We start from the raw sequence: 72,089 nt of genomic DNA, 5'->3' as shown, positions 1-72,089 counted from the left end.
TACTTTTTACAGAAAGCCAACTCTCAGATCTTCTTGATAGAGGGTTCCATTTCTAACCCGGGTTCATGGAAGCAGGACTTTTTCTTTGTGAAAGGTCCCCTTTCCGTTCGCGAACATTTCCGCTAATCTCCAAGTAAGTACTTCAAGCCTTTCCTTTTATATTGAGTTTTCTATTGTGGAACTTATACTCATAATGATAACTAAGTTGATTGTTCAGAGAGCTTCAGTATCCCTGACGTTCCTAAGCCGGAGGTGGCACCAATAGATGTCTTCCTTAATGCAGACCCTGCAACAAAAATGGCTTCCCATCTTTTTACTGTGGCCAACCTCAATTACTATGGTCTATCCAGGGTCTCGGAGCCCGACCTACTATGGCACATCTCTGAGCGAAAGAAGAAGGTAACTATGGCGGAACCTCACTCAGACGAGGGTGATGTTGAATGGGTGCCTGAGGAGACTTCTTCTAAATCTAAGCGTCCAGCTCGGCTATCTCCATCCTCAAGGGGATGCCCTTCCTCTGCTCCTGTGGACCGTGACATGACTTCTCATTCTCATGGTCCACAATCCATGCAAGGGCGTTTGCTCAGTCATCCTACGATGAGTTTGACAGTCTCCCCCATGCCCCCGCTAGTCAAGGCTATTCCAGGCATCCTTCATCTAATGCTCCTGAGCCTTGTCCTTGCTTAGGGAGTGGGTCATCTATCCCTGCTCACTCGAATGCTCCTGATTTGGAGGGGATGTCCTAGGTGAATCGGACATCGGCCCCTTACGTCCAAAGGTATACCCAGGTCATCGAGGATATCCCCGAGACTGAGTGGAGAGGTCTTGAGAATTTCAATATGGCAGAGCTTGGGCAGACCCTTATGCACTCCACTACTTGGGTGAGTTTAGGTATCTTACATTGGTCTCTTCTTTCTTTCTTGTGTTTTAGGTTCCCTATTTTCTCACTTTTTGCTTCCTTGGAGACATCTCTGGTGGCTCAACGATTGATAAAATTAACACAAGACTTATCTTCATCCAACACTGACAAGGATCATCTTTCGACCAGAGTTCAAGAGCTAGAGGGATAGCTTGTTGATGCCAATCTCAAGCTTGAGACAGCCCTGGCGAAGGCCTCTTCGCCATCCAAAAACAAGAGGAGAGCGGAAGCTCGAGCTGAGGCGTTGTGGGAGAGGATCACGCTCTTGGAGGCTGATCTGGTAGAGGTTGAATACAAGTCTATGGAGCGCACCCTATATGGAGTGTGGAGGCGGAATCCTGGCTTCGATTTCTCCTCCTTCGGTGACCATGCCGTTGCTAAGGTGGCCGAGTGGAATGCTCACGGTGGGAGGCCTTGAGATTTCATTTCTACAGCCTTTATTTTCCATTTTGATTTGGTTGTATAATTATTCGAACCTTATTATGCTGGAGAGTTTTCTCCAGGTTCTTTGTCTTTTCCTTCAGGAACTTTTTTAAGTCCTATTGTGGTTGGTGCTGACTTTGTCCTGCAACATTATCATGACTTTCTTCTTTTATATATATATGTGTGTGTGTGTGTGTGTGTGTGTGTGTGTGTGTGTGTGTGTGTGATCACTTGTTTTTGTTTCTTTATGCTTGAGGTCCTTTTTAGCCAACTCTTGTATGTAGGAACCAAAGGGGTTTGATAGGTCTCTCTTTTTTCTAATAACTCGTTGATATTTTATTTGGATCGGTAGTGATGGTCTCTTTGGTGCACCTTGATTGTATTTGTAAGGATATGTTCACCCTTCGGGTTCTAGCCATCCTTTTATATATTTTCGTGCATGCTTGTTATTTCTTGCGAGAAGCATCCTATTCTTAGATTAGGTTGATAGCAAAAACGGTGGTCAACATTTTGGTGCTTTCTTGAGAGCCTGAAGAAAGCTTGAAGAAAACAAAGACGGTGACCACTAGACAGAATTGCACCAAAAGATGTAGCTCCTCCCATCGGAGCTGAGGGAGGAGAAACCAGCCGTCCACCTCCACAAGACCTCCCGAAGATGGTCCGGGGGGATTTCGACAAAAACCCAGATTGCGATGGCATAGACGACGATGGTGATGATGACTATTATGAGGAGGATTATCCTCAACCTATGGACGCAGAGGATCCACCTAAAGTGGTGGTGCTTCGCGTCCAGGTGGCTACCCAGTAGAAAAAAATTGATGTCGAGGAAGGAAATATTATCGCCCTACAAGAGATGATTAACGCCATAAGGGCCACTCTGCGGCCCAGGGGCTGCGAGTGGACCCACATGGCGAAGTACCATCTAGGCAGCCATCTAGTGTGCCACCAGTGCACCCAGCTGGAGTGCCACCTGTTAATCCAGGAGGTGTGCCTCCCGAGCACCTCGTGGATGTGGCACAAGATTGGCCATCTGGTGTGCCTCCTACACACTCAGCTGGAGCTGGAGCCCCACATACGCCACAAGAGTGTGGTAAGGGCAAAGTCGATGGCAACCTTGCTCCAGGGAAAAAGAAGGCTCGTCGAGTCCCCGAACATAACAAGACTCTAAGGCCAGCAAGCAAGAAGAAATGGCAAGGTGCCCGAGGACATCATCGGATCACCAGCACCCATGGAGTCGAAGACGTTCTGCCTCGACGCGCTGAAACGGACTGCGCTAGGCCTGGAGGTGGTGTCTCCCTAGCACCTCGCTAGCCTTGCAGAACCCCTGGCCAAGGGGCCAACCGGAGGAATGTCTCCATCAACCGACAGCAAGGCTTTAGCCTCTCGGTTAATAATTAAAACATCGAGTCCAACGGGGAGACCATGGTAGGATATCCCGAGGACAGTGGTTTCCACCTTGGTCAACCAGACCTACGAGATGGCTTAAATGCTCACAGGGGTATAGCAGCTCCCAGGGGCAACCTTGGGAGGAGAGATCAACCAGATCTCTGGGACAATCTTAATGCCCGCAAGATAGAACGCCTGGCACAGAGCTCCAATCAAGATCATGACCCACTCCGCGCAGAATTGGAGAACTTAAAATCAGGATGGCCCAAAGACAAGACAATGACTACCACTCGGAGGATGAGGATGGGGAGTCTTGTGCTCCCCACATAGTGGAAGCCTCGTTACCACGAGGCTTCAAGATGTCACCCATCACGTCTTATGATGGCAACATGGATCCCACCGTCCATCTGTCAAAGTTCAACCGATTGATGTCGGTGCATCGTGTCTCTGAGGACACGAAGTGCCACGTGTTCTCATTGACCTTGACGGGACCAGTGGATGAGTGGTTCAAGAAGCACAAACCGAGGTCCATTCATTCCTAGCACCAGCTCTCGTCCTCATTCCGAAGACAATTTACAGGGGCTACAAATGTGAGCATTGAGGTAAACACCCTTGGCCAACATAAAACAAGGACCCCTCAAAACCCTCAAGGCCTACATCAAGCGCTTCAAGGAGGAAGCCGCTAGGACCAAGAGGGTCGACGATGGCTAGCTGTAGATGGCCTTGCAGGCAAGCATCCATGCAGGGTCTCCTCTATGGGATGACCTCTAGCGGAGGGGATGATGCAAGCTCGATGACTTCATTCGTCGAGCATAAGAATATATAAACTAGGAGGATGCTTAGATTGGAGCATTTGGTGAACCCATTGCTTTCCCCACTCCGTTGACTTTGAGCCACGTGGCTCCAAGGACCCAGTACCCACCTTACACTTTATCCAACAGAGTGTGGTGAGCGTCTTGTAGTTCAATCCTGTTTTCCAATTAGTTGGCTTTAGTGTCGTGCCTCCTGCTGGTTTACTAAAACTCCAACCCAATCAGGACCACCCAGTAGGACCCCCAAAGGAAGTAGGCGCGGAGGCAAAGGCAAGGGCAGAAAGCCCAAGGGGACTGGGGCAACTTCGACAGGGCAAGGAGCATCCCCCAAGGAGAAGTATGTCTCGCAGTACTCCGAGTACACGGACCTAGTGGAATCTTGGGAGAACATCTTCTTGGCCACAGAATAGCACGTCCACGACCGGAAACCACAGCCCATCCGAAGGGACAGAGAGAGGAGATATCCCAACAATTTTTGTCGATTCTATAATGATGTGGGGCACCACACCAATGAGTGTCAACAACTTAAGGATGAGATTGATAATCTCATCAAGCTAGGGCATTTTCACTAGTATGCTCGGGGTGGAGCATGCACGGCTCAGGCTTCGGCCGCAGGAGTGCCTCTGCAGCAGACAGCGCCCCAAGCTTCGGGCGCAGTGGCCGCAGCCCCACAACAGCAGGTAGTCCACGGGCCTCCCCCAGTGACTGGGAGAGTGGGAACTATCTCCGGAGGACCCCACTTGGGGGGCACCTCTTGAGGTTCGTAGAATAGATATGTGTAGGCCCTGAATCATGATGACGAGGTATTGGCATTAATTCAGCTGTCAGCACAGATTCCTAGGATGAGTGACCAAGTCATCACATTCTCCAAGGATGATGCCCGAAGGGTGAATTTTCCCCACCACGATCCTTTAGTGGTTGAGAGCCAGATATCCAACATGATGGTGGCTCGGATCCTGGTGGACAACAGGAGTTCTATGAACATCCTATTTAAGTCAGCCTACGAGAAGATTGGGCTGACCACAAGTGACCTGTCTCCGTGCACTTTGACTCTATACGGGTTCCCAGGGGAAGGTCTCATTCTGATGGGGAAAATTAAGCTGCTCGTGATGCTTGGAGAAGTTCCTCGTCAAGTCTTCAAGTATTGCACCTTCATAGTAGTGGAATGCTCCTCGGCGTATAATGCCATCTTGGGCCATCCAGTTCTAGTAGAATTTGGAGAGGTCACTTCAATTCACCACATATGCATGAAGTTCCCCACAGAGGCGGTAATCGGCACAGTCTATGGAGACTAGAAGGAGGCCAAGCAGTGCTATAATGTGTCCCTCAAGCAACCAGTAATGGTTGTTGAGGCAGCAGTCCTCGAGCAGCCTCCTCCCGAGGAGATGGAGGTATAGGATGTTCAAGCAGAGGAGTCCAATGAGTTGGACCCCAGAGTTCAAGAAGAGAGGGTTGTCGAGCCCATGGAGGAGGCCGAGGAGGTGATCCTTGATGCAAGGTGGAGGTCCAAGAAGTGATGGTAAGCTTTCTTCAAGACAACCAAGATGCCTTTGTCTGGTCTCACTCTCACATGACAGACATTGACCCAAATATAATATGCCATGCCTTGAACATCGACCCCAACATTGCTCCAATTCAGCATAAGCGGAGGACGATCGACCCAACACGGGCACTGGCTTTGGAGGCTGAGGTGGACAAGCTTCTCATGAATGGGTTCATCCTAGAAGCTCAATACTCGAAATGGCTATCTAATCTGGTCCCGGTGCCCAAGCCAAATGGCACTTGGAGTACCTGTATAGATTTCTCCTACCTCAACAAGGCCTACCCAAAGCATTGTTTTCCTTTGTCAAAGATAGATCAAATGATCGACGCCACCTCCGGGTACGAGCTCTTGTCCTTTGTGGATGCGTACTCGGGGTACAACTAGATTTCCATGCATGTCATGGACAAAGAGCACATAAACTTCTAAACTAATAAAGGAGTGTACTACTACAAAGTGATCCCCTTCTGGCTCAAGAATGTTGTTTCCACCTATCAGAGACTAGTAAACTATATGTTCAAGAGCCAGTTGGGTTGGAACATGGAGGTTTACATGGATGACATGCTGGTCAAGTCCAGGAAGGCCCAGACCACGTGAAAGACCTGGCGAAAGTGTTTTCGATACTTCGCAGGTTCAGGATGAATTTGAATCCCCAAAAGTGCACTATTGGAGTTGCCTCCGGGAAGTTCCTGGGTTTCATCGTCAGCGCCCAAGAAATAGAGGCAAACCCCGAGAAGATCAAAGCTCTGGTCGAGATGCCATCCCCCCGCAAGCATAAAGATGTACAGAGCCTCACCAAGGGGATAGCAGCCCTAAGATGCTTTGTCTCCAAGGAAACTGATAAGTGCTTACCGTTTTTCAACATACTCCGATGAGGTCAGAGATTCGAGTGGACAGAGGAGTGTGAATAGTCGTTCCAGCAATTAAAGATGCACATGGCTAACCCAGTGATCCTCTTGAAGCCCGTAGATGGAGAGCTCCTCCTCCTCTGTATGGTTGTTTCGAAGAGTGCCATTAGTGTTGCCTTAGTGCGCGAGGAAGGTTGTGTCTAGCACCCCCCATGTACTATACAAGTAGGCAACTCCTTGGGGCAGAGTCCAAATACCCACTTATGTAGAAGTTAACTTTTTGCCTAATGGTGGCTTCTCGAAAGCTAAGGCCATATTTCCAGGCGCATCCCATCAAGGTCCTCACTAACCATCCATTGCGGTAGGTCCTTTAAAAGTTGGTGTCATCTGATAGACTCCTTAAATGGGTGGTCGAACTGAGTCAGTTCGACATCACGTATCACCCGAGGACTGCCTTCAAGGGACAGACGCTGGCAGATTTCATCGTCAAGTGCACGGGAAACCATGAGAGACCTGAGGACACCCCAGTGATCGGGCCTACATGGAAGTTGTACGTCGATGGGTCTTCCAATGAAAATGGAGCTAGGGCGAGCCTGATCTTGGTATCCCCCAAAGGGCACAGGGTCCACAGTGCCCTGAGGTTTGTGTTCGATGCCTCCAACAACAAGATTGGGTACAAAGCACTTATTGTTGGACTCTGGGTAGCCCTTGAGCTTGAGGCCGAGGGCCTTGAAATCTTCAGCGATTCGCAGCTCGTGGTCATCCAGGTACTCAGAGAGTACCAGGCTCAGGGGACAAAGATGGCTGCTTATCTGGCAAAATCCCAAGAAATGCTACACAGCTTCAAGAAGTTTACCATACGACAAATGCCACGGGAGCATAATTCTAGTGTTGATGCCTTGGCCAAGCTTGCTACCACCAAGGACGCTGATTTAATCAACATTTCCCCATTGACTATTTGGTCGCTCCGATCATCTTAGCCCCCGATGAGGTAGAAGCGTTCCAGCCCCAGGATGGCTGGATGGAGCCCATTGTGAAGTTTCTTGTCTCCAGGGAGTTACCGCGGGAAAAGAAAGCAGCTCAGAAGCTACTGTATCAGGCACCTCGGTATGTGATCATGGACAGTAAGTAGTATAGGCGAGGATGTTCTTTTTCCTTGCTTCGATGTGTGTCCAAGCATGAAGCCATCCTTATACTCCGGGAAGTACATGAAGGCTTTTGTGGGGACCACGCTGGGGGGCAGAGCCTCACCAAGAAAATCTTGAGAGAAAGGTACTTCTGGCCCACTATGAATGGTGATGTGATGGATTACATCAAGAAGTATGACAAGTGCCAACGCTTCGCCAACATACCCCAAGCTCCTCCAAATGAGCTCACTCGGATGACAAGTCCTTAGCCCTTCACAGTCTGGGGCATTGACCTTATCGAGTCCTTACCCATTTGAAAGGGGGGAGTGAAATATGCAATTATAGCAGTCGACTACTTCACAAAGTTGGTAAAGGCCAAACCTCTTGCTACCATCACTTCAAGAAGGTGCTGGAATTCATCATCAAGAATATCGTTTGCCGCTACGGGATCCTGAGGAAGATAATCTCCGACAACGGCCTACAGTTCGATAGTGAGTTGTTCACGGATATCTGTCAAAGGCATGGGATTGTAAAGAGCTTCTCCTCCGTAGCTCACCCTCAGGCAAATGGGCAGGTGGAAGCAGTCAACAAGACACTTAAAGCCACATTGAAGGAAAGTTTGGAGCAGGCGAAAGGCGCATGGCCCGAGGAGCTAACTAAGGCATTGTGGAGTTACCGCACCATTGCCAGGACCTCCACCGGCCGCTCGCCATTCTTCAGAGCCTACGGGTACGAGGCCATGCTCCTAGTTGAGGCAGCCATCTCCACTCACGGGAGAGATATGTATATGATCCGACCACAAATCACACCTTACTCTTAGAGTCTCTGGACCTCATGGAGGAGCTTCGAGTAGCATCCTACCAGCAGAAATAACAAGATATTTTAACTCTAAAGTGAAGGATAGAAAATTTGGGGTCAGAGATTTGGTGTTGTGAAGAGTCTTCTTAGCCACCCAAGATCATGGTGCTGGAGTGATGGGCCCTAACTAGGAAGGTCTGTACCAAGTTGTGAGAATTGTATGTCTAGGGACGTACAAGCTGGCTCGACTGAGTGGGGAATTAATACCCCACACCTAGAATGTTGAGCATCTTTGTTGGTATTACTAGTGATATGAGCAGTGTATTTTTGTTATATTTTGTAGCCTTCGAGCACAATTAATGGAAACTGTGTAGACAAAACACTATAGAAAATTTAAAAGAATCTGCTTATATATTAGTTTCCTTGTTATTCTATTTGTATTACTCATAGATCACCCGCTCGCTAGCCTAGACAAATGAACATAGACTAGTCTCTGATCACTTGGGGGCATGGGGTTAGGGCAGCCTCGCAGAGTATAGTGTCTCGTGGAGGATGACCTCGGAAACCAAGCTTGTCACAAGCGGAGTAGGCCTAGTGTCAATACACAGAGAATAGAAAGATCTAGGGAACTAAGCAAAGTCAAAGAATTCCATGACCTTGGAAACTAAGCTTGTCATGAGGGAAGTTAGTGTCATGGGACTTCAAAAACTAAAAATCCTAGTAGCGCAATAGCGAACTTGGGTTACCTCCCGAGGACATTGAGCCCGAGGTGCTATGAAAAAGTTCTAAAATCTAGAGATGCAAACAGAAGCCTCGTGAAGCGACTTCTTCAAGTCACGGAAGCTGGTGAGGGCTACGGGGCTTATCCTTTGCCCCTCCCAAAGTAGGCCATACTACTAAAGATGAGCCTCTGTGACGAGGAAGTTGAGACTCATCTCTTCGTCGAGGAGGGCGTTTATTTTCTTGAACTTTTTGCTGTAGGCGTCAACAAAAGGTGTGCGGCAAAAGACTAAGGAGCAACTATGAGTAGAGGACTAATAAACTAAATGACCCGAGGATTAACACTTACCAACCCTAGCAAAGTCCAGGAGAAGATTCGGGCTGGTCTGCATGGGGAAGCCACTTGCCCAGAATAAGTGGTCCTTGTAGTCCCTCATGTGGTTCTCATTACCGCATAAAGCCTTGTACTTCATCCCCGGGTACGTATGCTTGATCAAAGTATAGTACCCATCTCATTCATCCTTCTTTGGGAATTATCAAAAGGTGTAGATATACAATATCTCAACTAGAGAAGGAATGGGCCAGTTCTGCCTCTTGTACAGAACAAATAGCCCGGCCAGCACCCGATATCTGTAATGACCCAAATTTCCTAATAAGGCTTAGGGCCTTGATTAGGAGGCTGGGAGGGTCATAATTTATTTATTATGAAATTAAATGATTATATGCATGTTTAGGTGTATTAAATATGCATGTGAACCATTTCTGATCAATTGGGTGATTTTCATATTTTGGCCATTTCGAGTATATTTGGCATATATGTGGCATGTGTGTGGTGCTTCATTATTATTTGGTTATGCTAGGGCTAATCAGCACGAGATGATCCTAGGAGGTAAGCTAGTGGGAAAGTCACAATGGGATTTATACTTGACTCGGAGTGAGTCAAGGGGTATTTAGCACATTACCGGGATATTGGCTAATGGGAATAAATATTTGATGATAAATTGGGAGTTAGTGAGATGAGAGGGAAATTCTAGGAATTTTGACTATTTTACCCCCGGGGGTGTTTTCGGGACCCCAAACATTAGGATTTTATTGAGGCTACTTAAGCTTGAAGTAACCTGTTAGAATCATAAAAAGAACGTTCTTTTTTCCTCCTGTTCCCTTTTCGTCACCCGATCGCATTTTCGAAGGAAACTTGAGCTCTAGGACTCAGATTCAAGCGAGGATTGAGTCATAGCGATACTAGGGAAGATTAGAAGCTTATTAGTTGAAGGATTTAGTTGGGAAACAACTTAATCGGAGGTAATCCAAATTTTAAGTTCTAAATTTTTAAAGGTTTTAATCTTTGATTGGATTTTATGTTTTGACGAGTTTTTGGATGAATTGAAGCTTGGATTTTATTGATTTTGGGAGATTAGGATGTTTGGGAACGTTAATTTTGAGATTTGGATAGGTTGGGGTCGGATTTGGAGCTTTGAAGCTTGAAGAGCACGAAGTTAGAACCCAGAAATCTGGTTTGGGCGCTGTAGCACTAGGTTGGTAGCGCTACAGTGCTAGGTGCTCTATTTTGGGGGTTTTGATTCTGCCTGTAGAGTTGTAGCGCCCAAAGGTAGCGATGTAGTGCTACACAGTCTTCAGAATGGGGTTTTTTGGTACTTTTTGGGGTTTTGACCCTAGGGCTCGGGGGATGTTTCTACCACCCTGTTTGGTGGGATTTGAGGTCCCGAGAGCGCGGGATTGGTCCCGGGATTTGGGTTTTGGAACTTGAACTCATTGAAACACCGTTTATGGTTGTGACTAGGTTATCGCTAGGGGCTTGGAATCAAGATCGTGCTTGTGGCTCATTTATTGGTAACCTGTGCTTGGACCAAAGGTAAGTGCATGTGATGCATAAGATACATGTGATTAGGGCATGGCATGAATGTTGAGTATGAGATTGATCAGAGCTTGAGTCTCTGTAAATGTTCATAATCATAATTATGCTAGTGAATGTTAAGTAAGCATGTTGAATGCCCTACATTTGGATATTTGACATATGATATATGCCTGGTTGCATTGTTTACTTGTGCATGGCACTGACCCATGAGTCAGAAATCAGCACGAGTCATATGGTATTGGCTTAAGAGTCAAGAACGGCATTGATGTGTTCAACACAAGCTGAAATGATTAGATCTAATCAACATAAGCATTGATTGAATCATCATGAGCATTAATGCTTGACCGACCTCAAGTTCGATGAAAACTAAAAGCGCTTGTCTAGACTAAAGGCTAGTTACTTAGAGCTAGGGCCAAAAAGGGTCAGGTGACTGCAACGTCACATGGCTATGGGTGTTGAGCCCAATTTTGTGACTTACTCATTAGTCACTTATCTGATTAGGGTGCAAAGCCCAAAGTGTGACTCTTTAGTCACCTATCTGATTAGGGTGCGGAGCCCAAAGTGTGACTCACTCATCTGATTAGGGCTACAAGCCCCAGCATGATTACCAGAATCTCAAAGTATTAATCACTCATCTGATTAGGGCTACAAGCCCCAGTATGATTACCAAAATCATAAAGTGTTATTCACTCATCTGATTAGGGTGCAGAGCCCAAGTGCGTGACATAATTGTCACTTATTTGAATCACTTAATTTAGATGGACACATTAGCCATCTATTCTCATTATGACTTGAAAGTCATCTATACAAAGGGCAGGGCCCAGAATCATTATTTGAACTTATTTACATGCATGAATAGGGCTATTATTGTTAGGCATGCCTATTATGATTTAGTAACATGTTATTACCTGTTCATGAGCATATTGAGTTTCCTTGCTGAGCTTCGGCTCACGGGTGCTATGTGGTGGAGATAAAGGCAAAAGAAATATGGACCATCCTTGAGTTGGAGAGCTTAGGTGACGATGTGTACATATGTGGTTGCTTAACCGCCACGGCCGAGGGTTTAAAAAGTAACTAGGGTTAAACCCTATTTTGCCGCTTAGGTCGGCTGGTTGTAAATATTTTATTGTAATTAACCTTTAAATTATATTTAGGGATCCCAATGTATACAGTAAATGTTTTAGTGAAACGTTGTATCTTTGACCAAAAATTTTAACCCTAAATCGTTAATCATACTTAGTGACACAATTATGTCCAAATGACTCGATTAGCGAGTTTAGCACTATTTTAAAATGCACACCGTAACGAACCCTGGGTAGTAGGGCATTACAATATCCATTTGGGGATAACTAGAATGGAGCTATGCCGAAAAACTTCAAAATTTTGGCATAGTATTGTTGCAGTGGCAAGGTTGCACCAACTTGGAGATGAGACGTGCTCCAGGCCCCGAGGTCATGGACGCTCTCGTGCACTTTCTCACCCTCCCAAGACAGGCGCACCCACATGTCACTAGTTTCCACTCCATAGTGGGCTATAATCCTCTCCAGAGCTCTCCCGGTGTCACCTCCGCCTCGAATCCCTCGGCGGTGTAGGTTTTGTCAGACGGCATGGGACCCATGTTTGCCTCTTCCTTTGAGATGCCAAGTTGAAGGGGCCTGTCCGCAGGCCCCGAGGCCGTGAACGCTCTCATGCGCTCTCTTACCCTCCCGAGATAGGCGCACCCAAATGTCACTGGTGTCCACCCCGCAATGGGCTATAATCCTCTCTAGATCTCCCTCGGTGATTGAGCTTGCTGAGGGTCACCTCCGCCTCGAATCCCTCAACGGTGTAGGTTCTATAAAACCGAATGGTACCCATGCTCGCCTTTTCCTCCGAGATGCCAAATCAAAGGGGACTCTCCACCGCCGAAGCGTGGTCTTTCCTTTCCACGAGAGCTTGACTACTCTCTGCTACTTGCTTTCCACTCTCGGGAAGTCTTCCTGCTTCTTGGGCCATCTATATTATTTCGGAGTCAAATGCGTAGAATCCATACTGATGTAGTTGTTGAAGCTCCTTGGACATCTGGAACAAGAAAGCAAGCAGTTAGTGCCATGACCCGAAGAAAGATAGGCCAAAAATGAGAACCCCTAAGACTACTACTCGGTAATTGGAGAAGGAAGAAAACTTCTAAGGGACTAGAGTGTCCTCGGAGCCAAAGGATGGTCGCCGGAGAACACTACCGGAAACTATGAACATTGCCCGAATATGGGAATTTTCCAGATTCCGGTTGAGTGTCCAGAAATGCTAAAAGTCGAACACAAAGCTCAATGGGCCATTTTGACAGTTTTTAACGTCAAAATGTGCCCATAATGGTCCAAAAGAGGTCAAAATGACCTCTGAAGTGCCAAAATTTCAAAACCCTACACATGCACCTAAAATCCTCAACAGAATTAAAAAATAAACTCAAAGCCAAACAAGAAATGGAGAAGTAAAGACTTACTCGAGATGAAGCGCTTGTATGTGCTGAAGTGAGTCCGGACTTTAAAAAATTGCTTGCCATCTGACCAGAAGTAGGATGATTCTCGCCAACCGCCCAGAGCGTCGAGAACTCAAAAAATGGAGGAGATTTGGGAAGAAGAAGAAGAAGAGAGGGTTTGAAGGTTCTGCGGTTTTGGAATTTCAAATGCTAGTGATTTCTGAGAGGCAGTTCTTGAGTTTTATACTCGAAGAGCTTGGGATGGAAGCAACTCCACCCCGACCGTTGATTACCTACGACATAGGCACTCGAGAGTAATCCAATGGTCAGGATCCAAAAGGCGTGGATTGTGATCATTAGCATGGGAAAGGGACACCTCAGGTATGGGGTGAAAGGACACCTAGGGTACGGATTACATGTTTTGGGTTGTGGAGTTAACTCCTCATTAATGGCACAAATTGATGGGCCCAACAATTGGGCATCGACACATGCCACTACCTTTTCAAGAGTGTGACGTCATGAAAAGCCCAAGCGTCTCCTCCTGAACACCTTTCAAATTACTCCTCTCAGTCTAAGTCTCCACTGTCCTAGGACAAGCGACGACTTGGGGGGCAAATGTTGTCTATCACCACTAGACACGTGGCAGACATTAGAGGAGTAATTATGCCCCCCGAGGGCTAATAAGGTTTCTTACAGCTCGCGTAGAGTTCCTCAGAGTGTAAAACTCCTCTGAGTGCTGTGATTTGGCCAGATGTGGGTTTCTCCAAGTGAGGACACGCCCCGAGGTCCATCCTCAGGGAATAGATGTCTCCAAGCGAGGCCACATCCCTTGGTCTATTTCCAAGACATAGATGTTGTTGGGAAAACTTATACATGATCTTTATTTATTTTCATGTAGATCTAATATTAAACAAATTAATATGAGATAACCTAGAACATGTTTCTAAAATTAAATTCAAAGAGAAACAAAGACAAGAATACTTACAGTATACGCAGCGGAATGAAAGAGTAATTCCTTCAGTTTCTCTAACTCTTGTATCCTCTCTGTTGCAGAGTATTATCAAGAAACTAAGCCGATCTTCTATTTTCTTCACAACCTTCCAATGTATCATTAGAATCACCTAGACTAGTGTGGGCAATTCTCAACACATGAGATAGATATAGAGAGAAGAAGATAAAATAACAAAGAGGCTTAGAAAAGGACTTGAGAGAGAATCTAAAACTATTAGAAAATCTTATTTGTGGCTTATCAAACTTCTGTTTTGACTTCTCTCTAAGTACTCCTTTTATTGACTCAATTAGACCATTTAATTTAATTAAAAAATCAATAAATTAATAGCCATTTTAAAGCCCTAGGTCGAAATTATCATGGGCTTTAGGCCCGTGAAATTTTTCATTTGATTATAAGCCCATTGGACTTAAAAACAAGGCATGTATTATTTTCTATTGATTTAATTAATTAAATAATTATTTAAATCCTTTATCAAATTAATTATTTATAATTTGAACCTTGATTTAAACTTATTTATTAATTTAGATACCAATTTATCTTAATTAATAAATCTGCCATAATTTCTCTTTTCTTCTCAAAATTACACAACTCTGTGAAACTATCCAAAATTGACCTGGTCAACTTTGATAATTCTAATTGATAATTAAATCAATTAATTGAGACTATCTAGATGATTTTATCCAAAGTAAAATGGGGACCATGGGCCTATGAAATCAAGCTCTAATAAGTTATCATAAATCTAACAAATAAATTTACTAACTTATTAATTCCCCGTGACTCCACTATAGACTCGAAATTACACTCTTGAATTCATAGAATGCTCTATAACATATATAGATACGCTATTAATTATCCATTGTTACAACCATAATTTTCACTCAATCCTCTATAGACGGTCTACAATGAGATAGGACTAAAATACCATTTTACCCCTCATTGTATTTTATCCTTAAAACACTTAGTTCTTTGTAAATGATATTTCAGTAAACTAATTTAATTACTGAAATGAGATCTCTATCATTTAACACCTTGAACCAAACTAAAAGGAAACCATCGTTTCACTTCTTCATCAGAAGTTATAGATGTTCATATCTATGATTAACACTCCCACTCAATTATACTACCGAGTTCCCAAGATGTAAGTATGGGCTAGTCCGTAGGGTAAGCTGGTAACGAACAAGTCAAAGAACTCAAATAATACAATCAGTTAGAATACTAACCACTCAGAATTGAGATTGAATTGACTTATGGTCAACTATAGGATATGACTAGAATAGATAATAACGGTATGTTTACTTATCTTATCAACTATCAATACCGGTCCTGTCCGATGTAACAAATACATCTGATCTTATCTACTTTGCTAATGTTCTGGAAAGAACATAACACTGTAATGTGTAAGTAGATCATATCGTAGATTGGCAAGTCAGTGTAAATCCTGTGCACTGACTAATCTTAGGACTAACTTGTTTTGAACATATAATCATATTTATATTCCACTGTGATTACGTCACTATAAATAAGATTAGCTATATGCTTGGGATTTAATAGAAGTTTATATTAAACAAATAATCATGAAAATAAAACTTGTGAGCAAAGTGATTAACCAAGTCAAAAAATGATTTCTATTCTTTTATTGATAATAAAATGAGATTACAAAGAATTTGGGTTTTAATTAGGGCATAAAACCCCAACAGATGTCCCCACAAAAGGCCACGACCCGAGGACCGTTCAGGTGTTCCTCTCTCTTTCTTCATTCACCAATTCCTCAGGTCTAGGATTCTTGCCCTTGGACCTGGGGTAGCTACCATGTGTCAATCGCTGCAGCTGTGGCCTACCAAAAGATCGTCTAACAATTTTTGGTGAGCCTCAAGTAGTGGTGTCGAGTTCGTACACTCGACAATCGACATTTCCCACAACGTCGCCTGACATGGGCGAACGTGCAGTTGTATCTTGACACTATCAGATACTTGTTCCCCGTAAAATTTGTGGGCAGCTTTTTGCAAATGGGCCCCGTACAATCTGCCTAGGCCCATGGTCTTTATTAGTGCATCCCTATGTAATTAATTTGCATTTTACTCCCCAAATAATGAGGAATGTTGTATTAATTGTCCATTAAGAACATTAATGATTGAGGCCCCTATAAATAGGACTGAGATATCTCCTTGTAAAGGGTTCAAAACTTTGGCTAGCCAAGCATTCTAAACTCAGAGCAATATATACGCTGTCTAAGACTCCATTGAAGCTTGCTCAAACAAGCTTTAAACTCACTAGTATCAAAGACTTATGGACTAGGACTCTTTATAACCTGAACTACGTAAAACTTCTGTGTTATCAAGTTCTTTGATTAGATTGATAGCAAAAAATATGGTCAACACTCATAATTGTTGACTTCTTTGTCGCCTTCAATACTATATAGAATACTATTGAATTGAATCTATTGCTTGTTGAGCTCAATTATGTTATTTTATTGGCATTGCAGCCTTGTTCTTTACGCTTATAGGTTATTTGGAGAGAAATAGTCTCTTGGAACTTGGGGCAGCAACAGAAAAATAATAATTAATTTTGCCAAACATTATGACAAAAAAATGTCTCCTTTTTCTCTAATGGATCCAATAAGTAATCTTATGTAAGCAAGTATGAAAACCACTTCTTCAAAAGAAAAGGCTAAACTATATGCCAAGTTATGTTCCAATATAAGCACTTTTCAAGGGTCCCAAAGACAAAAGATTTGGATGTAGGATGTTGAGGAAATTTGTAATCCCATTGCCAACATTCAATGGAATATTTTTTATTAATACAAGTGCTTAGCTTAAAAGCTGTCATCCCAGTAGGGAAACCACGTTGAACTGTAATCCTTTAAGGGTTTACCATAAAGGCTATATAGCAAGTGCCAACATCTACTAGTAAACTGAACGAAACTCAATGAAACCTATGCCAATAAAGTCAAAAAGAAACGAAAGTAGCCACCCCTTAACCCCAAAATAAATCCACTGAGAGACTGTTCTCCGATTTCTCTTATTTATTGTCAAATCATGTCTGTTACTAATGAAACATGTCTCGGACATATTGTGGTGTTGGGACTAGAACTAGACCACTCTTAGCAGAACTTGCAATATATTCTCTAAAATCATAAGCTTCATCAATATATAGCATGAATAACAGCCTTTGCCCCCGGCATCATGATTGTTAAACCCATTGGCGAACCATAAAATTCCCCCACTAACTTTTTCATAAAAAAAAACAGAATATATGTCATAATTAGATGATACTTCCAATTGATAATGCATTCTAATTTCAAGCTCGAGTAGAATTGAGACTTTAGTTTAGTCGCTTTACAATGTTTGGTGGCTTACAATGTCATGTAATGAATTACAAAAAAAAAAAGAAAATTCGCAAACCATCTTTTAGTGGGTGTTCAATTCCTAAGAACTAGAGGAGAATTGGCTAGATAGCACAAGTTCAACACCCAAGTGAAGACTATGTAAATGAGGATTAAAGGGTTGAAATTATCTAGGATAATAAAGATACAATCCACAATCCTGGTTCTTCTGTGCTAGACTATAAGATTTACAAATAATTAGGGCAAGTTGAAACACTCAGGACAATGTTCGTCTGTTGAAAGATTCCACTGTCAAGTTGGCAGTGAAAGCTGGAATTGAATTCATCTTCTTAATAAAGATCTCAACCTGTAAGATGCAGTGTTCAAGCGAGTTAGTTCATAAGGCATAAATAACCAAGCTAAAAATTGAAGTTGCTAGCAATTTAAATGATATTCAATTCTGCAAAAAATTATAAGCATTAAGAATACCAATATTTTTTTTTTGAAAAAGAGACAGAGGTCAAAGACTGACCTCAAATAAAACAACAAAACAGCAAAAAAAAAAACCACAACTAACCCCAACAGCAAAAATTAAATCTAGAAGTTGCCCCAATCTCTAATAAGGTCAGAAAAGGGAACCCCTCAAAAAATTTGTTTCTATACACCCAAGTAGCCACCCAAAATTTTATCTTTATCCCAAATAGTCTCTATAGAATTAGACACATCTTCGAAAAGTCTGTTATTTCTCTCTAGCCATAAGGCCCAAAAAGTTGCCAACACGGAAGTTTGCCAAAGACGAGAAACTCGCTTGCTGCCCCCTAACTTAGTGAGAAACAATTGAGAACAGTTAGAGGGCATACACCAAAGAATACCAAACTCAGCTAAGACTTTTCCCCACACTTCTCTTGAGAAATGACACTCCAAGAATAAATGGCTAGTGGACTCCCCTGCCTGCTTACAACAAACGCACCAAGCAGAGGACAAACAATGATAGGGTCTTCTTCTTTGCAAGTTGTCATGAACATTAAGTTTGTCGTTGAAGACCAGCCAACCAAACACTTTAACTCTGGAAGGAGAGACACTTTTCCACAAAGACTTTCCCCACTCCCGAACAAAACCCAGCTGAGCATAGCTTAACCTCCAAAAGGCCGATTTGCAAGCGAAAACTTCATTACCATCGGGTAACCACGCCCTCCAATCTTCTAATACTACTGGTAAAGCCACCCTTTCTAACAAAAGTAATAACTGAGAGAGGCTGGTGACCTCCCTATCGAACAGATTCCTTCTAAAACGCAAATCCCAACCCTGACTTTGAAGGCCCGAAACCCCTCCTGAAACCACCATGTCCCTGATCAAACAATTGCTGGCCATCGAAATCAAAAATAAATCTGGGAACTGATCCTTTAAAGGAGCACCATTAATCCAAACATCTTCCCAAAAGCGGATACGATCCCCCTTCCCCACCCTGAAACTAACAAACTGAAGATATTCCTCATAAAGGGAGGAAATATATTTCCACGGGCCATGAACAGACAACCTCCTTCCTCTTCCAGTGTCCCAAAAACCTCCATCCCCCCCATACCTACTCAGCACCACTCTATGCCACAAGGTGTTCTTTTTCATCGGAAAACGCCACAACCACTTCATGAGGAAAGCCTTATTTCTTGCATCTAAATTGCCAATCCCAAGGCCCCCGTGATCCCGAGATTTACAAACTTCTTTCCACGAGACCAGGTGATCCGACTTAGAATGATCAGCCCCTTCCCAAAGAAAGTCTCGCATCAGCTTTTCCAACACATCCACGACCCCCTTAGGAATACGAAAGAGCGACAAATAATACACCGGAATAGAAGAAATGACCGATTGGATAAGTGTCAATCTGCCTCCCCTAGAAAGGAAGGCACACTTCCACCTATCCAACCTCTTAGCACAACTTGAAACCACGGGCTCCCAAAAACCTTCGTTACGGGGAGAATCCCCCAAAGGAAGACTCAAATACTTCACAAGCCACTGACCCACCTCACACCCAATCTCCCTAGCACGAAGCTTCACTGTCTCCTCCTCCAAGTTAATCCCTAATAACTGGCACTTCTGCAGGTTAATTGAAAGACCAGAAACCATGCTAAAAACTTTCAGAATATCCAACAGAGCAGTCAAGGAATCGTTATCGTCCACAAAAAAAATCGTGTCGTCTGCGAACTGAAGATGGCTGACTTCCACCAAATCTTTCCCTACTTTGAAACCTCGCAAGGCCGAGACGCTCTTGGCCTTATCCACCATCCTACCCAAAACATCAACCACCAAGGTAAACAAGAAAGGTGAAAGAGAATCACCTTGGCGAAGACCTCTAGAACCTTTAAATTTCCCCCTCGGTCTCCCATTTAAAAACACGGAGAAAGAAGTAGTAGACAAACAACCCAGAATCCACTTTCTCCAAACTACACCAAAACATTTCTTTTCCATAACGAATCCCAGGAAATCCCAATCTACACAATCATAAGCCTTAGCAAAATCAATTTTGAAAACCCACCCTTTCTTGCCTTTACTCCGATACTCCTCCACTGCCTCATTAGCCACCAACACTGTATCCAAGATTTGCCTGCCCTCTACAAAAGCTCCTTGAGTCTCAGCTATAGTATCAGAGAGAACCCCTCTAAGACGACCAGCCAACACCTTTGAAATAATCTTGTAGAGACTAGTGACCAAACTAATTGGCCTAAAATCTCGCACCCGACAACTATCCAACTTCTTCGGAATTAGGCAAATGTAAGTTTCATTGGTCCTCCGATGAATAACCCCATCCTTAAAGAAAACATCGAACATTGCTTGGAGATCACTCTTAACCGTATCCCAATTGTCCTGATAGAAAGCCAAAGAGAATCCATCGGGACCCAGAGCCTTAGATCCATCACAATCGAAAACTGACCGACGAATTTCCTCTTCCGAGAACGGCCTCTCAATGAGAGAGGACAAGAATGAGGGAATAGGCTCCCAAGAAATGCCTTCGACACCACTCCACCTCCTAGGGACCGAAGAATACAACGAGGAGTAAAAATCAACAATTGCCTTTTCTATTTCAACATCCTTGTCAAGGATAGTCCCATCCTCTTGCTCAATTCGGGAGATGAAATTCCTAGCTTTACGTGCGCTAAGGATACTATGAAAGAGCTTGGAATTAGAATCTCCTTGTTTTGCCCATTGACATTTTGACTTAAACCAAACTCCTCTACCCTCTTCAAATACAACTTGCTGCCATTCTTCCTTAATCTTCCTTCGCTCCGAAAGAAGATGATCATTCCACTGTCCACCTTCCTCTAACCTATCCAACTCGAACATCCTTCTTTCCAGTGAATGTTTAAGCAAAGTTCTTGAACTAAAAACCTCCTTACTCCACCCCCTAACTTTGTCTTTAACCAAAGAAAGCTTTTCCATGAATCCATATCCCGGCCACCCCATCAGCTTAGACGAGTTCCACCACTTTTGATAAAACACCTTGAAATCCTTATGCTCAAGCCAGGAATTATCAAATCTGAAAGGGCTGGGACCCCATGAAGAAGGATTGGAGTTCAACACAATCGGGCAATGATCTGAGACAATGCGAACCAACACTTCCTGACGAATGAAAGGATAGAACTCAATCCACAAGGGCGAAAATAAAAATCTATCGAGCCTACTACAGATAGGCCTCTGTCTGAAGTTAGACCAAGTGAAACGGCCATTATGGAGCTTAGGATCCACCAAGTTCATCTCTCTAATCAACGCAACAAAATTCTTCATACTTCTAGTGTTGGTCACGCTATTCAGTTTTTCATCTCCTCTCCTAACCACATTAAAATCTCTCCCTAGACACCAATGACTGCCACAAATGACCTGTAAACCAGCCAACTCATCCCAAAAACTCTCCCTTTTACCATAAACCACTGGCCCATAAACACCGGTAAACCACCAAGGGTTCTTACCCTCAGCTTCAATACGAATGGAAACGGTGAACTCCCCAACCAAGGAATCAGAAACAGAAACACTACGAATATCCCAAACAACTAACGTCCCGCCTGATCTACCCAACGGCTGCTGATAAATCCAAGCTTTAAATCTGGATCTCCAAATACTACCTATAAAACTTCTGTCTAATTTAACCTTTTTCACCTCTTGGAGCACAATAAGGTCAGGATTGACCTTACAAATGGTTTCTTTTATCGCCTTCCACTTCTCTTTATTACCACTTCCCCTTACATTCCATGATAAAATCTTCATGAGAACTTACGACACCCAAACATTCTCCTATTCTCATAATTCACATTAAACTCAAGTTTCTTAAGTTCACGTGCACTCTTTTTAGGCAAAGATGAAGGGCTTCCTTTCTCTTCCTCCCCTAGATTACTAGGTAGTAGAGAAATTCCATAAGATTCCATCACCGGAACAAGCCTTGAAAGATCATGAGGGCTATCCGCCTCTTCCGCAGTTTCTGCCTCTAAACCCACGCCCTCTACCTCACAACCAGGATCCAGTTTTGCCTCAGAATTTACCCCTTCCTCTTCTTCGCACCACAACCTTCTAGCTTGGACTACGATATCTTCCATATCCTCCTTGTCAACATCCGAGTCTAAAGCTAAATCCTCCTCCTCTGAACTACAAATTTCCGAAGGACCATCTTCCACCGGTGTAAAGAACTCTTCCTCTGCCAAATCTTGTCCTGTATCCATCATTGTCTCTAACTGTTCTTCTAAAAGAGAATTTCTTACTGGAAAAGCACCTTTTGGCTTACGATGATACACTTTCAGGCTTTTAGTTGAAAACTCAAGGCTAGTCTCTTCCGTTTCTGATTGTTGAAGAGAAACAACGCCACGGCTAAATGTCTTTACTGAGTGATCTGTCCAAAGAGAAACTCTCCCCTTGCCGAAGGCCTCACAAGGTTTTGGGCTTCTAATAATTCGAATGGGCCTGTTCCTATTATTCTTAAAAACCCTCCATGGCCGGCAGCCCACTCCCAAGTCATTTGGAATGAAGAGAGCCCTAACATGGGTTAAATTAATTTTAAAAGAGAAGGCCCTGTTTTCCAAAGACAAGGCCCAGCCCAAATGTCCAACATAAAGGGCAAATTTGAATTTCCTTTTTGGACACGTGAATTCAGATAACAAATAACTAAAACACGTGTCCTCTCTTTCCTTTTCTGAGATGGATAGATCTGAAAAAAGTCTATTGAAAATAGACTTTAAGGAGTAGCATGAGGATAGCATAACCCTCCCTGTTTTCCCGTGATCACCCTCCTAGAAATCCGGATCCGAAATAAATTCCCCCAGCGACAGGGAAACGTTATGGTTGACCTCCGGCAACATCTCAGACGCTGCACCCCCTACCACCAGCGCCATCAAACCTGAAAATACATCCTTCTGAATCTCTGTCGGCGGCTCTGGAATCTCAGACTCAGCCACCGGATTCTGGGTTGTTTTTCTAACCCAGATTTTCCTCCTTGATCTTTGATTTGCCTCAGTCTGTACTCCTCTGTCGTCAACCACCTTCTTAACCCACAAACTCCGGTCACCACCTTTGGATTGAAAAGGCTGATCATCCAGTTTGAAAAGCTTTAAAACTATGCTGCTTCCTTCATACGGCAGGGAGATTGAACCCGGAATGAAGCCATTACAATCTCCAAAAAGTCTCAGCCGGGCAAAAGAGATATCTCTCATCTCTAACGATCCTTTTTCCACTGCCATTAAACCACCACAAATAGCCCCAATGACCTTGAACACGTGAATATTCCAGATATTCAGAGGAATGCCTTCGATCCCATTCCAGTTTTGGAAACAACTGACTTTCCTATTTGCCTCCTGATTATTCCAATTCCACGGTTGAAAAAACACCTGCATGTCTCCTGCAATAGTAATCTCCCTTCTACGTATTAGTTCCTGTTGTAAGCCTTCACGGGGACACCAAATAATTATTCTATCATCAGACACAAAAGTGGAATCCACCTTGACTCTGAAAACTTTCTGTAATTCTTCTAAAATTTTCTGCCACTGATGCTGGCTTTTGCTGCGAAACACCAGCACTACATGACCCTTATTGCCCAAAAAGAATTGGCTGGCTTGACTTCTAAGCCTATTATCAATCTCCTCTTCCTTCCCTGCTACCACAGAGGCCCACGACTTCTTTGATAGGCTGGCTTTTTGATTCTGCTCCTTCTGTTTGAATCCTTCGTGTCTCCCAACCGAACCAAGGAGGCAATTGTTCAGTTCCATCCAGCATGATTCCCAACCTTCATCCGGGATAATAACGCATTGTCACCCTATGGTTGTAGTTTCTGAAAGAGCTTTTGAAACCTTTCCTATTGGCATCCTTCAAGGCCGACAAACGCCTTATCTCATCAACCAACCACCTTGCGCCTTCTAAACACAGCCTAATCTCGAATCCAGACAACCTTGTTCTTTCACATAATCGGACTGCCCGACCATCGTTGATCAAAGTGACCATGAATACCTTGTGCTCTGTTTTGAAACTCCAATAACGATGAAGGATGTTTCTAGAATTATCAAGAACGGAAACATTTTTACGTCCAATTCCAGTGGGGAAATGGATATTTTGCTTCACATAACCAGTGGGGTTATGTGAAAAACTCGAACTTTCTCTCATAACTTTCTCTCATATAGTAGAAAAAATCCATTAAGAATACCAATATGATAAATCTAAAAACCATAAATCAAGTGGGTGCACTCTTAAAGGGTTAAGAAAATAATTCATATGAACAATTGTCGCCGATTATCTCTTTGGAGAGTGCTGAGGTTGGGTTGGTTAAATGTGTCATTTTAATGTGTAGAATGTACTGAGAAACAATCTTAGGAAAGATTGGAAGAAAATTCCCTCTTGGTATAGAGGCTCAGAGGTCATCGAATTCCCCCAAGCTTCTTTCTTCTAGTACCCTTTTTATCTCCTCTAGCTTGTAATGAGTGGATAATCAATAATAGACTCCCTTCAATCCAAATTTACTCTCTTGAGAAATCTGTATGCTGTGAATGTCTTGTGTGTGCTGTTATTTGTGAAAAACCTTCTATAACCTAATTATCCAAAAGTGCAAGTCTTCCAAACCATTATAAGTAACTACTAACAGGACAGAACCTTAGCACCAGGTCATAAAAAGTTATTAATAGATTAATCAAAGATTTTGAGCACCTTTTACGGCCCTGGTGAGGATTCGTCATGATCTAAATGCAGGACGAAAATTTATGTACCTACCAGCTCTATAAATTATAATATATATGCAGTCATACCTGACGCGATATCTCAGGCTGAGAGGTATAACCATTTATCTGTTGAAAAAAAGGCTTCAGCATATAATAATATTTCTTCAAAAGATTTGGAAAAAAATTATAAAAAAATAGGGCCATTTATGATCTACCAATAACACTTGTAATTATCACATAAATACATAACAATTCCATCCAACGTGATCCAAATTGACCATCTTACCAAAATATTTGTATTCCCTGATTCATATTCAAATTCAAGCTTCTCTTCATCACTTTGAGCATAAATGGATTGGAGTGCAAATCGTGTTACTGGAATTCCATTAGGACGCTGCTGCTCATCCATTACAATCTGAGAAAAATATAAGATTAATGAACACTACCTAGCATAGACTTTCTCTCTTGTAAATGTAGCATATAGACAATCAACTAAACTTCAAAACTCATTACAAACCAGGTTGAAGATTATCAATCATTGTCTGCATGAACCCCAAAGAACATAGTATTTTGAAATGTGCTGAAACACAACTACTAACATTGTATCATACCTTATAACCAAATAGTTCACAACAGGCCCTCCTGAACACTGAAATTCTATCAGCGAAAACGGTTTTGTATCTGTTGGACGAGAAAATCAAAATGTTCCAGACATTTTAAAATACGTGATTTTTGCATTATAAAGAAGAGTAAGACACAATAAGAATGAATTTATTTTCAGCAAGCAACCTTTCTTCACGCTTTTCTAACGTTGCAATTTGTTCTTTTAACTGCATTATCTTCCCAGATATGTACGAGTCTACAAGTTTCCCAGAGTCACCTGTTAAGTTTAAACAAAAATTCAAAAATTTAAACTCTAAAAATGTGGGTCAACGATTGCATGGTACTCTTAACACCCTTCCTTTATGTGTGGGCGTAAATGAAACAAAAACCGAATTTGGCTCTTTGATATCAACATAAGAACCCATTGATAGCAATGATGTGGCTCTTTGATCAGCAAATCACGAGCCCCGCTTAATATACCAAAAAGAGAAGATTGTTGAGCATATGACAATTATAGAAAATTACTGTTCCAAACACAGTTGTTATTCTATCATATGGCTCCTTCTGCCCAATTAAGCTTGTATAAAGTTAAACTGTTGAGGTAATCCATTCAACCAAGGGTCATCCAGCCCTGTATTCTAATCAAGTGACAGCTACACTTTCATAATTGATTCCAGAATGGATCCTCCAGAAAGGGGATAAATATTTTATAAGGTTCATCCTACAGCTAATATCACTCTATTTCCAGCTGCCTGGCATTCAAATTTTGTGACAAACCAGACAACCATACAATACTAAAAACAGTGCTTAAGAAACTATCCACAGGTTAAGACCCCAAACCAATCAACTGGTTCAAATTGAATTTCTCTTGTATAATCAAGGAAAGAAAATCCAAAATACATGAAAGGATAAGAAAAAGCTGAAGCAGAAGAGCTTTAAGTCTCAAAGAATTGAAAAGTCAGTCAGGTATAAATCACAACTTTCTCCTCATGAATATTATGAGAGAGTTGCAGAAAGAAAAAAAAATAATGAACTGTAATTCAGGTTTATGGATTCCTAACATTAGATATTGGTAATACGTACATTTTGTGTCAAGAAAATTACATTAGCTATAAGATATAATAGTGAACCTATAAGTTTGTTTTTTGTTAGGAAGAAAAAATTGAAAAGTTACAATAACAGCTAAAGCACCAGAAATCAACCAAACAAAAACAACTATAAAGCCTATACAAACTACAGAACATTTTTTCAGATCATATGCATGAGCTATCCAATAATTTCTAATACAACATCACTTAAAAATAGAGAAATAGGAAAACATACAAGATTTGTTGTATGAGAAATAGTGTTTATACCTGACTGACTTTTCAATTCTTCAACTGCTTGTAACTTCTCTTTAGTCTTTTGCAGCTCAGTTCGCAATGCTTCAATAGTTTGTTTTGCCTCATTATCGACGGTCAAAGTATTCACCATACGTAAAACTTTGGTATTTGCAGCAGAAAAATCCCCATGACCCAGCTTCAATAAAAAAAAATATACACACCAATAAGTTATTAGTGGGCAAGAAGTCAGTAACACCATATGCATTTCCAAATGAAACAAGATGACAATTTTAGACAACAAAAGAAAAATATTTAATTTAACTTAAATACATAGGTGAGCAGACATAAATCTAAAGTAAAATTATATATATTTATACATATATATAGCAAATATGAGAATCAGATGAGACATTTGACAATAGGCAACCAATACTAGAATTGATAAATTCTATTAAAACATTAAATTTTGATACTACTAGTATATACAAATCCATTGCTAACAAGTTACAACTTACTAGCAATATACTTTTTGTGGACAGATTTATTAAGGAAATTAAATCATTATGATTTGATTACAGCTGTAGGATCTTTATATACATGTATACTTTCTTTTTTTTTTTATATAGGATTTAGTTTATTTTGTATTTGTCTTTTATTCTGTTCAGCCTATAAATGTACACTATTCTTCTCAAAATCAATATACAAAAATTATTCTCTCATAATATTTTTACATGGTATCATAGCAATAAGGTTCTCTTTTTTTTTTTCTTTTCCATAGGCTGCCTTGTTCTTCTTCTCTGGCAATGACCACTAGCAACGCAGCTTCCTCTCAGTCCAATGAGCCCCTTGGCTCTCTTCAAACCTCAGATGCAATCACAATCCCTCTGCCTGATGCTCAGGATATCTTCTCGTCTTTGTTGTCGCCGCTGCCAGAAGGACTCACCAAAGCTCGCTGTGCTAAGCAATACTCAGTTTTCATTGGCGACCCCCATCATCCGCAACCAACAACCATTGAAGGCCAACCCATTCGCCACCCCAACGACTAAGAATCCTCTTTGTCCTCATACAGCCTTCTTAATCAATCACATGCACCCTTTGGTAATCTCTATTCTGCCATAATCTCTTCGGTAGGCTCTCAAGTACCATGGATTAATTGATTCGGGTGCTTCCGACTATACGACAAGTTTTCGTCATTTATTTGATTCCTACACTTCGTGTTCTAATAAATCTAATGTTCGTATTGCCAATGGTACTTTATCTTCTGTTGCAGGCATAGGCACCATTAGATTATCTACTAGTCTTCTCCCTAAATCAGTTCTTCATGTTCCATCATTGACGTGTAATTTGACTTATGTTAGCAAACTGACTTTTGATAATCACTGTGTTGCCAAGTTTGTGTCCAATTCTTGTCAATTTCAGGAACTATCGTCGGGGAGGATGATTGGCAGTGCTAGGATTCATGGACTTTATTTTTTTCAAACTCAATATTCTATAAGATACCAATCTCATATATCTAGTTCTTCTTCTGTTTCTAATTCTAGCAAAATAATGTTGTAGCATTATAGACTTGGTCACCCAAGTTTTTTTTACTTACAACGTTTGTTTCCATCCTTATTCACTAATCAAAGTTCTGTTTCTTTTCGATGTGATATTTGTCAACTTGCTAAGCACACGAACCTCTTTTCCTCCAAGATCCTATACTCCAACAACTTGATTCTCCCTTATCCATAGTGGCATATGAGGACCCTCCAAAGTTACTACTTCTCATGGGAAACGCTGGATCATAATTTCATTGATGATCACACACATATCACTTGGGTATATCTCCTTCAACACAAATCTGAGGCATTTCAAGTCTCAGAATTTTCATCGTGTGCTTCAGACACAATTTCAGACCAAAATCTATTTTCTACGTATGGATAATGGAACAGAATATTTTAATTCCACTTTAGGTCCATACCTTTTACAAAATGGGATTCTTCATCAAAGTTCGTGTGTTGATACCCCTCAACAAAATGGTGTTGCCAAACGAAAAAATCACCATTTGTTGGAAGTAGCACGTGCTCTTACGTTTACCATGAATGTTCCAAAATATCTTTGGGGAGATGTTATCTTAACAGCCACATATCTTATCAATCGTCTACCTAGTCGACCCCTTCAGTTTCAGACACTATACTCGGTACTTAATCTTTCTTATCCCCATATTTCCACCAATACTCTTCCTGTAAAGACCTTTGGTTGTGTAGCTTTTGTCCACATCCATGCTCATGATTGTAGTAAACTTGACCCTAGGGCTATTAAGACAATTTTTATTGGCTATTCTTCCACTCAAACAGGTTATCGGTGTTACTGTTCTCTCACTAAAAAATTATGTCTCATGCAATGTCAGTTATTTTGAAGATACTCCATATTTTTCTCCCCCTCGCTTCAGGGGGAGCAAACTCATCCAGAGCAAGAAGCTCAGTGGTTGTGGGACACCCTACAATTAGAATTACCGCTAGATCTTCCTACTCTAACTCCATCTCCTTCTCGTCCGAATGTTTCAGTTGTCCCTATGTTCTACTCCAACTCTTCTTCCTAATGGTTCAGTTGTTCCTGGTTCTACTCTAGCTCCATCTACTCTCACTCCAAATAGTCAACTTGATCCAATCATGGAAATAAGGACAAGTCTTCGTAAGTTGAATCAACAACAACAAGAGCTACGTGTCTACACTAAAAGAAATGTCTCTCAAAGAAATAACCGAGTCATGAATCCTCATCACAGTCAAGAGCCAGATCCGGTGATAGAACCTCCATCTTCAAATGTGTCGGGTAATTATCATTCAAATCCTAATTCTGATCTAGATGTCCCTATTGCGTTGAGAAAAGGGACTAGGTCTTGTACCCAACATCCTATCTCAAGTTTATTTCTTATTCTAATCTATCATCTTCATTCAAAGCTTTCACCTCCAGTTTGTCAAGTGTTTTTATTCCCGGGACTATTGAAGAAGCTCTTGGTGTTCCCGAATGGAAAGCAGTTGTACATGAAGAGATGAAAGCACTGAAACAAAATAACACTTGGAGCCTAGTGGAATTTCCACCTGATAAAAAGATGGTAGGGTGCAAATGGGTGTTTACTATCAAATATAAAGTCAATGGTTCTATCGAGCGATACAAAGCACGTTTGGTGGCCAAAAGATTTACAGACTTAGAGAATTGACTACACTGAAACCTTTGCTCCAGTTGCCAAGCTCAACACCATTAGAGTCCTACTTGGTTTGATCCCCTCGAGCTTGGTTTGATCGTTTTTCAAAGGTGGTCAAGAATCTTGAGTACATTCAAGGACAAACCGATCATACTATGTTTGTTAAGCACTCAAAGAAAGGGAAAGTAACTATCTTAATAGTTTATGTTGATGATAATATTGTTACTGATGATGATATTGGAGAAATGAATCTTATCAAGAAAATGATGGCAAAGGAATTTGAAGTTAAGGACCTTGGTGCATTAAAGTATTTTCTGGGTATGGAATTTGCAAGAAGCAAAAAGGGTATTTCCGTGTCTCAAAGGAAATACACTCTTGACCTCTTAAAAGAAACAGGAATGCTAGGAAGCAAGCCTAGTAAAACTCCTATTGAACTTAGGAACAAACAAAAATGTTCGAAGGAGATCCAGTTCACAAAGGAAGATACCAGCAGCTGGTTGGCAAGCTTATCTATCTGTCACACACTCGACCAGACATTGCCTTCATTGTTAGTCTCATAAGTCTATATATGCATAGTCCTTGTCAAGGACATCTCAATGTTGTCTATAGAATTTTGAGATACTTAAAGCAAACACCAAGAAAATGGCTATATTTCAAAAAAGAAAAACAAGTGATTGAAAAGTCGAAGTTTTCACTGACGCTGGTTGGGTTGGAGCAATCGACAACAGAAAATCCACATCTGGTTATTGTACTCTCCTATAGGGTAACTTGGTAACATGACAAAGTAAAAAAAAGTTTGTTGTTGCAAGGAGCAGTGCAGAAGCAAAGTACAGGGCTATGGCCCATGGAGTGTGTGAAGTCATTTGGATAAAAAGACTACTTGAAGAGTTGAAGATTAAGTATGAACATCCCATTCAACTCTATTGTGACAATAAATCCACCATCAGTATAACTCATAATCTTATTCACCGTGACAAAACAAAGCATGTAGAAGTGGATCGTCACTTCATTAAAAGAGAAGATCGATGGAGGGATTATCTAAATCAAGTATGTGCCTACTAATCAACAATTGGTTGTCATACTTACAAAAGGATTGATAGAGCAAGTGTTTGATTTCTTATTAGACAAGCTTGGACTCATCAACATCTACAGTCAAGCTTGGGGGGAAGTGTAGACAAAATTATTAAGGAAATCAAATTAGAATAAAAATCAAATCATTATGATTTGATTACAGCTGTAGGATCTTTATATGCATATATATATCCTTTTATAAATCTAGCTATATGTATGAAAATAAATAATTGTACGTAGTAGAGTTGGGAAAGGATGCAAGGAAATGAAAGGGAGAGTGGGAGTATATGCAAGCATCCCAAGTCAGTCAGCAAAACTTACACAACATCACCAAAACAGCAAATTAAGACTGGAAGGAAAGAGAAGATATTAATGAAGGAAAGAAAGTGAAGATTTTGGAAATAATTCTTCTAATGTGATTTTATTGAAGAATAGAAAGGTCAATATATAAGCAGAATACAATGTACAAGAAAGCTAAAAATAGAAAGAAATAACTTTTACAACCTAAGTTTAGTTGTACAACACACCCTAGTTATTTACACATATGCTATCATTAATTCTACACTCTCCCTTAAGTTGAGTTGTATATGTTATATAAACTCGGCTTGGAATTAAATTCTTCAAAATGCGTTCTTGGTAGGGCCTTTGTTAGGATGTCGGCAAACTGTTTCTTTGTAGGAATGTAGTTGAGCTCAATGACCTTTGAATTCACCAACTCATAAATGAAGTGTCGGTCTATTTCAACATGTTTAATTATGTCATGGTGAACCGGATTCTTAGCAATGTTGATTACAGCTTGACTATCATTGTTTTAAAAGGACTCGGGAGAGTCAATTCTCAACTCATTCATCAGCCTTTTGATCCACATTCCTTCACATATACCCAAGGCCAAAGCATGATATTCGCTACTCCTTGAGACCACAAACTGCTTTTTTCTGCGCCAAGTGACTAATTTACCTCATACATAGGTGCAATAACCACTGGTTGATCGTCTGTCGATCAGCTCTCCAGCCCAGCTAGAATCTGTGTATACTTCTAAGTCTCGATTGTTGTGTTTTCTGAAGTGCAAACCGAGACCTGGTGTCATTTTCAAATGTCTTAGAATACGACGAACTGCTTCCAAGTGCTTCTTGAATAGATCGTGCATATGTTGGCTTACCACACTGATAGAGAAAGCGATATCAGATCTAGTATGAGAGAGATATATTAGTTTCCCCACTAACCTTTGATAACTCCCCCTCTCTATTGGAGTTGAATCCTCACCTCGAATTGCTTTCAAGTTTGGATCCATTGGAGTGTCAACAGGCTTGCTTCCAATCATTCCAGTTTCTTTAGAAGAACTAGGATATACTTTCATTGAGATATAACAATTTCATATTTGGATCAGACTACTTCCATTCCAAGAAAGTATTTGAGGGGTCATAAATCTTTGATTTCAAACTCAGAAGCATGAAGTCTTTTGAGATTTAAAATTCACACAAATCGTCTCCAGTTAGGTATATCATCCACATAGACAATAAGAATTGTCAACTTCTCCGTTAAAAAGAACTTAACAAACAGGGCATGATCGGCCTGACTTTGAGTATCTATAAAATTGGTGAGAAGAAATTGTATTTCTTATTTCTATGTGTTTCTATCAGTATACAATGAGTATATATATAGGGTCTCTACACCAAATACCCTTAATTACAAAATAAAAATGTAATCACAAAGATAATGTGCAAATGGTGAGAAATAATCAATTTTTATTTTCTAATATTCATTTACAGCCTAGGGCTAGAATTAAATAGGCTATACACGTATCACAACTTTAATTACAGAATAATAAACAATCTCTATAAATCAGGGAACTAAAAAGAACAAATCTTTAGGATTTGATTTTCCTAACTGTCAACACTCCCCTCAAACTGGACTATAGATATTGATGAGTTCAAGCTTGTTTACTAGAAAAATCAAATTCTTGTTCAGATAGTCCCTTTGTGAGAATATCAGCTAGTTGTTGATCCGTATGCACATATCTAATGCTGATAATTCCTCCATCAATCTTTTTTCAATAAAAAGACGATCAACTTCCACGTGTTTAATTCTGTCATGATGTATAGGGTTATGTGCAATGATGATGGTAGATTGATTGTCACAATAGAGCTGAATAGGAGCTTTATACTCAATCTTCAATTCCTCTAATAGACATTTGATCCATATTGCTTAACAAACTCCATGGGTCATGGCTCTATACTCTGCTTCTGTACTACTTCGTGCAACCCACTGTTTGCTTTTTACTCCGCCATGTTACCACATTCCCCCATACCATTGTGCAATATCCAGATGTAGACTTTCTATCATCAACAGAACCAGCCTAGTCTGCATCTGTGAACACCCCAACCTTTCTCTCAGTTGTCTTTCTAAAAAAAAGGTCATTTCCTGGTGTTTGCTTGAAATACTTCAAAATTCTATATACTGCATTGAGATGTCCTTGACACGAATCATACAAGTATTGATTGTCTAGACTTACTACAAAGGCAATGTCAGGTCTAGTATGTGAGAGGTAGATGAGTTTTCCTACTAGCTGTTGGTACCTTCCCTTGTCAACAGGACTTCCTTCAAACATTTTCTTTTTGTCTCCGAGCTCGATTGGAGTTTTGTTGGGCCTACTTCCGAGCATGCTTGTCTCCTTTAAAGGTCTAGAGTGTATTTTCTTTGGGACACAAAAATACCTCTATTGCATCTAGCAAATTCCATACCCAGAAAATACTTGGGTGCACCGAGATCCTTGACTTCAAACTCCTTTGCCAACATTTCTTTGATTGAATTCATCTCTTCAATGTGATTACCAGCGATAATTATGTCATCAACATACACAATCAATACTTCCATTTTTCCAATTCCCGAGTGTTTAACAAAGAGAGTGTGATCAGTCTGACCTTGTATGTAGCCAAGTTCTTTGACAACTTTCAGGAAACGATTGAACCACGCTTGAGGAGAATGTTTCAAGTCATAGAGTGATTTATTCAGCTTGCAGACTGTGGTTGTCTTGGGAGATTCTTCAAATCCCAGAGGCTGACTCATATACACTTCTTCTTCAAGTTCCCCATTCAAGAATGCATTCTTTACATCAAGTTGATGCAACTCCTAATCCAAGTTAACTGCTAGCAAGAGTAGAACTCTGATAGTGTTGAGTTTGGCAACTGGAGCGAATGTTTCAGTGTAGTCAATGCCGTAGGTTTGAGTAAAACCCTTGGCAACTAACCGAACTTTGTACCTCTCAATAGATCCATTGGCATTGTATTTGATTGTAAATACCCATTTGCACCCTATTACCTTCTTGGCTGGTGGTAACTCCCCTAATTTTCACGTTCCATTCTGTTTAAGTGCTCTTATCTCTTCAAGAACTGTTGTTTTCCATTGGGGAGAATCAAGTGCTTCTTCGATATTCCTGGGAATCGCAACATCTGATAGACTAGAAGTAAAATCTTTAAATGGAGATGACAATTTTGAATAAGAAATGAACTTTGAAATGGGGTGTTGGGTGCAAGATCTAGTTCCTTTCCTCAATACAATAGGAATATCTAGATCTGACCAATTATTTGATGGAAGAGTACCTGGATCTTTTGAGGGAAGTGGTTCTATCACCGGATTGGGTGCTTGACTGTGCTGAGGATTCATAACTTGTTTTTTCTTTCTCCTGGAATACACCCAAATCTCTTTCTGTACGTTTTGGTCTTGAGGATGTCCTTCTGGTTTAGTGATTTCAGGAGAGGTTTTTGGAGAGGTTGGTGGATTTCTTGGTTCAGGAGGGAAAGTCGTGATATCTGGTTCAGAAGAAGGTGGAGTGGAAGAAGTAAATGGAAAAGGAGTGGTTAAGGGTAATTCGAACCCCACGACCACGAAGCTTCTTCCTGGTGATGGTTGTACAACCCCCTGAAGCGATGTGGGAGTGAAGGAGTCCTCGAAAAAGGCGACGTCACATGAGATAAATGATTTTTTGGTGATGGGACAATAACACTGATAGCCTTTTTGGGTAGGAGAGTAACCCAAAAACAATGTATTAATGATTCTAGGATCAAATTTACTTCGATGGTGGGAGTGAACATACACAAAAGCAATGCAACCAAATACTTGTACTGGTAGAGTATTTGTAGAGATGTGAGGATATAGAGATTGAGGAATAGAATATGGTGTTTTGAACTAAAAGGGTCGACGAGGAAGGCGATTAATGAGATAAGCAGCAGTAAGGACAGCAACGCCCCAAAGATATTTAGGGACATGCATAGTGAACATAAGAGCACGAGCTACTTCTAAGAGATGGCGATTTTTGCGTTCAGCAACTCCACTCTGTTGTGGAGTATCGACACATGAGCTTTAATGAAAAATCCCGTTTTGGAGAAGATAAGGACCGATACTGGTACTGAAATATTCAGCACCATTATTTGTACGAAATTTTCTTAGACGTTTGGTACTGTGTTTGGACCATATGATGAAAGTTTTGAAAAACTTGACATGTTTCAGATTTATTTTTAAGAAGATAGACCCAAGTGATACGTGTGTGTCATTGATAAATGAGATAAACCATCGCTTCCCATGGTCCCCATATGTCACTGTGAATGAGAGAGAATGGGTTGGAAGGTGTATACATTTTTTGAGGGAACGAATCACGTGTGCTTGGCAAATTGACAAATATCGCAATGGAAATCAACAACATTTTTATTGACAAAAAAGGATGGGAATAATTGTTTTAAATATAAAAAACTTGGATTCCCAAGTCAACAATGTCATAACATAATTGTTTTTTAGTCCGAATTTGAAACAGAGTTTGAAACAAACGATGAACAAGAATTAGAAACTAAACTTGAACCCAAAGGTATTTGATCAATAACTATGCGCGCTTTGTGACCAGTCTTTTATTGGATGTTGTCTTTCAAAGAAATAAACTCCGTCACGAATCCTAGTACTGCCATTCATCCTTCCCGGTGATAGATCCTGAAATTGACAAGAATTGAACATGAATTTATCAGTAGTTAATTTGTGGACAGAGATTAAATTGCATTGCAAAGTAGAAAAATAAAGTACTGATTTAAGAATGAGATCAGGAGATAGTTTAACAGTGTCAATTCCAACAATAGAAGAACGGGTGCCATTTGCAATTGTGACACTAGATTTAGTAGAACAAAGACAATAAGTATCATACAAATGTGGTAAACCTGTCATGTGATCAGTGGTGCCTGAATCAATGATCCATGGTGTTTGGGAAGTGGAAGAAAAATTACCAGAGTTGCACGAAGGCACCGAGTCTATGACTAGAACTGGGTTTCACGGATGAGTGACTCAAAAGAGTGTATAAGTGGGCAAGTTGTTCCCTACTGAACAAAGGGGTAGCAGCACTATTATGATCAGTGTTATTCTCAGTCTGAGTTTGGTAGGCCTTTCTCTCATTTTAGCGGCGTTGGGGTCCAGTTGGGTGGTTTGCTATGGATTACCCAACAAGTGGATCGAGTGTGACCATGACGTTGGCAATGATCACACCAAGGTCTGTCACCCTCACGATTATGACGAGGGTCAGGAATGGATCTGCCATGGGGTAGAGGGACGGATTTGGAAACAAGAGTCGAACTTTCAATGGGCTGCAGTTCAGGAGTAGCGAGCATGACACGACAACTTGCTTCTTCACGTCTAACCTCAGAGAATGCTTATTCAATGTCGGGAAATGGGGCACAATCCACCAAACGGCCTCTGACTTCATCAAGATTAGTGTTTAACCCCGTAAGAAATTCAAAAACTCGTTCTTTCTCTACTGCTGCCGATGGATCGTAGTGCAATAGCACATAGTGGTGTGGTATCCAGATACAAATCGAGTTCCTGCCACAAGTCTTGCAAGTCTGAAAAATATTGGCTAACAATTTGATTACCTTGCTTGATTTCTTTGAGCTTTACGGATTTCAAAAATCTGAGAAGCGTTACCGAGATCTAAATACATTTTCTGAGTAACATCCACACCTCATTAGCAGTCTTAAAGAATAAATATATGCGGCTGATTTTTTAGTCCATTGAATTAGTTAGCCGCGCAAGAACAATAGAATTTTCAGCTTGACATACCTTGTGTGTAGGATCAGTTGAGGGAGGTGTTGGGAGATCACCAGTAATGTATCCTAGTTTCCCACAACCACAGATGACAAGTTTGACAGATTGGGCCCACTGCAAATAATTTTTGCAGTCAGTTTATGGGTTATAATATTAAGGGAACCACTGTTCAGGCTATAAAGAGAGCTCATAGACCCATTGGGCTGAGTTGGAGTTAGGGTTAATTTTAGTGTGTTGGGTTTGTGTTGAGTGAGGCCCAATAGTTTGAGAGGTAGCATCTTCATTGGTAGACATCTTCATGAGATTAGGACTGGCGGCTGGGAGTCCGAGCTTCTGAGGAGATGTGCGACGGAGAGGACTGGCCGAGAGCTTCTGAGAACTGCTGAGGGCCGAGCGACTGGAGAAGACACCGGACTAGAGCGACGAGACCGAGAGCTTCTAAGAACTGTCGAGGGTCGTGCGACTTGAGAAGGCGCCGGACTGGAGCGACGGGGTCGAACTGGAAGTCGCCTGACTGCTGATGAGAATGCCTAGAGCAGACGCCTAGAGCCGAGGAGAGCTGCGACCTGGAAAGCAAGGTACAGAGAGGACCGAAGGAGCCTTAAAGCTCTGATACCATGTGTAAATGGTGAGAAATAATCACCTTTTTTCTATATTTTTATTTTCTGATATTCATTTACAACCTAAGGCTAGAATTATATAGGCTATACTCGTATCACAACTTTAATTACAGAATAATAAACAATCCCTGAACTAAAAAGATCAAATCTTTAGGATTTTATTTTCCTAACAATCAAGAGATAACTACAAATCCTATAAATAAGGAAACTACTAAATTACTACTACAATCAAATCATGGGAATTGATTTCCTTTTATTTTCTCTTATCAGTCAAAACTCCCTCTCAAGCTGGACTGTAGATATTGACGAGTCCAAGCTTGTTTACTAGGAAATCAAGCACTCGTTCGGATAACCCCTTTGTGAGAATATCAGCCAATTGTTGATCCGTCTGTACATATTTAATGCTCATAGTTCCTCCATCAATCTTCTCTTTAATAAAGTGACGATCAACTTCCACGTGTTTAGTTCTGTCATAATGTATAGGGTTATGTGCAATATTGATGGTAGACCGATTAACTTAGTAGAGCTAAATAGAGGCTTCATATTCAATCTTCAATTCCCCTAATAGTCGTTTGATTCATATTGCTTCGCACACTCCATGGGCCATGGCTCTATACTCCGCTTCTACGTTGCTTCTTACAACTACTATTTGCTTTTTACTTCACCATATTACCACATTACCCCATACAATTATATAATACCAAGATGTAGACTTTCAATCATCAACTGACCCAGCCCAATTTGCATCTGTGATCACTTCAACATCCCTAATTCTTCTAGTCTAATTTTATTTAAGAATAGAAAGGTCAATATATAGGCGGAATACAATGTACAAAAAAGCAAAAAATAGAAAGAAAGAAATTTTATAACCTAAACTTAGTTGTACAACACACCTTAGGTATTTACACATATGCTATCGCTATTTCTACATAAAGGTATTTTTCATAGGGAAGGAAGAGAAAGAGGAATAAAAACATTCATCTCTCCTGTTTGGTATGAGACAAGGAGACAAGATCAAAATCTTCTCCATTTGTTTGGTAGGAAAAAGATGTGGAAGTAAAGAAAGATTATCTGTATAGTTACTTTTTCTCTTTTTTTTTTTTGCCCATCTGTACAATTACTATTCTATGTTTGGTTGTAATTTTTATAAATATCAAGGGTAAGTTTGTAACCGTCAATCAAAATCCACTCAATTGGTTACTTCTCTCCTAAAATCTCTCCAATTTAGAAGAATTGAAAATTGATTAAAACTAAGAATTTCTCCACTCTCTTCCCTCCCATCTTTGCTACCAAATAACCACCCTACATTAAATCCATTAAATAATTCCCTCACCCCTCTCCTTCCTCCCATTTTCCTTCTTACCAAACACAATCTAAAGGAAAGAAGGTAATTAACATAAAGCCACCCTACCAACCTGCACAACCCAAGCATCACTCACATTTCAACAAGTACGCCAGACACAACACTGCCAAACTGGCCTACGACCCCATTGGCAACAAGGCATGTAAACAAATTGAATGGCCACATACCTAGACTGCTGGAATAGATTAGAAAAGACCATTTGTTGAGTCTCATGTCTCATTGTTACAAAATATATGAAATAGTTTCCTTCTGAATACCAAGATAGTGTTGGCACATAATGCTTGCTCATTAGATATTGTTGACTGTCGAATTTATTGCTAGAAAATTTCTCTCTAGGTTTATTCTTACAATAAAAGGAAAAATATCTCTAAGATCTGAAATCTCCTTGCTGATTTGATGTGATCAGGTTTTTATTTAAAAGCCCAATTTTTAAGGATTATTTTATCATGTAATAAAGGAGAATTAGTGGCAGATTTTCTGTCAAACTTCTTCTATAAATTATGTACAATAGCCTAGTCTAAATCAAGGAAAATGATAGTTTTTCTCTCTATTTTCTTCAGATGTCTTCTCATCATTTTCTGTTTTTGCTTTCAGTTTTGATCAGTCGTCCACTAGGCAGCCAAGAAAAACCTTATGTAATACTAATTTTTCACTAGGAACATTCGCCAAATTTTTCCTTGAACATACAATAATAATCATATAAAAGCTCATATTACATCTAGTCACTTTAATTATGAAATTATGACAATGTTACTGTGAAAGAACTCAAAAAATTACTGGAACCTACCTTGGACTCCAATAAAGAGATCTCCGAACGCAATCTATCATTCTCCCTCTCCAGTGATTTTATTCTCTTGGCTTCATTGTTTAACCTCTCATTGAGCAACTTTACTTCCTCATATTTACTACTATTGATTTCTTTTTGTTCAATTAAACTAGTCTCCAACTCTTTAATATAGCATTCTTTCTTCAAAAGCGATGTTTCAAGCTCCTACAAACACAACCACATGACCAAAGAAAGCACCTTAGGAGAAATTGTGCAAGTAAAATTGTGCCATAATACAATTGAGAACTTTCCCAACCTTGACAAAAGTTCCAGTTCCACTTGCTTCTTGGTCCCTTGCTTCACTACTATTGGATTTCTTTAACTTGTTAACAACATTTTTCAAGCTATCTCTTTCATCAGTAACCATGGAAAGCTGCAATTGTCCAATATGATTCAACAAGGAACAACGAAATTTACATTAAAGATCTTCAATTCACACAAAAGGAGCAAAGTGAAGGTAAGAAATGATGTCGCTCCTTCCATTTTTTGTATGACCAAGTATTCGATAAACCATTAGCTAAAAATTAAAATTATTTACAATAAAAAGAAGGTATCTTAGTAGCTTAAAAGTATGTCACTTCGACATATTAAAAAAACTCCTAAATGTGTGCTTTAAAGTGCTGTGATAGATAGCATTTATATCAGACAAAAACTCCTTTAAGTCCCCCTCCCATCTTCCGCAACATCTCCCTGTATAATATGTTGATCATTCTATAATAAAACCTTATTACTTTCAAAAAGCGACTCTGAGAATAAACAATTACCATTTTCTCTATCTGTTTAAGCTCTGATTTTGATAATTCTGCCTTCTCTTTGGCCAAAGCAACCTCAGCTTCAGCTTTTTGTTTATCTACTTGTGCAGAATCCATAGCCACCTCAAGTTGTTTCATGCGAACATTTGCCTCACCCACCTTCATTGTGCTATCAATAACCTCTCTGCATCAAAAATAAATTTCAGCAAATGCCAAGCAAACAATGAGCTTGCTCTAATGTGCAGATGAACAAGTCCAGCTTCAAAAAAAACTCAAGCTCGAACACAGGAAACTAATCCAAAAAAAAAAAACAGTATTCTGATGGATTTTACCTGCACAATCACACAAAACACACAAGAACACAGAGAAATGGAAGAAGAAACTGAGGAAATGTATTGATATCCAGAAATTCAAGAACCTGGTTTCTCCCAAAGGTTACAAGAACTTACTACAAATGGCTAGACAAAAAGCATGTACCAACCACTCTCCTATTTATTCCCACTACAGCAAAAGCAAAAAGGCTACCCTTGCCCTTATGCTACACCTAATAACAACCATTACCCACCTCACCAATTCCAAAGCCTAACTAACTTTTCAGCTGGGGGAGCACCACCCAAAGCTGCTGGAAGAGCACTCCTCAGGGCTTAGTTGGCCTTGTGTCCACCTGGATGCCTATGTGCATATGTGTAGGTGATGGGGGGTCTATCATATCCTTGAACTGTTGATACCCACAAAAAAGTCACTTCAATTTGTCCCATAGATACATCTCATTAAGTCCCATTGGCTTTTAACCCGATGGATCAACTATCATAGTCCAGAACAAAAAGACAGCACAGAAATAGGTAATCCAAAAGCAGATTCTTTTTTTAAAAAAATGCAAAAAAATTAAGAAAAATAATATGGATATGGCTTTTAAATGGCAAAGGGGAAAATTCCCTGAGCAGAAATTATGGAGAAGTGTATTATTTGATATCTTTTTCAAGACATACAATATCCTATATATAGGATGTAAGCCAATCTGCTATGTAAGCTGTACAAATCAGAACAAATCTGACAGCTACCTAGGTCAACTATTTTAAGCCTAGAATCAAATGATATATACAGAAAAAGGAAAGTATTGATACTGAAATTAATGTACAATATTTCTACACCCTCCCTCAAGCTGAAGCATACAGATTCCACATGCCCAGCTTGTTCACTTGCTCATCAAAACTCTCATTTGATAACCCTTTAGTCAACAAATCTGCAGCTTGTTGTTTGCTTTGCACATAGATAAGCTCTTTCTCTTCAATATTTTCTTTTATGAAATGACGATCCACCTCTACGTGCTTGGTTTTATCATGTTGAACCAGATTATATATATTGATTGCTAATTTGTTATCACTGTATAGTTTTAAAAGACTTGTCTTTTGAAGTTGTAGTTCTTCAAGGACACGTTTAATCCAGATCAATTCACATACTCCTTGAGCAATAGCTCTCAACTTAGCTTCTGCACTACTTCTTGCCACAACGGATTGTTTTTTGCTCCTCCAAGTAACCAAATTCTCCCATACCTTGGTACAATATCTAAATGTTGATCTTCTGTCCTCAATGGATCCTGCTCAATCTACATCTGTGAAAGCTTCTACACCCTTTTCTCCAATCTTTCTAACAATAAACTTTTTCCTGGTGTCTTCTTCAGGTATCACAATATCCTGTATATTGCCTCCAAGTGTTCTTCTAGAGGTCTGTGCATATATTGACTAACCAAGCTTACTGCAAAAGCAATATCAGGTCTTGTGTGGAATAAGTATATCAACTTCCCCACTAGTCGCTGAAACATCCCCTTGTCCACTAGTTTCTCTGTCATTTTCTTGTACTTCCCTTTGGGTTCCACCGGTGTTGCAACTGGTTTACAGCCAAGCATTCCTGTCTCTTTAAGCAAATCCATGACATATTTACGTTGAGAAACTGAAATCCCCTGTTTGGTACTTGCAATCTCCATACCCTAAAAGTATCTCATTTGACCAAGATCCTTTACCTCAAATTCTTGAGCTAGCAATCTTTTGAGGTTCTCTAACTCATTCAAATCATTTCCAATTAGAATCATGTCATCCACATAGACAATAAGAAGAGCAACTTTACCATCTTTCGAATGTTTAAAAAATAATGTATGATCTGTCTAACTTTGTTTGTACCCATGCTTCTTGATCACTTAATTGAACCGCTCAAAACATGCACACGGTGATTGCTTCAGGCCATAAAGAGATTTCTTCAGATGACACATTTTCTCGTCCATATCTTTCTTTGAAACCAAGAGGGATCTTCATATACACTTCTTCTAAATCTCCATTTTATAATGCGTTCTTGGTATCAAGCTGCTACAAAGACCAGTCAAGATTAGCAGCTATTGATAATAGAATTCTTACTGTATTTAGTTTTGCCACTGGTGCGAAAGTTTCTATGTAGTCAACCCTATATGTTTGAGTAAACCCCTTTGCAACCAGTCTTGCCTAGTATTTGTCTACAGTACCATCAGCCTTGTATTATACAGTAAAAACTCATTTGCACCCTACCACATGTTGATTCTTTGGCATAGAAACAACCTTCCAAGTCATGTTTTTCTCCGGTGCTCCTATTTCTTCATTAACGGCTTTCTTCCATTTAGGGACTAAAAGAGCTTCTTCAATATTCTTTGGAATGATTAATTCTTCAATTTTGGCAGCAAAGGCTTTGAACTTTGGTTTGAGCCGGCTATAGCACACATACTAAGATATAGGATGTAGAGAGCAACTCCTAACCCCTTTTCTTTTTGCAATCGGCAAATCTATCTCAATTACACTTGGATTCTCCATATTAGAATTAGAATCAAGTGAAATGGGATTCAAAAAGTTACTTACAGTAGGAGTTGTCGCCGATTTAGACTCATGAGAGGCAGTGTCTGTAGGTGGCTGTATTATTTGTGTTTTGCCCCGTCGCCTAGTACAAACCAACAGCTCTTTTTCTAAATCTTGTGGGTCGTTGTTCTCTCTTTCAAGGCTGATTGTTTCAAAAATAGGCTTAGTATTAGAAATGGTAGAAATAGGATTAATGGGTGAACCTAACTCTGGTCCTATCATTGGAAAATAAGTACCCCAACAGTGAGCATCACTCACTGTCACTCCCTCAAGCGAAGAGTTGGGATAGAAAAGTTTTTCTTCATCAAAGGTGATATCCAAAGAGACGCACATCCGTTGGTTGACGGGAATAAAACAATTGTAACCTTTTTTTGTAGAGGAATAACCAAGAAACAGACATTTGAGGGAACGAGGGTCAAGTTTAGTATTATTAGGACCTAAAACATGAACATAGGATGTACAACCAAATGTCGAGTGGTATATTAGAGATGAGATGATTTTGAGGATAGGCTTTTTTGGAGTAATGAGATTGGAGTTTGATGTTGTAAAACCCGATAAGGCATTCTATTTATGAGATATGCTGCTGTTGAAATAGTTTCCCCAAAAAACTTTTAGGAACAGAGGTAGTAAACATAAGAGCCCTAGCAACCTCTAACAAGTGCCTGTTTTTTCTTTCAGCAATCCCATTTTGTTGAGGAGTGCTGACACATGAGTTTTTATGGATTATACCATTAAAGATAAGATAATCACCCAAGATGGAATTAAAATATATTGTGTCATTATCAGTGTGTAAAACCTGAAGATTAGCTTGAAATTGATTTTTAGGCATGGAGTGAAAATTTGAAGGTGGTAGCAACATCAGATTTATCTTTTAAAAGAAACACCCAAGTTAAGCGTGTATGGTCATCAATAAATGAAATAAATCATCTGGTATTAGAAATATTTTTAACCCGAGAAGGACCCCACATATCACTATGAATAAGAGTAAATGGTTTTGATGCTTGATATGGGTGAGAGCGAAAAACAGAACGAGTATGCTTAGCAAAATAGCACACTTCACATTTAAACATGCTCAAGTCTTTGTTCCGAACATAGTAGGAAATAAATGTTTAAGATATGGAAAGTTAGGACGGCCTAAACAATAATGCTACCTCATAATATCAAAAGCACTAGAAACATTACAGCCAAAATGCAAACTTTTATTCACTTCAATAGGTGGCGGATCAGCATCAAAGTAATACAGCCCGCTACATTCCCTCGCACTCCCAATGGTCTTCCCCGAGGACATTTCCTGAAAAATACAAGATATGGGAGTGAATTTAGCAAGGTAGCCATTATCGAGGGTAAGTTTGCTAATGGAAAGGAGATTACAAGATAGATTTGGCACATGAAGAACATTTTTAAGTGTAAGAGGATATGTAAACGGATCCTTTACCAACCACCGTGGAGACAGAACCATCAGCGATTTTATCTTAATAGTACCCGGGCAAGGATTATAAATGTTGAACTGCATGGATTGACCAGTCATGTAATTAGACGCGCCATAATCAACTATCCAATGGGTTGTTTGGGCAGTACAGGCAACATAAGTACTTGGGGCAAAAGTGATTTGCTCAGGGGCAGATGCAAAGGTAAGGAGCTGGTGGAGTTGGGCAATCTGATCAGAAGTGAAGGGAAATGATTGAGATTGGGAAGTAGACAAAGCACGCCCATCAAAGTGAGCAGTAGTAGCATTTCTGGGCTTCCAATATGCTGGTTTACCATGTATTTTCCAGCTACTAGCTTTTGTGCGACCGAGCTTGCTGCAATGTTCACACCATGGGCGTTCACAGCGCTGTCCATGAGGTTCAGCGGCAAGAGGTGGCACCGGGCAGCAAGAGCAAAATGATCTACTTCAGGAGTCGGGGGAGGTCCCATCATTACCCACTTGTAGCTTTCCTCTCGTCGAACTTCGACAAAGGCCTCACGAATCGAGGGAGGAGAAGAATTTCTGAGGAGGCGACCACGAACTTCATCTAGGTCACGATTCAGGCCATGTAAAAAATCAAATAAACACTCACGATCAAGCATCATCGAAGCACTTCCATTCTAAAACATAAAATAGGTCAATTTCTTGCCAAAGATTATACAAAATACTATAGTATTGAGTTACAGAAAGAGTATTTTTTGGTCCCGAAATTTGGACTTGAGTTCATATACTTGTGCAGAATTGTCAAGGTCAGAGAAGGCTTCTTTGTCAGCATTCCACACTTCTTTGGCAGTAGAGAGAAATATGTAAGTCCAACCAATTTCAACTTCCAAGTTGACAAGCCAAGAGATAAGAGAATTTTCGAAATGCCATTTGGTGAAGGACGGATCAGTGGGTGCAGGAGCAGCAATGTCGCCGGTGAGATAGCCGAGGCGACCACAACCAGTAAGATATAAAGTCACAGACTATGACCATTGGAGGAAATTCTGACCATTCCATTTATGAATGGTTATTTGGAGATTAGGCTGGTCATATTGGTGGGGAATAGGTACAGATGGTGTTTTGGAAATTTCAGATATGGCAGTGGTTTCATCTGTGTTTTTTGGAGCAATGGGATTGGCCATGGCTGATTGTTACTGAGTTTGGAGAAGATACACGTGAGGAAGAGAGGTAGGTCTCAGAAAAGATGATCCGATACCATGTAGAGAAGTGTATTATTTGATATCTTTTTCAATGTAAGCCAGTCAGCTATGTAAGCTGTACAAATCAGATCATATCTGACAGCCACCTAGGTCAACTATTTTAAGCCTAGAATCAAATGATATATACAAAAAAATAAATGTATTGATACTGAAATTAATGTACAATATTTCTACAATAGTTTATTATTATTATTATTATTATTATTATTATTATTATTATTATTATTATTATTATTATTATTAATTTTCATTTTTTCTGTTTTCTGGGGGATATCTTATCTTCTTATAATTGGGGAACATTTATTTTTTATCAGATTTTTTTATAAACCTTTATAAAAACTTGGAAAAAGATAAAGGTTTACAATAACAGAAAAGAAAACAATGAATATCTGTTTGGAAATTACTGATAACAGACAGAGCCCACTAAATCGAAGCCTTTTTGCTATAACTATAAACTAAAAGAAGCAACTTAATCATTCTCTTCAGAGGTAATTACTTCTTTTGACAATCGACGCGTGCACAAAATAAGGTCCTTGTCAAAATATGTGCAAAATAACTATCCATGTGATGCACACTCCATGCATAAATTAATCAGAACGGAATAAACTATAATAAAATGAACCCTAATGCAAGACTTCTATACTTTCATCACCAATATGCAAAGAAAAAATTCCATCATAAAGAAAACAGAAAAACTTTGCATTGCAGATGTAATTTAAAGCGTTTAGTTTCAGTCACAGGCTACCAAGAACAGAGAGAGCTAAGACTTTTCATATTAATAAAATAAAAATTAAGTTAAAATAAATATAAAAAGAGAAGCTCCTGATATAAAGTTATATGCTTACTTCTGAAAGGCTGAAAACTTGATACATATGTCCTCAGAACATGACACTCCAGGTATGTCTTTAATCAATAACTTCCAAGATGACAATTCGTCCTCTAACTTGTTGATGCTTAGCTGCATCTCTTGTGATTTTATTAACTCGGACTCTGCTCTCTCCCTGCGAGCTCTTTCTTCCAAAAGCTTTTCTTTTAACAGCCCAATGTTTTCATGAGATGATTTCAACTTTTTTGCTTCTCTCACCTCAGCCTCCTAATGATGAATAAAAAATAAAAATTAATAGAAACAAAAATTTGTATTAATCAATGAGATAAAAGACAAAGTAATAGGAGGACCATATTAAACTTATAGAATTGAGAACATAAACCTGAAATACAGGCAAAAAACAGGAAAAGAAAACAGCAACATTACAAGAAATTGGTCCACTCTCTCCTTTGATCTAAGATAAAGCGTCCCTCAATACCTTTAGCTTTATAAACCCAAGTTGCCACCCAGGAAGCTAACTATAGCTTGAAACAAAAACACACAACATAGTAAAATAATAAAAAAAAAAAAAAGTGAGCCTATCTTTTTACAGAAGAGTTGCCCAATTCCTGCTAAGATCGAGAAAAGATAGACCCCCAGAGCCTTTAGCTTTAAAAACCCAAGTTTCCACCCAGAATTTTATCTTTTCCTATAACCTTTCTTCTGTTCTTCTTTGTCATCAAATACTCTGCTGTTTCTTTTCAACCATACAGCCCAAAAAATGGCCAGGATGGCTGCTGACCACAAGGTTGAACTACGCCAATCTCCCTTTAACTTACACGACAACAGTGGGGTATAATATGTCAAGGCATACACCAGTTTAAGATAAATTCCTTGAGTAGATTAGCTTAGTACTAGAGAACATTCCACGAATAAATGAGTTATTAATTCTCCATTTGATCTGCAACATAGACACCACCCTGGAGACAAGACTTGGTAGGGATGTCTTTTTTGTAGATTTGTGTTTTTTGATCTGCAACCTTCCCAGTTGAGCTTGCAGCTCCATCCTCAGCCAGTCCACATAAGCACTTGGATGGCTGAATATTGTTCCCGCATGGCTTATCCAACGTTTAAAAAAGCGATTTTAAGTACCAAGGCGTTTTATCTTGGTACGATGAGGTGTAAGCCTCAAACATTCAATTAACAAAAGTACTTCTAAAATTCCTAAAAGTACAAAGCAATAATAATTCAAACATACACATCATAACATAAACCATACTAGAAATTAAGATTAAAATTAGTAATTTCATATTCAAATATGGCATAAAATGTAAAATTGTCCAGTATTTAACTTATATATAAAAATACAGCCTTTTTTCTTAGCAGCACAGCTACAGGGTGAGATAAAAATCCTAAGTTAAACACTAACGAATTTCTGAGTTGGGATGTCATTATTTTTAAAAATGACTCTGGGTTTTAATGGGCCCATTTACTTGGCCCAAAAATTAAAAATGAGTGAAATGAGGGAGGCTTATGCTTCCCACAATACCGTGAGGCACCATTTGAGTCAGTGCCTCCCTAAGGTGAGGCGTAAGCCAATCTGTCAGACCAAGGCCTTTTGTCACTACCTCAATAATGCATTTTTAAACTTTGGTCTTGTGCATTCAGATCTTGGCTCTCAAATATTTGAACCCGGTCAAAGCAAAAGGCATTAAAGCAAGGTTTAAATTCAATGACTCGGACTTTTTTGATCTCCAAGATTTATGGCAAGAACTCGACTTATTTACTGATGGTGACTCTTGATGTGCTGAGTGTATTGTCAAACAACATTGCAAGATCCAAAGTGATCGAGAGTATGATTTTCTTGCCGAGCTAAATCGAAATCTTGATGAAGTTCGTGATTGTGTGGTGGCCTGAGATCCCTTTCCTTCAAAAGAGAAGACATTTGTCGAAGTACAACATGAAGGAGGGCATGAAATGTGTGAGTGAAGTGTAGTGAGATTCGAGCTCTTGGGAGGTCTCTAGGTCCCTCAAAGAACTTGGGTTATCACCTTTCATATTTCCTTGTATTTCTTTTCAATTTTTCTATGGGTTCTTTGATCATCAATGTTGCAATTCTTTTCTATGGGCCTTTAGATGACAACCTTTCTTCCTTTCTAGTATCCGAAAAGTTATCAACATTTTCATATGTACTTTTTATAACTTTATGCCAAAGAGAACGATTTTCTAAAGGGAACCACCACAGCCATTTCATAAGGAGCGCATTATTTCTCATCTCCATCTTGCCAACGCAGAATCCTCCTTGAAACCTGGGTTTACACACCAAATCTCAAACCACCAAGTGCTCAGATCCTGATAGATCACCTCCTTTCTAAATGAAGTCTCACATCAACTTTTCTAATAGGTTTATTAAAGTTTTAGGCACCCTAAAAAGTGGAAGGTAGTATATTAGTAATGAAGAGATGACTAAAGGATTTAGATTATCTTTTTCTACATTGCTTATTTTCTTTGAATCTCTGGTTTAGGGTTCTCAAAGAATTTAGGTTGTCTTGGTGTGCTCCAGCATGTTGCACTCATATTTGGTTGTTTTATATAAAGGAGAACCAACACAAGCAAAAGTTGTGGCAATCCATTGTAGCTGCAGCTTTTTGGGTTTTGTAGTCAGAAAGGAACAGTCATATTTTTAACGAAAAGAGAAAGACATAGATAGGCTGTGGGATCTGGTCAAGTTCAAATTGGCACTGTGGCTGCATAATGGTTGCTCTCAAGTTCATGCTCTCTGATTTTAAGAAAGCATGTTTCCTTTGATTTCTTTGTATTCTATTCCTTTGATTTAATACAATGTCCTGTTTCTTGTTCAAAATAAAAGGAGAACTGATTGAATAACTGTCAACCTTCTCCCTTTACATAGAAAGGCACATTTTCACCCACCTAGTCGGCGGGTGTATTTGGTCAACACTAGATCACCAAACAATAACTTGGTAGGATTTCCACCCCAAGGGCGGCCCCAAATACTTAGTTCATTGTCCTAGTTCACACCCAACGGTTAAAGCATTAGCTTCCACTAAGCTATTATTAAATTCAGCCCTAACAACTAGCTTTTGTGTATATTTATTTTCAGCCCAGATATAGCGTAAAAGACCTAAAAAATATCAAGCAAAATTTGGATAGAGCTATCATCATTCAAAAAACCGCCATATCGTCTCAAATCAAAGATGGCTCATTGTAATCTTATCTTTTTCCATTGAAAATCCCTTAAAAAGAGAAATTGTTAGCTTTTCTACCATTCGCCCAAGAACATCCACCACAATAGCAAACAGGAAAGGAGATAAGGGATATCCTTGTCTTAGCTCTCTAGGCTTTCCATTAATGAATATAGAATAGGATACCAAAAGAAAAAAAGCATCACTTCATCCAACTCCTCCACTTCAACTTATATCCTTTTTTATTAAGCACCAAATCTAGAAAATTCCACTCCCCACAGTCATATGCCTTCTCAAAATCAGTTTTGACTATTGCAATTACTTTTGCAATCTAATAATACACTACATTCAATGTAATTGAGGCTAGCTTAGTGGTGAGGAGGGGAAGGGATAAGGTGGTCTCCAAATCAAACTTGGGACCTCCTTATTTATGGTTAATTATGTGCACCAAGTGTGCTAGCTATATAAATACACTTCCTCCACTCTTTCTTCTATTATTTGCTTGTATTTACAGTTTTAGTCTCTATGAATAAAAAGAGAGAGAAGAGAACCAAGGTTTCAAATTTCATGCTTTTCAATCAGTACTTTCAAATTTCCTCTCTTATTCTATTCTATTCTATTCTATCCCATTTTTATATAATTTGGTACATATTATCAATGCAAAGAAAATTAAGAAATATGCATAAAATAGTGTGAACCTCAATGATTTGGAACCAAAAATATCAACTTAGTGTTATATTTTATAAAATGATTGAAAACGGTTAGTTAGGTGACCAATAAAGAAAAATATAGCTATAAGTATAATTTGTGGATGCTAGGTGACTTCATAATAGTAACCATTCATTATAAACTGAAAGCACAAAAGGCCAACTACAAAGGGGTATACATAAGCAGCAAACTTACATAGTTCCTAAGCTCATCTTGTAGATGCTTAACCAACATATGATCCTCTGAAGTGGTAGCTTCTTGAAATGTGAAAGTTGATAATTTCTTCTCTAGTTCACACTTCAATAACAAACACTGGAAAAGGTAGTGAGATAACTTTATTAGTTAATGACCTGTCAGTTATTTTATTTTAGTTATATTTGTCCTTATAATGATATGTAATGGAATGGAATCACACCAAATAGAAGATTTTGGTTTATCATATCATTGTGCTGCCATTCTGAAAAAGTAGAAAGTAAAAGCTACTAGAATACAGTATCACAATACAAATCTACACATGGCCTTGTGTATCATATATATAATGTATGTGAAATTATAGTGTACTCAAAAGATTTCTAAGTTGTTAGATTAAGCATTCAAAGATTCAAAAATCAAAAACTGGTCTGCATAACAGATGTAAGATGTAAATACAAACTAAAAGCTGACAGCGAAATGGAAAAGCAATCATGAAAGATACCAAAAGAATTGGGTGGTGATAACTACTGTGTAGAGTATTTTTCTGGAAAGAAGTAGTTGGATCTTCAGAAGACATTGAATGTGATTTCTATGAGGGAACAAGTTAAATGTTTAGCTTTTCTTAGGGCTTCTATGGAAAAGGAATTTAAGGATTTCCCTCTTTCCTTGATTTCTCTCTGATGAAAATTTACCTCAATCTTGGTACAGTTTTGTTTGTTCTTTTGGGTTATTTTATTATGTTTTTCTTTAGCAGAATATTTATCCACCTATTTTTCTGTAAATTTTTTGAGTCCTTAACAATTGGTTTCCTATAAAAAAATGACCTCTTTAAGTTGGTTCTGTGAATCTTCTAGCTGCTCTTTCAGTAGCGCTGATTCTTCCTTGGCATTATTAGCTTTAAACTCCATCCTTTCAAGCTACAAATAAAAGAAGTACCAGTTACCAAAAAAAAACAGAAAGAAGTTCTTGTACAGACAATTAGAAATCTCAAACTAAATTGACGAGTACCAACAACTCACATCAGCATATATTCTAGAAATTGAAAGCTTTGACTCTCTTTTCAGCTGTTCAAGTTCACTGCCAAGACGTTGTTTCTCTCTCTCTGTACTTTCAGAAAGATGACTAAGTTTTCCCTTCAAAATACCTACTTCCTCCTCTGCCAAAGCTGCTTTAGACTCCGCTTTCATGCGAAGGTTCATTTCAGTTTGGAACTTTACCTAAAATTTTAAATAATGTGCAAAAAAGACAAAAAAAAAAAAAGAAAAAAAATTATACAAGTACATTAGAAAGCGGCAATAAACTTGAATGAACAGGAGAAATCAAATACTCCAGTGTCTGGAAAGAGAGTCAAAACATATTTTCAGAAAAATGTATAGCCATTATAATTTTTGAGTAACTTATACTAAATCTAAAACAAATTCCAGCAAAAAACATGATCATCACAGATATTGCTGTTACCCATATTAAAATTCCTTAGGCACTCAAAGGAATTAATTACCACATGTTCATTGCACGACTGTAGCTGCTGTTTATGACGTTCCTGAGAATCATTGATCTCCTTCAAAAGCTGTTCTTGCAGCGCTTGTTCACGTCCTTTTGCAGCAGCAAGTTCTTGCTCTGCATATAGGAATTGATCCACATACTTATTCTTCTCTGCTACTGCAACATTTACTGCAAATTAGGATATCCACATACTACCAAAACAAAAAGATTCAGAAAAATGGAGATGCATAAAAGAATATCAGAAGTATACGATAATATGAAGCAATACATACATTGTAACACTAATAAGAAAACAACATTATCTATATACAAAATCACTATCACAAGAATTACAACGCAATTCTAGCTAGCAATATTAAGTTTGTTAGGAAACAAACGAACCAAGGTTGCAGAACTTCTCATTTAATGCCTCAAATTTGGATTTATAATCGCAAGCTTCCTTCTCCGCAGAGCTTAAGGCAACAAGGAAATCCGATTTGACCTAAATCAGGTTATTAAGCAGGTAATAAATGCAGACCAAAGCAAGTTATAATGGATGAATTAGAAGGAACGAATGAAAGAATCAATGGAGAAAAAGAAATGTCCCTAACCAATTGGCGACACTGATAGGTGCAGAGCATTGGGTGGGAGGAGTCATGGTCGTGGTCGTGGTCGTGGTCGTGGTCGTGGGTCTTCTGAGACGAGGATGGAGGGTCCTCATAGATGACGAGAGGAAGGTCGGAGCCGGATGCCGCCGGCGAAAGGCTGTTCGGAGCTACGGTTTCCGGAGCCCGCGGCCTCTTCGGTTGGGGAGTCCTTACTATCATCTTCTACGGCAAACAGAGCTCTCTTTCTCTGTTTAATTCAAAAGCGAGGCCGCCAGTTTTTCAAGTTTTTGATTTCTCAACGTTGTGTCCGAACCAAAGTAGCAACACACATCACACTAACACGAAACAAAAGTTTGCAATACTGCGCCGTTTCGGACATTTAAACGATAATTTGATGTTGGTTCCACACCTCTACAAAATCCACTTTATCAAAAAAAAAAAAAGGCAAGGTTTGTAAAAAAAAAAAACAAAGGGTGGTCAATGATGATAAATATCATTTTAATAAAGAAATGTCAGTTCTCTTGTACACAATGTAATAACCCATTTACAATTGATGGGTATTTTGGTAATTTAGCATGTGAGGACAATTTATAAATTTAAGTTGATACACATGTGAAGAGAATTTCACTATTTATGCTTAATAGTCTACAATTATCAAAGGAAAATTTTAGGTTTTTGCATTATAACATAGGAAATTTTTTAATATGTCAACTTAAATACTCCTCCCATTAATGTGCCCCCAACTATATTTTGGACAAAAATACCTTTTTCATAAACACTTCTCCCATTAATGTGTACCCATGATTAATTTTTGTGTTCTACATCAAAAATTTAAGGCTTTATAATGCTAAACATGTAGATCTCGAAAAATCAACTAAAACTGACATTTAAGCTAAAAGTTATGGCTCACCATAATTTTCGTCAAATTTCAGCGCAGAGCATTGATGTACCACCGGTTTTGCATCATTTTGGCCAAAAATCAAGTTTTCATGATTGCATCGCAAAAGCATCGAAACAACATCGATTTTGCATTGAAAAATCATCATTTTGGCAACAACAACAAAAACCAAGTTTTCAAGATTTCATCGATTTTCCATCAAATTTGCATAGTTTTGGCCAAAAATCAATTTTTATGGATGCATCGCAATTGCATCAAAATAACATCGTTTTTTTACAAAAAAAAATAATGAAAACGATGTTATTTCGATGCTTATTCGATGCAATTGCGATGCATCCACAAAAATTGATTTTTTGGCCAAAACTGTACAAACTCGATGGAAAATCAACGCAAATTCGATAGAAAAATTATGCAATCTTGAAGAAAAAAAATTGCCAAAACGATGCTTTTTCGATGCAAAATCGATGTTGTTTCGATGCTTTTTTTATGCTCTTGTGATGCAATCATGAAAACTTGATTTTTGGCCAAAATAATGCAAAATCGATGGTACATCGATGCTATATCAAAGCTCTGCGCTGAAATTTGACGAAAATTTTGGTGAGCCATAACTTTTTGCTTAAATATCTGTTTTTTTTTTTTTTTAATCTTAGTATTTTTTTCGAGATCTACACGTTTAGCATATTTAAAGCCTTAAATTTTTTATGTAGAACACAAAAATTAATTATGGGTGTACATTAATGTGAGAGAGAGTGAGAAGTTTAGTGAAAGGGGTATTATAGTCAAAATTATACAAAATGACATATATTTGGGCTGCCTATTAAATTTTTCATATAGATGATGTTGACACGGTTTTTCGTCAACAGTGAATTATAAAAATATAGCTGGGATGGATTGGTGCTTAATGATAAACCATAATAAGAAAATGATACTTAAAAATACTAGAAACGAAATATCGAGAACACTCGTTCCTTTTGACGGGTTCGGAGGTTAAAATACGCCTAGTCCACGAGTCTGTATTATTACTGTATATCTCTCTATATTTTGACAAAGTATTTGCATTACAGAAAAACAATCAACCCCCTCCCCTATCCAAGGTCTTGGTATTTATAGAAAGAAAAACAATCCCTGGGTAGGCGTTGGGGTCATCACGTGAATGCAAATCCCTCATGTGACATGTCTCGTACTATTGATGAATATTCCAATTTATATTAAGGTATGGTCTAATCATTAGGTAAAACTGATCATGGGTCATCTGGCATAATCGGACATGTGATGTCTGATCATGCACGATTATATTACGTGTCCGGGAATTCAGGGATAAATGGACATGTGATGTCTGATCACGCACGTTTATATAACATATCCAGGTTTATAAAGATCCATGGACATGGCAGATCTTTAGCGTACCTGAGTTGAGCGTAGTAGTAGCTCGTGTCTCAGATGCTTTGCTTCATAAGTGTTTCCAGATCATGCCTATCGCTTTGTATTCATCAGCTCGTGCTATTTACCTAGGGAATCGTGCTGCCCTTGCAGAGGAAATATGAACTTGTGACTCATCCATTACAGTCCTTGGCTAGCCCACTGTACCCGAGCTGTCAAAAAGGCTTGTGCTGAATTTTAGGATGTACATTTGCCCCCCAAGTCCCATCTCGTGTTCTACGACGTCATTTTATGACTTACACGGCGGGGACTTTAAAACTTCTGTCGCGATTATCTAGGTTTTGCCCATTACTTGAGTACTGGACACGTGGAACGCCGCGATTGGCGTCTGTTCGGGTTTCGAGGATTGCATTAATGGTCTGGCCAACTTTTTGCCATCGTTTTGTCTTTCGAAACACTATCCTCAGATCTTGCACTAGTTTGATCGGACGGTCCACATCGCTTTAGGCCTTTTACGTATAAATAAGTGTAATGACCCACTAATCTAGTCTATTTGGACCATTATCGAACTATACATACAAATTCTTACTAAAACATACATTTGCGAAAATACCATAATTTATTATAAACTTGTAGAAACAAAGGTTACTTTCATAAAAATAAGTAGGATATGGGTACCCATTGTCTTTAAAACAAAAATAACTTAAAGTAAAAAGAGTTACATAGAAAGTGCGAAAAATACATTTGAAACCATAAAAAAACATAAACAAGACTACATCCTCGAATCGAATAACGCTCGGCCCCTTGACTCCATTCACCATCGATACACATCCTCTAAGCGTCACGAATCTTTCCGCCTCTAAAGCTTATTTCCTGCACATAAACAGAAAGGAATGAGCCTACTGCCCAGCAAGGAAAATCTAACACATAGTCATAAACATAATTTCATAAGAAACATAAAGACATATCATAACACATAATACACTTATTATAATGGCCATTATTACTTGGGGTCCCTTAGACTAAACAAGCTTATGCCCATGAGATTAGTGGGGTCCTACCAGCTAAATAGGCATATGCCCACAATCTTTTTGGGGTCTTGTTAGTCAAAAAGGGCATAAGCCCAAGCCTACAAACATACACATTCATAACATATTCATAACATATCATAACATAACACATATAAACATAAACATATAGATTCTAGCCTATTTTCCTTACCAAAGTTACCGGGATATGTGGACTGAGTTGGGATTTTTTGGAACACTCCTAAAACCATAAGAAAGAGTGAGTCTAAAGAAGAAAGGAGATGAAATGAAAGGGATGGAAAGACTAAACCATTGAAAGTCACACTTACCAAACTTATGTGCTTCAAGAACTTAGATCCCCTAACCAAAATGAAGATTAAGGTTAGAGATTGAGTAGAAGACTATGAGGAAGAAAATAACATAATACAAAAATGAACTAGAGTTTTGGTTACCTCAAAGACTTGTAAGATAGATCTACACCACAACCGAAATACTATAGAATCTCACTTCCCAAAGTGTTTGATAAGCTTATGATGTTTAAGCTTATGATTTCCCAAACCAGGTGTTTACACTCTCACACTCACTTAGCACTAGCAGCTTCTGAACTTAGAGTAAAAGGTGAATAATGGCTGGGTACTAGGTCCTATTTATAGAGTTTGGGAATGAAAGTATCTTGATTTTACTTGAATAAAAATAATGGCTTTTTAGGTGAAAATCATTTGAATAATCGTTCAGCAGAGGCTGAAGACTCGTTCAAAAGATGCTGGACTGTTGAAGGAGTTTGAATGGCTGAAAGGAAATGAATTCAAAAGAGTTTGAATTTATGCTGGAGGAGGCGATATATCGCCCCCTGTAGGCGATATATCGCCTGGGCCAGTATGCCCGAGGCGACCGTGCATCGTTTCGTGTTTTCCGTATCTACGTGCTGCGATATATCGCCCCCTATAGCTGCGATATATCGGCACACGCTGAATAATTAAACACGAAATTACACATTTTTAGCTAAGTTTGAATGGAGTAAACAGCCTTGACTAAGCCCTCAATGTATTCAAAGCTGCTGACTGACCCTATAACATTCAAACTTTACTCATTATTAAATTTAATCCTCAAAAATACTTAATCCTTAATCACCATTCATAACATGTGCTTAAAATCCTATTGGTTGATATCTAAACCTTATAGTATAATAAATATAATCCTTAATATCAGTCACATTATTCAAACCTTAGGTTAACTTAATATTCTTAAACTATAGATTAAACTTAGAAAATCTATAAGTACTACTATGAGTGTCCAAATAATTCCCGGTCTGAACCAAAAATCCACAGTTACAAAGATAATGATATAAATACTATCATATTATTATCTATCTTAGCTAAGTAAAGTTCTTGGACTCTACAATAAGGTTGGAAAATTCCAGGATTCACCACCTTTCATTCGAAATCTTTCCACATTTTCTCTCTTTTGTGTTTCCAACCCTTCTTCTTTCTCAGAAGAATCTGAAAACCATCTGTTGCAAAATACCTTAGAAACCCAATCGCTCAAGAGTCTTCCAGGAACTCTCCCCTGCAAAGTCTACTTCACTAAACTGAAGAACATATTGTAAGTCTTTTGGTTTTTAAGAAACTCTTCTTTTACTGGTTTCTGGTTTTTTTTATAAATATATACCATGCCTATCCGCACTTCTCCGTAGTCCATATTAGATTATACCTCAAGTGTTTTTGGCACACAGGCTTCGGCTTAGTTTTTACCGAGTAGGTCTTACAAATACCTCTAGAATTGTGGTATCCATAAAACTAGGTAATTTCTGGGTAAACCTGGGCAATTTACGGCAAATTTTAGGAAATACCCATTCAAGATATAGAAGATGAAAAGTTTTTAGGGTTCGAAACTAGGTTGCTTAGTGGTTACGCTTCTTGGGTGGTTTTGCTCTAAACCGCTCCCCAAGGAGGGTAGTGGCATCACACCGCGGGCTGAGATTACCTCAGCACGTGCTTTAGAAACCTCAACCTTCCTTTGTGCTTTCTTGCTTTTATAACAATTCTAGGTCGCCTACTAAGTGTTCCATCGTTCTTATTCTCCAGGCGATCTGATGGCCCCCAAGAAGAATGTTCCCAAGAAGGGTGCAGCCGGCTCATCGTCTCAACGAGCAAACAAGGGAAAAGAGGTCACCTCCAAATCCCTTATCCCCCAGCTCAGCCCCGTGGTGGAGGAGGAGGTCGTGGTCGGACCTAACGCATTCTTTGAGGCAGAGAGAATTGCCTCCAAAATCACGACCCAAGGAAGGGTCAACAAGATAATGCTGTCCCACAACATCGAGGTCGGGACTGGCGTCCTAATTGCTCAACCTTCGTTTGATGGGGAACGAAGCTGCGCACCACTCCAGGACAACTTTGCGGCCTGGAGTGATAAGCACCTAAAGGCAGGGGCCTTCCTTCCCCTCGATCAATACTTTGCCAACTTCCTCAACTACGTGAAGTTGGCACTGTTTCAGCTCCCCCCAAACTCATATCGGCTGCTGGCGGGGTTGAGGTACCTTTTCTTGAAGCATGAGTGGGAGGTCCCCACCCCCGCGGACATTCTCTATTTTTTCTGCCTCAAGGCCAGCCCGAATCAACGAGGGCAAGGTGACGGGTTTTACTATTTGACCTGATTCCCAAACTCGCCTGCAGTCATCGAGCTGTCCAGCCATCTCAATGACTATAAAGATCAACTCTTTATGTCGAATGGGTTTCACAATTGCGAACATCGCTACTTCAACCGTCCTCGTAAGTCTTCTTTCCTTTCTTAGCTCGTGAAATTATTCTTTTCATATCTAGAGTCTTTTCGCGTGTATATTAACTGAGTAGTATCTTCGTGCACCCATTTTTGCAAGGACGGCCAAGTCTGTGACCCTCAAGGGTTAATACAATACTCTCTCGAGGCTCCCGCCTAGCGAGAAGGATTACCGCCAGCTCGTGTCTGATGACACGATGATGGCGTGTAAGCTAATTATCGAAGGCCAGAATCTGGCCTTGAGAAGAACTCGGGCTAACCTCCCTGTTGTCCGTGAGCTAGTGCCTATCCCCAAGGCGGTGCTGAAGCCGGCGAAGGCGAAGAGGAAGAAGAAGACGAGGTGCCCCTGGTGCCGTCCCCTGATGTAGAGCGAGCTTCATCGAGGGCAGCAGTCGGCCCCTCCGGCCAAGGTAACCCGTACCCCTTTAGGGACTTTGATAGGGTTGTCGCTGACCTTAGGCTAGTTAGGTTTAACCCAAACCAGCCCGTACACCGTCACCCTAATGACCCTGACCGTAACATAACCCTGCTTCACTGCGTGGATCACTTAGTGTTACGTCACGACATGGGTCATCCCAGGGGCACCATAGTTGTGGATAACACCCAGGGGCACCGTAGTTGTGGATAACACCTTATCCTTTAGGTCGGTATTTTTTGAAGAGTATGGAACCAACCTTAGGTCGTGGGCCTCCCTGCGCCAGGGTATCCTTGCCCCTGGACTTAGGCAATACATAGAGGAGTCCAGCCCCGAGGTAGAACCTGAGCTTGAACCTCCCCTAATCCAAGAAATTTTAGACTTAGTCTCTCCCTCTCCCGTAGTGGTTCCGAGGCCGGAGGTCATGGCAATAGACTCCTCCTCTAGCTCAGAGGGTAGGACTTTTTGTTATACCGTATATACATTTTATGTAAACTGGTGACTTTGTCTGTTTATTAACGTCCTTTCTCACTCTTTTTCAGGCGAGGAGATGGCACAACAAAGGGTTCTTGACATCCGCATGATTTTTCAGGAGGGAAAGTCCAGCTCGGGGCCACTAGTAAAGAAGCTCCGGTTTACAGCTAAGAAGGTGCCACCTGCAGCAAGGACGACCTCCAAATCCCCGGCTAAGGGGAAGACAGCTCCAACCGCGGCTACTCAGGAGAAAAGAGGTCCGCCTCCACCTCCTCCCCGATTTCCATCCACCTCTGCTCGAGATCAGGCAGCACAAGTTGATCCCCCAGCGCCCCTCGTCCCCACCGCCTCCGTACGTATTCCGGTCAATGTTAGGAAAATATGTATTTTGCCTCAATGGAAATAATAATAAATTACAACTCTATGCAATATATTACAAATAATAATGATTGATTTAAAAAAAAAAGAGTTACAACTCTATAACTGAAAATTACAAATAAAAGGAGAAGGAGATGTAAGATGATGGAAATAGAAAATACAACTCTATTACAAAAGATACAAATAAACTATAAGTGTTTGAACAAAAGGAAATAAAAGGATTACAACTCTTAAACAAAAGTACAAGTAAATAGAACAAGAAGAAATAGTAGAAAAGCAAATAGAAGAAAATAAGAACAAGAACAAGAACAAAAACAATAAACTCTCACTCACACAACCAAAGTGAAGAGTGTTGGGGATCACCAACTTGAACAAGGTTTGAAACCTTTGTCCAAAAGCTTATTTCCCCCTAACTCAAGCACTAAGGGATCTCTCACAGATTATAGGAAATGCTTTCTGGAATTATCAAGCCTCAAGGTGTTTCTAGCCAAGTGCTCTAATGGATAGAAATGTTGTGTCTTACAAGTGAGCTATAGGCTCCTATTTATAGAGTTTAGAGACACCCTTTGAATTTCAAATTCCACCAACCCTCATGGCTGATACCAATGTTTAATTAGAATAATATGGAATTAAAAATGAGATTTGGGAGTTATTTGGGTTTTTTGAGCCGTTCAACAAAGATTGAAAAAACTGAAAAAATAGTCAGCTTTTAGCCTGTGGCCGCGGCCAAAGACATTAGTGGCCGCGACCACTAGCCTCTATCCCACAGGCCGCGGCCACCGACCATTTTCAGCACTAAAAAATGTGTTGTTTTTCCAAACGGTTCCAAACCCTCCCAAATGATTTTGTAACTCCCAAAACACATTATTGGGGTTAAAATCATATCTCTAACAGCCATATCACATATGGCTTTATGAAATTTATCTCAATATTGTGTAACAACAAATTTACACAATAAAGGGTAATATTTGGAAGTTACAAATTTGTAACACCAAATATGTTACATTATTTGGATATATCTCATATATCTAAATATTGTAACTCTCTATTATATGTTACAATATGTGACACACTTTGTCACATTTATTTAATCTAAAACATTATATTATAATATAAGATAATATTACATTATATTATAAAATAATATAACAGTCAATGCCCAGGACCTGGAGAAGATCCCGGACACCTTTCGGGGGACTCTCTACGAGACGGCTAACCATACGGTGGAGCACTTTTATAAGGCCAATCCGAACGACCTGAGGTGATCGAGGAGAGGAGCCTGGAGAACGTTATGGAGTCCGCGCTGGGGATGAACCTTACAGTAAGCCGACTTTCCTTAGCTAAATATACTCTTTTGATTTTATCCTAGTATGTGTCTAATTTGCTTCTTTACTTTTTGCAGGCAGCCTTGGCTCGACACCGAAGCATAGCTTGGGCCAGGGCCAGGAATGACGAGCTTCGAGCCGAGCTCCAGGCTGCTCAGACGACCTTGACTACCGCCCAGACTGCCCTAATAACTACTCAACAAGGTGAGCTGGACGCCAAGGGTGCTCTTGCAGCATCTTAAGAGGGCGAGCAGACTGCAAAGGCCACCCTGGCTGCTCTGCAAACTGAGCTCGCGGAGGCCAAGGCCAAGCAATTGGAGGCCGAGACTGCCGCCAAGGAGGAGAAGGCGGCCTCACTAACCTCCATGGAGAGCATGTTGTACCATTGCTGGGCCTTCAACCAGGATGGAAACTTCTCCTTCCTGGCCTCTAAAGTGTGGGATCCCTATCTCGAGAAATTCAAGGCTCGGATTCAACAAGAGCAGACTGAGACTGGGGAAACCTCCACCACTGGCGAGCAGGAGATCGAGGAGGTGACGTCCTCAGAGCGCCCTGGAGGGGCTTAATTTTCTTTTTCCTTCGTTTACCTTATATATTTTTTCTTTCTGTAAACATTTGCCATTTTGGCTCGATACGAGGTTATTCTCCTCAAGACAATTTATTTATAATTGCAATATATACCCCCTTTTTTTTATCTATTCCTTGATTTTTCCTTATGCTTATGACTTGTACATTCAAAATCTTAGGGAATGACTTTTAGATCGGGATAGATATTTTAATTTTGGTTATAACCAAAATTAATGTTGATTTATATCTTACTTGTTAAGTATCTAGCCTTGGACCCGGTTATAACCAGGATTTGGAACGTTCCAAACTTAGTTCTAGTTAGGTTTTATTGTTATCCCGAGCTTTTGAGGAAGCCATTGGATCTTCAATTTTGTTAACTTCTAAGTTTCAGATTGTATCCAGTATTTTTAATTAAAACTTAGTTCGCACTAGGTTTATTGACACCTCGTGTTTTTTAGAAAAAACATTGGTTAACCAATTTTACTAACTTCCAAGTTTTGGACCTGGTCATATCCAGGATTTTTAATTAAAACTTAGTTCGTGTTAGGTTTATTGACACCTCGTGTTTTTTGGAAAAAACATTGGTTAACCAATTTTACTAACTTCCAAGTTTTGGACCTAGTCATATCCAGGACTTTTAATTAAAACTTAGTTCGCATTAGGTTTATTGACACCTCGTGTTTTTTGGAAAAAACACTAGTTAACCAATTTTACTAACTTCCAAGTTTTGGACCTGGTCATATCCAAGATTTTTAATTAAAACTTAGTTCGTGTTAGATTTATTGACACCTCGTGTTTTTTAGAAAAAAAATACTAGTTAATCAACTTTACTAACTTCCAAGTTTTAATCCTTCTCGGGTTATATGCCCCCCAAGTAATCAAAAAGTGAACTTTCTTGGTTGCTTTGGATAAACGTTATCACACGAACTAATACATGGATGAAACTATATGAAAGACAAGAAGTACACATGGATGATTCTTTTATTTCTCAAATAAAACGGCTTTTATAACTAAGCCTTACATAGTTGGGTGGTGTACGCCCTGATTTTCCCAGGGGCTGATTACCGAGCTGAGCTGCGGCCTAATCATGATTATCTCGTGGACATCCCCAAAACTGGAGCTTCCGACATAAGGTCGTACCTCCTTAGCTCAAGGTAACCCAAGGGTTCGCCAAGCTTGCCTAAGAACTGAGTCCGGACTCTGAAGGCCGAAGGTCGAGTTAGGTATCCAGATCGTGGTACGAGCTGGATCTGGAGGCTATGACCCTTGGTAAAATCAACACACGCAAGGTAAACGTGCATATATCAGACATCACGTGTCTGATATGCCCCTGACTTCTCGGACACGCAGCAGGAACGTGCGTATTCAGACACCCACGACTGGGATGGGCCGTGCGACCCATTATCTCCTTACCTATTGATTTGACCACACTTATGTGTCAGGTTTAGGAATTAATCATGAATGTCACAGAGTTGATACGATAGGTAAGAAAGTCATGGGATGACCTTCTTACCTACTCCCAGGTGCCTTCTCCTATAAATATGGAGACCCTGGGAGTTGATAAGGGTTGGATTATCTCTTGTAAGAAATACCCTGTAATCAAACATCCAGTATATAGCAATAATACTGACTAGTGGAGTAGAAAGATTTTAGCCTTCGAACCACTTAAAAAATGTGTCTTGAGTCACCATTTCACTTTTCCAAGATCATATATCTGTTACGGTTCAACATTAGCACTATCCCCTTTCTCTTCTTTTCTTAATTATCTGTTGGCGAAGAACCGCGTCAACAGTTTGGTGCTTTCATTGAGAGCAAGTTTGGTTAGTGCTGTCGCAAACATCCAACTATGGTGACTACTCGATCCAGGCATGGTAACGAGACAGAACATCATGATGGGCAGGAGGCTCATCATACTACCACCCCTGGTGAACAAGTTCCGGAGGCCCAACAGCGGCCAGGAAAGCAGCTGGTGGGCCAAGATGACACTGGAAGTTCGGCCCCCCGGCCACCTAATCCAAACCCGTATTACTACACGGCGGTGGAGATGGAGAACGCTCAGCTGAGGAGCCAGCTAGCAATAGCTAACCAGCAGATCAAGGATGTGCTGGCCCGACTACCCCCTCTCACAACCGATGCTAACGTCGGAGAGAGGTAAGGCGAGGCTCCTAAGTCTTGTTGGGGTAACCGGTCCAGGCATAGCCGCTCGGATAGACTTCCGACAGCCAACTCCACTCCTTCATCACGCCACCAAGAGGCAAACTTCAAAGAAATGCCTAAAGCCAGGCAACAGCAATACAGCCGTTCGGTCAGAACGTCAACTCCTAGCTCCCAGCCATCCTCGAGAGCGCCAAGGGGAGCTCGAGGAAATTCCCGAAGAAGATCCGGGGAGGGCTCGTAGCATCATCCCGTCCCCAACAACCGTCCTGCGCCTCGTCCAGATCGCCAGGCGCGGGACCAGCAGGTTGGTAGGGCCGAAAGGCCCCCACCAAACTTGATCCATCCTGACGGAACTAGGATCGCCTCTCCAGTCAGGCATCCTCCTTCACCAATCAGATATCCGTCTCCTCCTCGGCCTGTCTGATATATCCCAGCCTATGGGAGTAGTAGAAGACACCCGCCATCAGCTGGGCCTTCCCGGCGTAGCAGGGCACCGAGGGAAAGCCCAGATCCTCACCATCAAAGGCGGACTCCAAGCCTATCTAGCAGGAGCCACTGGACCGGCAGTCACCGGAGTGATCTCTCTGGGGGAGACCTGCGTCAGCGTTTGAGTTCGGCACAAAGTCATCAAACCACCCAGGGAGGTGACCTGCGAGATCGCCTCAACTCTCATAGGAGAGATCCAGCAGGAGGAGATGGTCACGCTCGCTTAGGGGGGGCCCTGTCCGAAGTACGTAACTGAGGGAATGCCCCAAATAACCTATCTCAAGATAGGAGGGGCAATAACCCACCAAATGTGTACAATGGGTCCGGAGCTGTTGAACAGCCCCGGAATAACCACGGACATCAGGACCAAACCCTCGAGCGGCTGGTTCAGATGGAAGAACTGATGAGGAAACTCTTGTCAGAAAAAGAAAAAAATGAATATGATTCAAGGGACGAGATGGAACTCTTCGCCCCCAGCATAGCAGCAACGGCGTACCCACCTGGTTTCCGTATGCCGCACTTGTCAAAGTTCAATGGGGACGGAGACCCATCGGACCATCTAGGGATGTTCAACACCCTAATGATGGCCCACAACATTGGCCCCGAGCTAAGATGTTTAATCGTCCCTTCCACACTGACTGGACCCGCCAGGCAGTGGTTCAAGCAAAGTAAAAGACAGTCAATCAGCTCCTGGAAGACTTTCTCGGCAGATTTCAAAAGGGCATTCCGAGCCTCCCAGGCCGCCCGTGTTTAGGTCGACTCCCTGGCTAATGTGAGGCAGCAGCCCGGTGAGACTCTGAAGGCCTACCTGAGCAGATTTACGAACGTTGCTGCTCGAGCTAGAGACGCGGATGATAGCTCCAAGCTCATGGCCATGAGAACTGGAATCCTCGTTGGAGGAGATCTCTGGAAGGATATACAAAGGAAGGGAGTCAGCTCGGTTAACGAATTCCTTAACAGGGCCCAAGAATGGATTAACTTGGAGGAGGCCGAAGCCTCAGCTGCAGGAACCAGCCAGGTCCCCGAACAGCCTGCTGGAGTGGGGACGGAGGTCGTGGCAGCGACCCAAAACGTCACACAGAACAACCAGCTCGGTGGAGGCAAAAGAAAGGGAAATGGCGAAAACAGTCAGCACAGCCAAAAGAAGAATAAGTCCATAGACAAAGTCAAGCCCGTCTTCGCGACTTATACAGAGCTCACCCAGTCTAGGGAGAATATCTTCCTAGCTAACTCTACTCGAGTCCCCTGGAAGAGGCCGGAGCCATTAAAGCACCACAAGGGGAAGAGAGACACCTCCAAGTTTTGCCGTTTTCATAACGATGTTGGCCACAATACCGACGATTGTAGGCATTTAAAAGATGAGATCGACACTCTCATCCGAGCCGGCCCCTTGGCTTAATACGCACGGAACAGGGTTCCAGCAAGTCGACCTGCTCCAGAAGTCCCAGCCAGTCAGCCCGGGCCTCGGGTAGATCAGGACGTCCCTCCTCCCATGGTTGGAGGAGAGATATCCACCATCTCTGGAGGTCCACATATGGCCGGCACGAGCAGAGGCGCCCAGAAGAGATACGTGAACGAACTAAAGGCTCATAACGGAGTAGAGTTCATCCCGGAGCAGCGTCAGTCAAAGCAGCAGCGATTAGAGAGGCAACTAATCATTTTTACGGAGGAAGATGTGGGCCATGTCCAGTTCCCTCACAATGACCCTTTGGTCGTGGCAGTTCAGCTCGCCAATCGGAGGGTGAGGAGGGTGCTGATCGACAACGGGAGCTCAGTGAACCTCCTGTTCCGATCCACGTTGGAGAAGATGGGTTTGACCGTCGCCGAGCTAAAGGTGACCTCCATGATGTTGTATGGTTTCTCGGGAGAGGGATCAGCAGCAATAGGGACGATCGAGCTGGTGATCACCCTAGGAGAAGGATCTCATACAGTCTCCAAGCTCCTCGAGTTCGTGGTCATCGACTGCTCCGCTGCATACAACGCGATCTTGGGACGACCTACGCTCATGGCGTTTGAGGCCGTCACTTCCATTCGCCACCTCACGATGAAATTCCCTACTTCCACGGGAATATGCTCTGTTCGTGGAGATCAGCTCGCTGCCAAGGAATGCTACAACATTTCTATGAAGGGAAAATCTAAACCCGGGCAGCTGGCAATGGCCATTCAAGATGGTGAAGAAGAATCTCAGGAACCCTTAGCTGATCCTGAGATTGAAAAACCTCAAAGTGCCGAAGGGGAAAATGTCATCTTAAGTTAGGATATTGACCCCCGGATAGGCGAGGACAGATCCGAGCTCCAGGCGATTGAGGAGCTCGAGGAAGTGAACATTGATCCGTAGAATCCATCACGGATGGTCAAGCTCGGGAAAAACCTCTGTAGCAAGAGGAAGGCGGAGCTGACTAAGTTTCTGCGGGATAACCTGGACGTGTTTGCATGGTCCCATGAGGACATGGTGGGAATCAGCCTGAGTGTCATCATGCATACGCTTCATCTGGATAAAAGCATTCCCGCCAAGTCCCAGAAGCAAAGACGCCTAGGAACAGCTCGGGCTGAAGCCTTGGAGGAAGAGGTGGCCCGGTTCAAGAAATGCAGCTTTATCCGTGAAGCCAAGTTTCCAATATGGGTCGCCAACCCCGTGCTGGTCTCGAAGCCCAACGGAAAATGGCGGACCTGCATAGACTTCTCCGACCTGAATAAAGCCTGCCCCAAGGATTGTTTTCCACTGCCAAGGATTGACCAGCTGGTAGATGCCACGGCGGGGCACGAGCTCATGTCCTTTATGGATGCATATTCAGGCTACAATTAGATACCCATGAATCCGGTGGACTAGGAACACACCAGCTTCATGACCCCGACTAACGTTTATTGTTACAAGGTCATGCCGTTCGGGCTGAAGAACGCCGGAGCTACCTACCAAAGGTTAGTAAACAGAATGTTCGCAGGCCAGATCGGGAAAAACATGGAAGTTTACGTGGATGACATGCTAGTCAAGTCAAAGACTACCGATAACCATGTTTCCGACCTGGAAGAATGTTTTAAGATACTACGGGAGTATGGCATGAGGCTTAATCCACAAAAGTGCACTTTTGGAGTCGCGTCCGGGAAGTTCTTGGGCTTCATAGTCAATACCCGAGGAATCGAAGCAAACCCCGACAATATCAGATCACTGCTCGAGCTTCCCTCGCCCAGGTCGCGAAAAGATGTCCAAGGCCTGACAGGAAGAGTGGCAGCCCTCAATCGGTTTATTTCCAAGTCCACCGATAAGTGTTTGCCATTCTACAACCTGCTTTGAGGAAACAAGAAGTTCGAATGGATAGAGGAGTGTGAAAGCGCATTCCTCGACCTGAAGGCACATCTGGCCGAGCCGCCCGTACTATCCAAACCCAAAGTAGGAGAGCCTCTTTTTCTCTATCTGGCTGTCACTGGGGATGCAGCTAGTGCCATGTTGGTACGAGAAGAAGACCGAGTTCAAAAACCAGTCTACTACATCAGCAAGAGACTTCTCGGGGCTAAATCCCAGTACCCGTTGATGGAGAAATTGGCGTTCTGCCTGATCATGGCCTCGCGAAAGCTCAGACCATACTTCCAGTCCCACTCAATACACGTCATGACCGATCAACCTTTAAGGCATGTTTTGCAAAAACCTGAAGCATCGGGACGTTTGTTAAAATGGGCAATCGAACTCAGTCAGTTCGAGATTTTGTACATTCCGCGGACTGCTATAAAAAGTCAGGCCTTGGCCGATTTTATGGCAGAATGCATGGGATTCCAGGAGGATCCCGCAGAAGACTCACACCAAGTCACCTCGCCCCAGGCGTCGTGGAGGATCTTTGTAGATGGTTCGTCCAATGAGAACGGCTCCAGAGCCGGAATCATTTTGATATCCCCCGAGGGACATAGATTCCGCTCGGCGCTGAGATTTGGATTCAAAGCCTCCAACAACGAGGCCAAATACGAAGCTTTGCTGGCCGGGCTGAGGATAGCCCAGGAGTTGAAGGCGAGCTCCGTCCAGTGCTTCAGTGACTCCCAGCTCGTGGTAAACCAGGTTCTGGGCGAATATCAAGCATGGGGACCCAAGATGGCCGCCTATCTGGCAAAAGTAAAAGCTGAGCTGTCTGCATTTGAGCGAGGCTCGATCGAACAGATACCTCGGGAGCAGAACGCTAACGTAGACGCTCTTGCCAATCTCGCCACCTCTGGGGAAACGGAGACCTTGGGGCTAGTGCCAATAGAGTTCTTGGAGAAACCAAGCATAGGGGATGTCAGGACGGAGGTCGAGATGATCGGTGCCAGGCCGACCTGGATGACCCCCATCCTTGAGTATCTCGTTGAGGGAAAGCTGCCAGAAGGGCGTAATGATGCACGACGAGTACTCTATCAAGCTCCCAGGTATACTATAGTAGATGGGGTGTTATACCGGCGTGGGCACTCCCTGCCTCTCCTCCGATGTGTTCTTTCAGGTGAAGCAAAGGCCATCCTGCAGGAGGTGCACGAGGGTTTTTGCTGTGACCACATTGGGGGGCAAAGCTTAGCCTTAAAGGTCCTAAGGCAAGGGTATTACTGGCCAACTCTGTCCAAGGACTCGATTTCATATGTGAAGAAGTGCGACAAGTGCCAGCGGTTCACCGCAGTTGCCCGGCTCCTCCAGTCGAGCTAAAGATGATCTCGTCCCCATGGCCATTTGCCGTTTGGGGGATAGACTTGGTTGGCGCCCTCCCCACTGGAAAGGGCGGGGTCCGTTACGCCGTGGTAGCCATCAACTACTTTACGAAGTGGGCCGAGGCAGAACCTTTGGCAACGATAACGTCCAAAAAAGTGCTTGACTTCGTGGTTAAAAGCATTATCTGTCGATTCGGCCTGCCTAAGAAGATCGTTTCTGATAACGGCACTCAGTTCGACAGCGACCTGTTCACCGAGTTTTGTGAAAGGCACGGAATTGTGAAAAGTTTCTCCTCCGTGGCCTATCCTCAGGCGAATGGCCAGGTCGAAGCTGTCAACAAGACTCTAAAGGCGAGCCTCAAGAAGAGATTAGATGAAGCGAAGGGGGTCTGGCCAGAACAGCTCCCCCAGGTCCTATGGGCATACCGGACCTCGCATCGGACTCCTACGGGTCATACTCCTTTTTCCCTAACCTTTGGGAGTGAGGCAGTCCTCCTCGTGGAGGTTAAGGTGCTTTCGCATAGGGTCCAATCTTACGACCCGGACCGCAACCACGAGCTACTGTGCAATTCCCTTGACCTAGTTGATGAAAGGCGAGAAGATTCGCAACTCCAGCTTGCCCATTATCAGCAGAAAATCACTCGCTATTTCAACTCCAAAGTCAAAAAGCACACCTTTAGCGTTGGCGACTTGGTCCTAAAGAGAGTTTTCCTGGCCGGGAAAGATCCCAAAGAGGGAGTCTTGGGACCAAATTGGGAAGGACCGTACCAGGTCATCGAAATCATTAAGGAGGGAACTTATAAGTTGGCTCGGCTTGATGGTGGGGCAGTCCCGCGAACTTGGAACGCCATCCATTTAAAGAAATATTATCAATGATTCACTTGTAAGGCCTAGGAGGGCCATTTTTTATGTATTAATGAGAATCAGCTTTTTGTACATGTTTGCAAGTGTAATCTAAAGTAACCACGAAAGACCCTTTCCTAGTTACTTGAGGGGCATATGGTACCTGGATATAACCAGGTCTCCTTAATGACTTAGAAGTTGATTCATATCGATTGACCGCTGTTTTTCTTAAAAAAACGCGAGATATTGATAAGGATTAACGCTAACTAAGTCCTATCCTGGTCATAAAACTTAGAAGTTTATTTAAATCTATTGATCGTTGTTCTTCCTAAAGAGCTCGAGATATGGATAAAAGTTAATGCGAACTAAGTTTTCAAAATAAGTTCCTGGTCATAACCGGGTCATAAAACTTAGAAGTTGATTTAAATCTATTGATCGTTGTTTTTCCTAAAGAGCTTGAGATATGGATAAAAGTTAACGCAAACTAAGTTTTCAAAATAAGATCCTGGTCATAACCGGGTCATAAAACTTAGAAGTTGATTTAAATCTATTGATCGTTGTTCTTCCTAAAGAGCTCGAGATATGGATAAAAGATTAACACGAACTAAGTTTTTCAAAAAATTGTAACCAAAATGCGTAAGGGCAAGAAAGAGGATCAATTAAAAGCGTTGAATCAAATTGTCTCGAGGTGGAAGCACCTCATGCAAAGGTTACACAAAAAAAAATATATATTAAAAAATAGTCAAGGGCACAAGAGAAGAAACGCCCTAAGCTCCGCCAGGTGGCCCCTTGGAGGTCGTCGTCTCACCTTGCTCAGCCGCGCCAGAGCCTTCCCCGGCCTCGGAGGGCGCTTCTTTATCAAGGTGAGCTTGGAACTTCACCAGCAAGCGCTCCCAGAGGCTCGCTGACAGGAAGAAGAAGTCAGTGTCCGGATTGTAGGCCCAGCAATGGTAGAACAGGTCTTCCAGGGACTTTTCCGAAGTTGTCTGCTCGGCCTCTAGGGCAGCCCGGGCGGCCTAAGCCTCAGCCTTCGCGACATCTAGGTCTGTCCGCGAGGTGGCGAGGGAGGTCTCGAGCTCTTGGACCTTCGAGCGGGTTTTTTCCAACTCGACCTGCGAGGCTGCCAAGACATCCTTAGCCGCCTGCAGGGTCTTCTGGTGCTCGCTCCTCATGTCCTCGAGCTGAGTTTTGGTCCTGGCGATGCTCCGGTGAAGGGCAACGGCGCTCTGCGAAGGTGAAAAGACAATTGCCTTAGAAAAAAGAGAGAAAAAATAGGGCAAAATGTAATGATAAAAACCGCAAAAAGGTTAGTTAGCTTACCGTCATGGCCATGCCCAGTGAAGACTCCAGCACGCCCACCGGGCTCATTGTCTCGATGGCTCGGAGCTCCTTCTCGGTGAACTTGTATATATGGCTGACGGCGTAATTCGCCGACTCATACACCGTTCCCCGGAAGACCTCGGGGATCTTTCCCAGGTCTTGGGGATTGACTGGGATGTGTACCTCGGAGGGTACAATCGCCGAAGTCCCGAACTCCGTTCCTGCGTCCCGAGCGGCGGCCGGAGCTCGCGGAGGGGGTGGAGGCATGTTGCTTCCCCCTGCAGCAGGAGGAACCGCTCTCGATGGGGCTTGCTCCTTCTCCTTTTCAGGAGACTTGGCGGGGGTCCCAGCGGCGTGCTTGGACATCCGGAGCCTCTTCATTCTTGGCCCGGCGGCCCCTACTGGGGGGTTCCCCCCGAAGAACGCACCTCGCAGGCTCTCCTCAGGCTGAGACATCTCTTCTGTCAAAACAAAAACATGGTTAGTACGAGTTAGCCACCATGAAAAAACAAAAACAAAGGGGTAAAGAGAGAAATTTGAGTATATGAATACTAAGGGAATCCTACCCCCCGAGCTAGAAGAAGAATCTAAGTTGATTACTTCCCAAG

The 72,089-nt window shown here is 41.1% G+C and overlaps 1 protein-coding gene across 2 annotated transcripts; it reads right to left on the bottom strand.

The window, feature by feature from the left end:
• Window positions 1-17,182: 17,182 nt before the first annotated feature.
• LOC133800772 (mitotic spindle checkpoint protein MAD1) lies at window positions 17,183-53,225 on the bottom strand. 2 transcript variants are annotated; one of them, XM_062238830.1, is made up of 16 exons: window positions 52,780-53,223; window positions 52,571-52,670; window positions 52,185-52,345; window positions 51,706-51,903; window positions 51,511-51,603; window positions 50,690-50,806; window positions 46,624-46,871; window positions 40,245-40,416; window positions 39,737-39,853; window positions 39,442-39,645; window positions 26,375-26,537; window positions 25,206-25,296; window positions 25,028-25,097; window positions 24,703-24,831; window positions 24,504-24,542; window positions 17,183-17,605 (listed from the first exon to the last, which is right to left on the bottom strand). In XM_062238830.1, exons 1-16 carry the CDS (start codon window positions 52,993-52,995, stop codon window positions 17,516-17,518), a joined length of 2,208 nt encoding a protein of 735 aa, XP_062094814.1. In that variant the 5' UTR covers window positions 52,996-53,223; the 3' UTR covers window positions 17,183-17,515. The 2 variants fall into 2 exon arrangements, with proteins under 2 accessions (XP_062094814.1, XP_062094824.1); XM_062238840.1 differs by lacking the exons at window positions 17,183-17,605; window positions 24,504-24,542; window positions 25,028-25,097; window positions 25,206-25,296 and having other exon boundaries at window positions 24,772-24,831; window positions 52,780-53,225.
• Window positions 53,226-72,089: the final 18,864 nt, after the last annotated feature.

Source organism: Humulus lupulus, chromosome 1, assembly GCF_963169125.1.
Source record: "Humulus lupulus chromosome 1, drHumLupu1.1, whole genome shotgun sequence".
Taxonomy (NCBI): domain Eukaryota; kingdom Viridiplantae; phylum Streptophyta; class Magnoliopsida; order Rosales; family Cannabaceae; genus Humulus; species Humulus lupulus.
The sequence above is the reverse complement of the archived record's forward strand: the minus strand, read 5'-3'. Positions and strand labels throughout refer to the sequence as shown.

Bases quoted from the DNA above. Each gene is read 5' to 3' on its own strand.
- LOC133800772 (XM_062238830.1), bottom strand. From the start codon at position 52,995: ATGATAGTAAGGACTCCCCAACCGAAGAGGCCGCGGGCTCCGGAAACC. The intron at 52,346-52,570 runs GTTCGTTTGTTT...TAAATGTTGCAG, and splicing joins TGAGAAGTTCTGCAACCTTG to TAGCAGAGAAGAATAAGTAT. The intron at 17,606-24,503 runs GTATGACTGCAT...TGCATCTTACAG, and splicing joins AGCCTGAGATATCGCGTCAG to GTTGAGATCTTTATTAAGAA.